Here is a 72089-nt window from a genome sequence, read left to right as displayed (position 1 = left end):
CCTTGTCTTCCATGGCACTGCATTTGTGTAGCTCTCCTCATACCTTCTTGGCATCCTTTGCTCACTAATTCTCTTTTAAATATTAATATTCCCCAAGGAGGACTCTACAACCTTTCCTCCTGGCTTCATACTTTGTCTCCTTGCTTCCATTACCATCTCTGGGGTAATGGCTTGAAAATCTATGTGCCCAGCTCATGCCTCTCCTCTGATCGAAAAACAATATGCTCAATTGCCTAGTTAACATTTTCCTATATACCACAAGTACCTTAAAATCATGTATCTAAAACTAAACTTGTAATATAATTTCCTAACTCATTTTTCTCCAAAGTCTTCTGTCTCCACGAATAGCATCATCAGTTGTTACAAACTAGAAACTTCAAAGTCAATATTCCTCCTTTCTCACCAACCACATCCCAATAAATGTCAAGAGCTATTGATCCTACTTCCTAAGTATCTCTAGGACCTATCCAAAGTTTGTGTCATATCCACTAACAGCCCATTGGCTAAAGCCAGTCACAAAGCCAAGCCCAGAATCAAGGAGCAAGACTGTCATTCCTCCACTGTAAATCTACAGGGGAAAAAGGCATGGATATACAGATCGTTGAAAAACTGAGGCTAAGGATGCAATTTACTCCCACACACTGACCTGACATCCACTTGAACATAATCCTAGTAACTCATACACAGCACAACTTGGAAACACACTAGCAGTCCCTTTTCCTTGATTCTCTTTGGTCCTTTAACCAGTTCTGCATCCTCTCTGGTCTCATTCACAAAGAGCTTCACACAACATGGTTCACAATGACTATTTCATGAGAAAGACTGAAAAAACAGTCAGTATTTTGATCTTTTCTAGTGTGTGGCAGTCTCTAGGCAAAGAGAAATTTGTTTTAAAAGCAAATTAATAAAAGGAGGGTTCTATACCATTTTGGTGTTATCTGTACCCTTGTGCCAAGCATGCTCCATGGACCAGCAGCTTAGGCATCACCCACAGGCTTCTTAGAAATGCAGAATCTCAGGCTTTGCCCCAGACCTATTGCATGAAAACCTGCCTTATAATAAGATTCCCTGGGTGATTTGTATGCATATTAAAGTTTAAGAAACACTAAACCATGCCATGATTCCTTCAAATTCAGGGAGAGACCAAGAGGTTACTTTGGATGATGATGATCAAAATTGGATGTAACCAATTTCCACTCTTTATAGGCACAGAAATGGACAGCAAATAGCAATGTGACTGTTGCTATTAGATTATCAGACCCAAAGCTTTAGTTTTCATAATCTCTCATGGGAAAGAGGATGATGCATTCCTTGGTGAACAGTCTATTTCTTTTGAAATCACGAAACTTCAAACAAATTACAAGAAAGGTCAGACTGAAAATTAAAGCTATAATTTTATTGGGTGACTCCTCTCAGGCAGACAAAGCTGTTTTTCTTCACTGCATCACTTTTATTGAATTTCTGGGTTATTTAAAAGGAAAAAAAGTTATGCCCAGAGTGAATGAGCATACAGTCAGTTGAGTGAAGAAAAAGTATAAAAGATTCTCATTAACTGTGAAATACTAGTTTCTGATGAATGACAAAAATAACTAAAGAACTATGTAGAAAAGACAAGCAACCAAGCAACTTTCTTTTGTAGGAATAATATAGACAGGAAATATGAAAAAGAAAGTACATCTTCAAAAAATAATCTACTCATCCGGAGTGTAGGGAGAAACATGCTATATGTAATTTGAACAAAATAAATACATTTGTAAAAATTTGCTGTGCCCTTTCTAATTCATTCTTCTCTCTATACCTGTCCCCAGGCAACCACTGATCTGCCTTTTGCCATTATAGATTAGGTTGATGGCCTTCTTAGAATTTTAAATAAATGAAATCATATATTACATATTCTTTTTTTGCTCTGGCCTCTTTCACACAGCATAATGATTTTGAGATTCATCCGTGTTGTTGTGTGCATCAATAGTCTATTCCTTCTTATTTCTAAGCAGTTTTCCATCCAGGGTATTAGAAATAAAGTTGCCATGGAAATGTGGGGGTAGATCTTTGTATGGACATATGTGTTGGTCTTCCTTGGGTAAGTACCTAAGAGTGGAATATCTGGTCATGTGGTAAGCATATGTTTTACTCTTTGCAAAAACTCTGTCAAACATCTTGTGATGTACCATTTTGTATTGACACCAGCAGGGTATGAAAATTTTGGTTCCTCACATCCTCATGAACACATAGTATGTCAGTCTTTTTCATCATAGCCATTTTAATGGGTGGGTAGTGTTATCACTCTGTGGTTTAAATTTGCATTTCCTTAATAATTATCCTGACCATCTTTTCACATTCTTATTGCCCATTGTTATAACCTATTTTTTGAAATGTCTATTCAAATATTTAGCTTGTCTTTAAGGAGTTATTTTGCTTTTTATTATCAAGTTATACAAGTCTGTTATATATTCTGAATACATGTTATTTTCTTTTATATGGTATAAAATAAGTTTAAAGGTTCTTTCTGATTCTCACATTTTAATATACCATTGTTTGGAAGTATTCCTGAATATTCAGATACTTGTAATTATGGAATCGAATGGTACAATAAGCCTTTTACTTCTCACTTAATCATTTGCATTTTCTACAGATGTAATCCACTAAGCATGGATAAATTTTAAAAGACTCCAAAACCTTGCTTATTTATTTTGTTTTCTAGTACCACAGCAATTTAAAATGTACATTGTGACTTTATTAAGAGTCACTATTTTGTCCACTGTCCAGCAGCTGTGGGAGAAATGGGACCTATTTTGGAAAAAAACAAAAAAAAAAAAAAAAAAAAAACGAAAATAAAAAGGAGAAGAGGGGAAAGAATCATAGAGAAAAGAATCTGTTTTCCTTAAGGGTCCAAAGAAGCACTTGCCCTTAAAGTCCAAAGGAGATTCCTAAGCACCTTAATAAGCCTTAACAAAAGGAGTCTTGAAGGCTACTTATAAGACATCAGACACAACACCAGAAGATAAAGCTGTCTCGCTTAGAGACCAAATGAATAGGCTTGTTTACTGGTCATTGTGCCCAAGAGAACAAGCAAGACCAAAGAGACAGGTAATATGAACACCTTTGGTGTGTGCAGTCCCAGTATTTCTTAGGGCCTCTCAAGGGACAGGGCCTCTGATGTCTTCTTAAGTACTACAGGGTATATATCCAGCACTGCTCTGCTCTTGAGCTTGAGAACTAAGAAAGGACTAAAGCAAGATTCTTGCCTTCAAGGACCTTATATTCCAGAAAAGACCAGACAACCAAAAGAAAGAAAGAGAAGGAAAGAAAGAAAGAAAGAAAGAAAGAAAGAAAAAAGAAAGAAAGAAAGAAAGAAAGAAAGAAAGAAAGAAAGAAAGAAAGAAAGAAGAAAGAAAAAAGCCTAGGATGAGACTCCAAGAGCAGCTCAGGTTAGCATGGCACATCACATAAAACAACACGAGGTATTAGAACCTAGCACCACCAAGTGGTACAATACAAAGGACTAGCAATGCACCATGGTTTCTCTGACACCCCAGAGTAGACATCCTTCTCAAAAACGGAACTCAAAGCAGCAAAGTTGAAGCAAGACCTAAAGGTAAAATAAATAAATAAATAAATAAATAAATAAATAAATAAATAAATGTAAATAAATAAAAATAATATCAGAAAACACCATGACAGCAGCAACATTGATGGTGTCAGGGGCAGAAAGCCTTATACTTCAGAAAATTAACTGAAACTACAGAGACGTAACCTCCAGACTATCTTCCTGTAATTAGCCTGTTTCTAGACATGGATGGCCAGCAGCAAATGAAAGCTTAGCAAATTGAGGGGAGAACCGAAGAAAAGAATGACCACAAAAGCCTAGAGTCAGAGATGATGTTATGCCTTCTTTACCTCCTTTGGCTAAAAGACTGCACCTGTGCCAAGAGTTACAATGTTATAATTAATTAGGCATATGTCCAAGTTAACTATTTGGTAAAACTCTATGGTAGATTGTTTAGATTCTTCTCATACTCGTTCTTTTATGTGTTTTCTCATAAAAGAGACATAAAAGGAAGGAAATCCTGCTGTTTGTGACAACATGGATGAACCTGAAAGACATTACGCTAAGTGAAGTAAGCCCATCACAGAAAGGCAAATACTTTCCAATCTCACTTAGATGTGGAATCTAAAAAAGTTGAACTCCTATAACCAGAGAGTAGAACAGTGGTTGCAAGGAGCTTAGGACTAGAGGAAATGTTGGTCAAAGGGTACAAACTTGAGATCCCTGGGTAGCTAAGTGGTTGGATGTCTGCTTTCCCCTCAGGGCATGATATGGGTCCAGGGATCAAGTCCCACATCGGGATCCCTGTGAGGAGCCTGTTTCTCCCTCTGTCTACCTCTCTGCCTTTCTCTGTGTATCTCTCATGAATAAATAAATAAACAAAATCTTTTTTAAAAAAGGGGGCACAAACTTCCAGTTGTAAGACAAATAAGTTCTGGGGAGCTAATGTACAGAATGGTGATTAATGTTGCACTATATACTTGAAATTTGTTAAGTAGATGTCAAGTGTTCTCACCACACACAAAAGAAGTAACTTTGTGAGGTGGTAGTTATTTCACAATGTATACATATATGAAATCATCACATTATACACCTTAAAAATGAAATCATTTTATATAACCTAAAAATAAAATATATAAATTTTTCAAAATTAGTAAATTCTTAAAATTATTTTTAAGAGGCAGCAGTGAGGTTATGCAGCAAGGAGTTAACTCTGAACCATACTTCAGAACTGCCCCAGTGAAGGCCCCTCTGCCTCCAGAACAAAGACACTGAACTTGGTCCACTGATGGCCCTAAAATACCAGGACTCCCACACTTACAAATATCCCCAAAACCAGATGTCTCCCCCAGGATACTCCCCAGAACAAGGACGCTATGCCCCATCTGCTCCCTCCTTCTGCCTGCATTTGCATCTTATTAACTGAGCCTAAGTCATACGTCTGCACCCAGCAGCAAGGGGGTGTGGGAAAGTAAGTATTCAGCTCCTACCTGGTGTACAAAGGATTCATATTAAAAAAGACTTTTCAGAAGATTCTGTGTGGCCACAAAACAACAAATATCCACAATGCACATGAGCAGTTCTGTCTGTCCAACCAGGCCCACAGTTAGCCATGTTGGGGGTAGGAATAATGACAGGGAGACTAGAAATATCCGTGACATAGGCATGGCAAAGCATCTAGTTTTGCTGAATTTCATTCTCATTCCAACCCAGATAAATGGTCCTCACTGATGTTCATTTCCTTTTCTTTCATCCCTTATCAGAGGTTCGAGTCAAGCTTCAGCCTCTGTCACTGACATAGAATGATAGATAAAACTGAGTTTCTGAATTATTGTTGCTGGAGAACAAACCTACGCTCATTTTAAAGAGCTTTTGTCTGCTCCACATACAATAATGATTAGTTAACAATCGCTATTGTATTTTGGCAAGTACATTAAAACTTGTAAAAAAAAAAAAAAAAGCACTTTTATGTGAGCAAAGCTAAGTGTCTGAACAATGATAAAAACATCAGAGGTCACAAAGAGTGGAAAAGTTCCAAAGAATAACAAAGGCTATTTTTCAGATAACAGCAAGCTGAAAAGAAGGTCACGTTGGCAAGATAGACTTTCCTAAAAGAGAGGATCAAGCAACCTATTAAAAAGAATCAATACTATTAATATCACAGAGATGTCATTTAATTCACCTGCTTAATTTCATGAAACAGAGATTAATGACTATAAACCAGAAGAGAAGGGTCATATTATTCAGGTAAATGTATATCTGTACTATTAAATAAGTTCTGATATTATAATAAAGTCAGCCCCAAAATGCTCAAGTTGGTGTCTGCTTACCTTTACCAAAAATGTGATATACTTCTAAAAGTAGAGGCACCTGGGTGGCTCAGTCAGTTGAGCGTCCAACTCTTGATTTAGGTTTAGGTCATGATCTCAGGGTCATGGGATCAAGCCATACATCAGGTCTGTGCCCAAGAGGGAGTTGGCTTAAGAATCTTTCCTTCTCTCTCTGCCCTTACCCTTGCTCTCTCTCTAAAATAAATAAATAAATCTTTAAAGTACACACACATACACTTACTCACACATAGCAGTAAACTGTTTGTAGACAAGTGTATCAATAAAAAAAATTGGGAAATTAACGCTATTGGGCAAATTTAGTTGTAATTTTTCAAATAGTTTTTTGAATGTTCTCTTAAGAGTAACCCATTACTTAAGACAATTTAATCTTACTCAACTATCTTTAACAGTCCCAAAGATATGAATACAAGCTTTTAATATCCAGACTGAGTTTATGACTCTAGGTGGATATACTTGTATTAATAACAAAGTCATACTTAATGTGTACTGTCCATAAGTATAATATTCTATTTTAGATGAAACTTTGTTTCAAAAAAAAATCAATGAGCATATAATGGAAATTGGGCACTTAACACATGAAATAGCATGAAATAGCAATCAACAAATTTATTTTACAATTAGGTTAGGTTCTTAAGGTCCATCAGAGGGGTATTGTGTACAAATTCATACCAGTAATGATTTCTCTCAAGTGAATTTAACACGTGAATAAAAATACTAAAATCAGAATAGTGACGGCTTTAAAATTATGTCTAGAATTATTTTTAAAACTGTTAGAAAGCTTAGAAAATTTAAGTATTCAGTCCACATAGTTTCTTACAGAGTCACTTCATTAAAAGATAATACCCTTTAAATAAATGTATGGCAGTCAGCCTGGATAAACTCATAACCAAAATCCAGCAAGTACTCTGCCTTCCAAATCAGCACTGCCTTGCTCATAAGCAGCATTAGGACCCTGTGTACCTAGAACTACGGCTTTTCAACCCAATCTCTTGAGAGGAATGGAATGTCATGTTTTCCAAGTTTTTAAAAGAACTTTCAAAATAAACTTCATATATTGCACTGAAGAAAGGCACACAGCTACTTATTTCCTACTTCTGTTGATCTGAAGGTTCCACAGAACTCATACAGGCTACTTTCATTATGCTGCAAATGTTCTCTAACCTCAAGCAGCCATTCTCATCACCTGCAGAGACAGAGATGAATGAGAGAGGTGGATGCACACCAAGGAGGCGATTTCCCTGATATAAGTACTAATGTTGGTGACATTAAGCCTAGACAGAGAAGAATTACCCTCAGAGTTAGAAGGAAAGAGTGCCCTTTATTTGCAAGTTCCTGGGATGGAGAGCTGGTTCCTGGACAAAACAGTGAAGTTAGCAAATTGACCCGAACTTGGCATACTCTCTGCCCCACCTCCAAGTGTCCTGTCTCACACTATTGCCTACGGAGAAAACAACCCTATATACCCCTCAGCTGCTCTGAGCCTTGGGGTCCCCATCTATAAAATGGGGGAAACAATATTACAATTTTTGTGTTTGTTAAAGGAGCTACTAAAGTAGCTAGATCTGAGTATGTGCTAGACTAGTTTAAGAAATTTTCCATTTATAACAGCACAGGTGATATTAACTATGAACTACTGATTGTATCTTCCAGTTATTGTTTTAGGCTAAATATAATAAGCCAAGTTAACATTATTATTAAGAGCACCATCTTCTGGGATGAGCACTGGGTGTTATTCTATATGTTGGCAAATTGAACACCAATAAAAAATAAATTTATTAAAAAAAAAGCATCATCTTCAACTCTCATGAACTCTGGAGCCGTGCATAAATGAGTTAGAACAGTGGCTTTATATATTTATATAAATACTATCCATTTAGCTTTTACTATGTACCAAGCACTGTGGTAAGGATTTAACACACACACACATACAAAAAACTCTTAACCTTTGAATGATCTGAGAAGTGAAGTGCCAGTATCCACGGTGGGATGGGGAGAGCAGGAAGGACTAAGAGAACTTGGTAGTGCTGCTCTAATACCATGCAGGCAATTGTCTACTCCATTTACAACAAGAAATTTTTTGGAAAGCAGACTTCTCCCAAATGTGATCATCATCCTTAAGAAGCACAGTGTGTGTTCATGTGTGCACATCCTAAAGACGGACGTGTAGTTCTATTCTCACCCCACCTCCAGCCTGCTGTGTCAGCTTAAGCAGTAATTTCCTTTTCCTCAGACTAAGTGTTCTCAACTGGAAAGCAAAGGCTAGATGATGTCTACAGGTCTTTAAATCTCTAACATTTCAGATAGTTACTTAAATCAATCTTTTGTCAAAAACAAAAAAAAACAAAACAAAACAAAAAAAACCCAGAGGTCCATTGGAACTAGTGCTTCATAGAAGGAAGGAGGTTTTTCATAGTATGGTCATGGAAAGTGGTCCAGCCCTAAGGAAGTCTGAGGCCAGCAATTCTATCAGGGAGTCTCGGCTTCAATCTGGGCTTCAACTCTGTTATCCTCTTTTTTCTATCCATCTGGGATCTTCACCTCTAATCTGTTTTTCTCTCTTTTTGTTGTTGTTGTTCTTTCATGACTCTAATAATGTCAGTTTGCACATTTTTTTCCTCATGGTATTCTACAGCGTTTTGCACCCACCATTAGGTAGGTCAGCCTCTTAGTTTTCCAGTTTCTGGAAGAATTATCTAATTCATCCAAGCAAACACTTCTGGCCAGGCCATGGCCATGGCCATGGGTCACTATTCAGCCTATGGACTGGCCACTTGTGTTCAGGCCCCAGCCTTGATGCATTCAGCTGTGATCAATGAGGAAAGCACCACCTCAGTGAGATAAAACAGTCTCACTCCTCAGCAGTGTTTGTAGGTGGGGCAGTTTCCTCTGGAAGAACACTGTGTTCAATGAGAACACCAGAATCTAGCAAGGCTACTATACCATGTTCATGTCTCTATTAAAAGATACGCTTTTACCAGAGAATGGTGGCCATGTTTAGGCTGTGGCTTAAACACACACACACATGTGTATAGATACCCATACAAGTGTATATACCCACACACACACACGTGAAGAACCATGAACTCTGTATCTGTACAGCTGCAAACATAAAAAGTTCCACTTTTCAATAAAGCTTGAGAAAGATAAAAGGAGCCCCTGATATCCAGCTAGACCTTGATGTTCTCCTGTTGACATAGACAATGTCACAGTACATCAACACTAGACAGGGCCATGCTACAAGTATGATGAGTCAACACACACACAAAAAAGACCATAACCCTGTCTGAACACAGACAAACATGAACACTGTCCAAGACACCACAAAAGTCACCCAACAACTCCTGACTGATTAGAGCATCAGTCTCCATTTCATCTTCCCTCTCCCTAGATAAAATGAATTAAGTTATCTAAATCAGAATCACAGCTGCATCCTGACACTATCTGGTCCACAGAATAAGCCCCTCTTCTTTAAACCCTCCCCAAACCACCTGACCCAGGACCAAATCTCATCAAAATCTTTCGAACACCCACCAAGACGTCCCATAATTCCCTGTGGGATCATTTTCCCTTACTGCAATGAGTAGTGGACCCAACCTGTACAACTACAGGTGTGTTCTTGGAGGGCATGGACATGATTTATAGCTTATAAAGCAAGTCTGCTTGTGTGAAATTCAGTCATTTAACCTCATATTTGCCCTATGAATAGTTGTCACTAGTCAGTAAGTGAAGCAAGTAAGGTTGAGCAAAGATTACGTGGAAGCACAACTGGTCCTCTGCAATGGCCAAATTTAAATATGGTGCTGATTCTAAATCCAGTGCTCCTTATTGCAGAAGGAAATAATTTCCTTAATGTGACTGCCTTCCTTGAAATGATTACAGTAGCCAAAGACAGTCATATCTATAGCTAGCTGTGGGTCTCTCATCACTTTTTCCTCTTTCTCTCTTTCATACAGCCTTCTTCCTGATTTAAAAACCAATGTGAACAACACAAAACAGTCACACTTTGACTTAGAAGTCATGATCGATGAGAATGTGAGGCTTGGCTGGAGACAAGGGCCATTGCCACAATTTAGGAGAAAATGCTGGTGGCACGTGGAGATAGCTGGCCCAGATGGCATGCAGTCCCTGGGGATGTCTCCATCTCAACACCAGCCAGCCTGGGCCAGGCTGACCAAGTGCCATTCTTCTCGCCTTCTTGCTCTTTTCTGCAAACTGGAAGAGATCCAGTTTCCACTGCCATTCAAGCACATGAATAGGAACCAATTCCTCCTCTCAAACTTTTCATCTAAATGGAGGTGAAAAGCCATCCTAATGTGTACTTACTATGAAGAGTTGCTCCTATAAATGGAGTACTGAATGACAGAGTTAATAAAACATTGAAAAAGAGGCATTTTCTCACCTGAGAACTTAATTGCTACAGCAAATTTAACAAGGAGCTCTTGACATTCTATTTCATAAAAAGTGTTTTATTCTCAAATTGTACCTTTGATTTATAAACCGCAGGGTGAGGGCCCATCAATGGCCATGGGGAACATTTCTCTTCTGAAATACCAAGGTATAATTTACACACGTCAAGACTAAAACTAATTTATTTGGCTTACAATATAACTCAAAGTGCCTTTAATTTATGTCATTATAATTTTGAAAAATTAACTTTGAAAATAAATTAAAGCATTGCCCATCTTCACAAATATGCATATCCCTTGGGAGTTTGCATAGGCCAAAGGCTCAAGTTATCACTATAAATGGGAGTTAGAAAAGATCCTGCCCTACCCTTTTGCAATAATTTAACCAAGAATATGAATAATAGAATATTTGTACAAATTCCTTATAAATATTTTAGGACTTATTTTTCTTAGCAAGGCTAAATGAAGGTTTAAGTTTTCCATCTTAGAAGAACTTTACCAAAGGATTTTATATGATAGAGTGTATGTGTATATCTTAGTTTTTACAGAAAAAAATATTTTTGAAAATGTTCTAATTTCACTAACAAACATTTATTAGATGTTTATTCTATCAATCAAGTCTCAGCTGTAAACAGATGCACACTCAAAATAAATAATCTTAGATGTTTTATTCACAGAGGGGCCCAGTACAAAGGCATGGGTCTATAGTAAGTAATCACAAAGGGTGGTGGTGGGTACCTAGCATTAGCAGCAGGGACACTGTGTGGCTCTTAGGCCAGATGGATCAAAGTAGGGAATAGTTCCTAAACCCTAGAAAGGGAGATTCCAATAGTGGAAGCTACTTTTAGAGAAATAAAGGCCTATAGGTGGATGAGGGATATATACCGGGTATGAAGAGCACTCCCAGGGAAAAAATAAAAATCCCGATCTCACTCTTCCTTCTCCATCCATTTTTGGGGGTGTCTAGACTATCCATTGAACAAACCCAAATGGGATAAAAAGGATACCGGAAACCATTGACATGATTTGCAGAGGTCAACCTTTGGGGAGAGAGAGCAGAAAAGGATGGGAAGTGGATGGGCACACAGAAGATGTCAAGCACATCTACCACACTGTACTAAGAGGACATGGAGTCAAATAGCAGCCCTATCTGCCCTCAAGAACTGTGTCATCTGTGAGAGAGAAAGAATATAGGAGTATAAATTAAATAAACCATAAACAGAGCATTATAGAATTTTAGTGGAAAGAAAATTTTAAATTTTTATAAGCTCTGTTTTGCCTATATGGGAGCTGTTCTTTATTTGGTACAAGCACCCTTATTTTCCTTAGCATAGTGGTTCTTAAACTTTAGGGATATGTGAATCACCAGGAAGGGTTGGCAAAACATAGATTACTGGACCTAACAATTCTGGAGTGAGCCTTAAGAATTTGCATTTCCAGTAGGTTCCCAGGTGATGTTAATGTTGTGGGTGTCCAGGAGGGCAGTTTGAGAACCACTGCCTTTGGAAAGCTACCTGTCCCCCACACTCCAAACCTCAGTTCCTAAGGCTCATATAGGGTTATCAACTTCACACCTATCCACCGGTAGTCACGACCCAGACCAATCGGCATCATCACCCATCACCTTGAACTCCACCCCAATGGAACTGCTCTGCAAAAGCATTAGTCTGTGAGGCAGCATTGACCTCAGGCCCCCTATTCACCCTTTCATCTTCTTCACTGGTAAATAGCCCAGCTCTCATGTGCTCACTACACTGTTTACACTGTATACATCTTCAGGAAATACTCTGAAGTCCGTGCCAAGATTTAGCAACAAGGATATTCATCACAACATTATTAACCACCTAAACAGACAGTTACAGGAATTTGGTCAAATAAAGTATCACATGTCCACACAATGCTATATAAAGAAGCCATTAAAATTTTGAATGCAAAAATACATTCCTTGATACAGAATGATGTTCACAATACATTAAGCTAAAAAAAAGCAAGTAACAAAACTATTTATAAGATATTATCCCTTCTTAAATATATATATACATATATACATATATGTATATATATATGAAAGTTAATACACCATGTATTAACTGATTGTTTCTAGGTGGGTGGGATGATGGGCTTATTTTAATTCTCTTTTTTGTTTGCCTGTCTGTTCTTTTTTAAATGGCCATGGATTGCTTTTGTAATAAAACAAATAGTAAAAGAAATTTCATTTTGAAACATATACTCATGCAGTTCTCATACTGACTGTACCTAATTTAAGGGCTCAAAAAATAAACACCTATATTTGTTCTATTTTCTCATACCTCTGCGGCTCCATAAAATCCAGATATATTAGTTATAATTAGGTTTTGCTATATGCAACCTAAAACCCAAATTAAGAAAGGCTTAGAACTGAGAAGGTTTATTATCTCCCATAAAATTTATAAACGGTCTAGGGTCAACTTGACAGCTTACAAATGCTAAGGAACATTGTCACCTTCCAGACCTCCCCATTCATTGTTGCTGGAACGTGGCTTCTTCTGAAAGTTCCAAGATGACTGCCCAAGTCCTGGTCATTTTAACTCTATTCTAGCCAGGAGTTAGGAGGAAGGGTGAAAGAAGAAATACTCTCTCCCTTCAAGACATTTGACTGCACTATGCATACTGCTTGCATACCATACATCCTATCCATTGGCTAGACCTTACCACATGGCCACACCTAGATGCAAGAGAGGCTGGCAAATGCCTTTACGGTGCACAGCCACATCCTCAAATAAAATTGGGAGTTCTATTACTGTAGGAGAAGTGAAAATGAATATGAGAAACTAACTGACATCCCATGCTATACCATGTCAAGGAAAAGGCATGATCCCCTTAAAGTCTACCCAGTAACTTCTCCAGATAAGCACTCAAAATTAAGGTTCTTTCTGCAATATCTCCTGGTAAACCTGAGCTTCAAAATTCCCTAACTCCATGCTGTTGAAAGAATATACTTTTCAATGGCTTTATTTCAGAAGTAGCTAGTACAAGAAGAGGATGTTTAAACTTGAAAAAATTTGTAAAGTTCAACTTTTCCTTCATGGTCATGACTGAAGAGACTCTTGCTTCTGAGAAGCTAGTCATCGATTGTGTGGAGATTCATTACCCAGAGAATTTCCTGAATCCACACTATCTGCATCTCATTTTAGACATAACATCTGATATAGAGCTGATTTCCACAACAGATGGAGTCTACTGATTACTCCACTTTAGTCACACTGGATTCCTCATTGCCCAGGAATGTGCCAGACAGCTCAGTGCCTGTGACCTTGCTTGCTCTCTGTTTGGGATGTTCAGTTGTTAACTTGGCTCAGTGACTCACTCCTCTGCCTCCTTCAGATCTCTGCTTAGAAGTCACCTTATCAACAAGGCCCTTGCTCCAATCTATTTAAAATTGCAATTGCCTGCCTCCCTACCCAGCACTCTCTACCTCCCATTTTCTACTTTATTTTTGTCAGCTGCAATGATCTATGTCAAATATAACGTTTTTGAGAATTTAATTTCTGTCCTACCTTTGTCCCCAACCAGAAGGTAAACTCCATGAAGGCAAGAATCTTTCTCTGTTTCACCCAATCCTTTTGTCCCCTGACCTACAGTAGAGCCTGGCATATAATAGGTGCTCAATAAATATTGAATCTGTGAATTGATGAATAAACAAACAAATCTTATATCCTAGTATCTCTGACAGAGTACTAACTCAGTACTCTTGAATGGGCATTTATAAAAGAATAAATCAAATAGTTCTAGGTGTGACTCATTAAATCCAGAGCTCAAGTTTGTGTTTTCTGAATCCTTATCTCTGCTAGACTCTATGCTTGACAACAAGTAAGCATTGGTGAGCAGAGCCACAAAGGCTCTAAGTCATAAAAGTGTCAACCTGATGAAGTAGCACAATACAAATCATAGAGTCCCACAAACAAATGTGAAACTAGGACTGTGCCAATCAGTACAAAGGGGAGCGACCCCTTCCCAAGTGATTGTTCATATCACCCTGTATTTTCATATTACCTTTCAATAGAGCTTACTGAATTTTCTATTTGTTTAACTCTTTATTACATACCTTCTCCACTAAAATAAAGGTCTTCTTTTCACAGGGATCTATCTGCCTTTTCTCCATGACCTTCGTACCTAGAGCAATACTTAGCACTTGGAAGGCACACGGTAAGTATTGTTGGATGGATGAACGCTATGAATGTGTGAAAGAAAGTAAGAAAAGCAAATGGGTGGTATGATTGATGAGAGATGTGAAAGCGAAAGAACAAGTTAACTGAGCAAATAAGGAAAGGAAGGACATTCCAGTCAAACGAAAACAAGAGCCTTGTGCAAAAACTCTATGGTCAGAAGGAGCACTATCTGTACCAAACTACAGCTTGTGGTTTGATATACACAAAACAATCCCATTCATCATCTGTTTTTGTAAATAAAGCTTTAGTGGAATACAACCATGCTCATTCCATATTGTCTATGAATACTCTCACACTAAAGAGAAAGAGCTGAATAGGCAGAGATAAGTAAATGCAAGGGAGGCCCAAGGCACTGCAAAGCCCAAAATATTTACCATCCTTTACAGAAAAAGGTTACTGACCTCTCTCTATGCAAAGGCTGAATGTTAGACAAAAATATGGTAGGCAGTGCTACTCAAAGTGTGAGCCTCAGACCAGCAGCATCAGCATCCCCTGGAAAAGTGTCAGAAATACACTCATCAGGCCCCATCACAGACCTACTGATTCAGAATCTCCAGGACATGCATGCAGCCATCTGTGTTCTGAAAGCTCTCCAGATGATTCTGATGCACACCAACCACTGTGGTAGAATGAAAGGGAAAAGAGGAGTGTGGTGAGAAATGAGGCTGGAGAAGTCAGCAAAGGCTAAATAAAGCATGCAGGCCTAAGGGTACGTTCTAGAGGTCAGTCTTCATCTTAAGGACAAAAGGAAGCTGTTGAATGGTTTTAAGCAGGCAGGTAATTCTGAGCAGATTTGCAATTTGCTATCATTCTGGCTGCAGTGTGAAGAGTAAGTTATAGAGGGCGCTAGAGTGTGGGTGGCAAGACCAGCTGTCCTCACCAGAGAGATGATGGAAAGGGACAATTCTAGTCTGAACTCTGGATGATGCCGACAGCTGTGTAAAAATATAAGAAATGGATGTAAGGAACCCCCTGAAACATCCAGTCATCGTGCTCTTGTTGCCCTCATTGCTTTTATTAAACCTGAACATCAGTTTCCTTATCAGTGAAATGGGGATGTAACTCACAAATTTGCAATGAGGATTAAATTAACATTTTACATGAAGCACCTAGCAAGGCTCTAACACAAAATAAGGATTCAACTAATAGGAGTTCTATCCTTGAGGTCCTTTCCTTGTTTTTCTGCTTTGCCTTCATTCCTTCGTCCTGAATAATGACCCTTGTATTCCACTTTGGCCAGTCTACCACACGACAACTTAGAAGTAGAGAATATATTCCTATTTCCTTTTCACGTCTAGCAAGATTAGGGCTCATTTTTATGATGAACCTTAAACTGCTATCAAAAGCAACGGAAACTCATTCATCTGGTATTGATATGGTCATTAAGAGGGAATTCTTTTTTAAGAAAATACTTTTTCTTCACTTATACCCCACCCTATTCCAAACAGGAGTTAAGATGGCTTCCAAAAATGTGCATGCCACAGAAAAATAAACTGAAAGGAAGAAAAAAAATGAGACAAAAAGAAAATAAGGGAAAGAAAGAGATTCAAAGCCGTAAATAAAGTCAGTAAACTCCCTAGGACTATGCCACTAATTTGGCTGTTTTCCCAAAGTCAGTATGTCAAGGAAGTCAGAGTAGGTTATAGGATTCACAGTGTCCGTAAGGCTGAAGCACAGTAGTGCTAAAGAAAAGCCCCTAACACAGAGGCCAGAGAAAGATGCCTCCCCTGGGCCCTCAGAGTGAAGACATCGAATAATGTAACAAACAGCATCCTTGGCAGCCCCAAGAACAAGCCTGAAGAATTCCTGCCTAATTGCTATGTTTTATAAAGCCAGGATTCAAGTTAGTGAAGGAGAGAGTATATCACCCCAAAATGTGCCACTTTGGTAAGTGGATAATTTTGAGCTGAAGGCAATCAAGACCCAGCAGACTCAAGAAAAGATTTTACTTTTCCCTTAACTGCCTAAAACTAGTTAAGAGGCCTGGCCCAGAAAGAGAGCTATTACTAGAGATAACTTTTTATCTGAAGGACTTACCTGCGTGGCACAGCAAACAACTGATAACCAAACATTTGCTCTTTTCTCCCTATGAATTATCGTCCTCACCTTTGAAACCCCAGACCCCTATCCTATTCCTTAGGTCTGGCAGCATGGAAGCCTCAGTTGCCCGACTGCCTTCAGGTCTCACATTTTTACAGCACTCCTGTACATGTGAAATTAAATTTGTTTTCTCCCATTAATTTATCTTATGTCAATGTGATTATTAGACTAGCCAAACAACCTAGAAGGGTAGAAGGAAGATTTTTCTGCCCCAACGTTAGCATCATCTATCATTTCAGTGGTCCGCCTGAGAGCTGAGGAATTTCATGCTGCTGTGTTAGTCATATTCAAGGAGAACATGGGAGCTAAAAGTCATGGGGAGTGTTCCAGCCCAGAGGTTCTGAGGCTATTTTGTGGATTCCTTGGGTTCCAGAGATGCCTGAGAAAATGTGAAGGCTCGGAGGAAAACACCAGAGGCCAGAGAAGCAGGGTTTGCTCTCCACGTCTTTGGCTCCATCCAGAGTAGTTTGAAAATGACATGGCCTCAGTAAAGTGCAGATTTAGTGAGCCCACTTCAGAGTTATTTGGAAGTCAGACAGACTGGGTTAAAATTTACACTTAGATACTCCCTAGCTGTGGGACTTTGGGCAAATTACTTCACTTCTTTATGCCTCAGTTTCTCTATCTGTCCAGTCTATTCCAAATCTGTCTATTTGTATTGCCTCCTACATAAGGCTGCTGAGAAGATTAAGCTTCTTGGTGAAGATGCAGTCTCATGATGCTGTGACTTATAATAAAAACATGGTTTGGTCTTTACCCTTATTCTTGGCTCACATTTCCCAACACCCTTGGAATTTTCTGAGTATAAAAGCAATCAGAACATCTTTTATCAAAATATTTGGTCTCTTGTCTTCAGTTCCTAAAATTGCTTCAGAGTCATGAAGGTGAAATGGGTGTCTTGTTATTCATAACAAGTCCCTTTCCATCACAATTGGGTGTCAATGAGATGATTTTGAAAAGCAGGTAAGGATGGGGCTGCTTGCCGGGAACCAACCTTGAAGAGAGGGTTAGAATTTTCAGTCATCCCTTGATTTCTGGAGGGGAGAGAAGCTAAAAGTTGAATCAACCACCAATGGCCAGCGGCCTATGTAACAAAGCCTCCATAAAAACGCAAAAGGAAAAGGTTCAGAGAGCTTCTATGTTGGTAAACCAGACACTTCCATGCACCACCATGCCGGGTCCCAGACTCCACAGGAATAGAAACTCCTTTTGTTTTCAAGACCTCACTCTATGTATCTCTTCATCAGGCTATTGATTCATATCCTTTAATATGCTTTGTAATAGGTAATCTGGTGAGTAAACAGATTTCTCAGCGGTCTGTGAGCTGCTCTACCAAATTAACTGAACCAAATTAACAAAACTGATTGATTCAACTTTTAGCCTCTCTCCACTCCAGAAGAAAGAGGTCATGTGAGCCTCCGATTTATATCCAATCAGTTAGACATACAGGTGACAATCTGGACTTGTAACTGCCATCTGAAGTGGGTGCAGTCTTGCAGGACTGAGCCCTTAACCTATGGAATCTGTTGCTATCTGCAGGTAGATAGAATGAGAAGTGAGCTGAATTTTAGGACACCCAGGTGGTATGGGAGAGTTACTTGGTAGTGTGAGGAACTCCCCACAGCATGCACACACACACAACACTCACAATGGAATAGAGTCCAGAACCCATTCCTTTAGCAGAATGCCTGGCACAGAAAGTTTAGTAGCAGAAGTGTGGGTAGGAAAAATATTAACCCCAGAATCTAGTTCAACCTCCTACATATGAAGAAACTGCTGCTATAAAAACACTCTGCCTGCATAAGGGTTATCCAAAAGAAGAGTATCCAGAAGTTGAAGACACTTGTCCCAAATCACATTTCCACTAGCAGAATAGGCACTGAGCCCAGCCCTCCTACCTTCTTGTCCAGTGCCCAATCCACATGAAAGGGAGACCAGTTCCCATTTCTCATGGCTGTGTTCTGTTTCACTCTCACTGCCTCCTTGTACCTGTTTCCTGAAACCCAATATATGGAATGGCAATGAGTTCTCATCTCAGGTGTGACCTCCAATTGTCAGTGGCTTCTAAGAGAAGGATTTTAGATCATATTCAGGATTATCAATACAGAGTTTGATAATCAATTACTAATGTCCACCATGGAAAGAACTAGGGAGTTATTTGCAGATGTCCTTTACTGTGGCAAATACTATGCTATATAGCAATTTCTTGAAGATGGAAACCATGTATTAGTGTTTTGGACTCTCCACAGCACATCTCCCACATAGTAAGTCATTTGTCAATGTTTACTGAGTGACCAACTAATTATTTGTATAAAATCTTTAATGAGCATAAAATAACTATAGTGACTGATGCCTTCGACCTTTAACGGAACATAGAGTAGGTGAAATTACATGAGGCTAAGAATTATGTACATTAAATTATTTACTTTCTCAAGATCCTCTGAACATATAACAATGCCTAACTGCTTTTAGAAGGTCCATTGGCTGAACAATGGGCAGGAACATTGCACTGATTTCTATTAGGAAGATGTCCGTTTGTGAAGGCCCGTAAATCAATTCAGCACTCTTATACAATGGCTGACTTCAATATGCATTGCCTCTGAAAATTGCTTATTTTCAAATAATTCTAATGCTGCAAAGTTACTGGGTCCCTACTTTACCCAGATGCTGTGCTACTAGCTATAAACCACAGAAAAATGAATCAGAGTTGCTGGCTTCCAGCAAAGATATAAATGGCATTTAATCTTAAACTTAAGAATGCAGATTGATACTAATATTAGAGCAAGAAAAATGTTATTAGAACATATGCCTGCGGCAGAGGTGGTGAGTGGGAACGCTTCTTCGAAAAGGTTCCTTTGAGCAAAGTAGAGTCCAAAGATCTGTTATGAAGGGAAGACCATTCCAGGTGGATGAACAGGCTTCAGCAAGGTATAGAGAGGTTAAGAATGACAAAGCATGTTACACAAGGCAGCTGCCCAAAATAAGCAGAGGAGAGGACATGTGATGGGGCAAACTGGAGTGGAAAGTTGAAAAGGCTGTTAAGGGCCAGATAATAGAAAGCATAGAACACCAGGCAGGAAACACTGGAGTTTTCCAAAAAATAATGGAGTGTGAAAATGTTTTTGAGCAGTAGAGCTTTGGCTTCAAGTTACTGGGGAGAAACAACAGAGAGACAGAGTAAGACACAGAGACAGAAAGAGAAGCATAGAGAACCAAGAAACTTACCTAAGAGTATATAACTTAAAGAGAAATGCTTCAATTTTTAAATAAACCAAAACTGCTTTTGGAACCATAACTTTTCAAAATTCCTAGTGTGTTGCCTGAAAACAAGGCTCATCCTTTGGCAGTACATAAAGAACTTCTAATCGATGAAATTACTTCATGTCAGTTATCTCACATTTGAACACAGTCATGGATTATACAGAAGAGTTGGGATTAGCATTCCAAGCTTACAGATAAGAAGGCCAAGACATATAGAGGTCCCATAGCAAGCTGGTAATTTTTAATACTGGAAACCATGCTTCTCTCCCTCACTACCCCTACTCGGTGATTTCCTCAACACATTGCAACATTCATTTCATGATTGTTGAGCATATATAATATATACCAAACATCACAGCAGGAAAGCATCCCTAAAAGCCGGCATAATGCCTAGCATAGTGTAGGAGACCAGCTGGTTCTAGTTCTAGGTTTGCCACCCCCCCATTTATTGCCCACCAAAATCAGGTACTTCATGTGGCAATGAGAATATGCTTATAAATCCTCATTTCTGATTTTTTTTATTATTATCCAGGAACTCATATAACTTGCTATTGATTTTTCCAAGTCCTTCTCTTACTCAAACCAGCCCACATTATAACTTTCTGAGCAACAATGTACTCAGAGGTTGTTCATTCAATCACTCAATAGATATTTACTAAGTTTCCATTGTGTAGGCATTGTTTTAAACACTTACAAATACAGCAGTGGAGGAGACAGACCTAGGGTCTCTGTCCCCATGAACCTCATAAGTGGTGAGGAGGTCAAAGGTTGAAGGGTGATTGCAAAGTGGGAACAAAAAAGAAATCTGCGAAACCTGTCTCTGAGCCTTGAGCTTCAAGTGAATAATATATGTAGGAATACCTAGGAAAATATTAAGTACTGAACAAACAAAAGTATGGTTAAAATGGTAATAATGGTAACTACAAATGTGTGGAATTTGTATCAGAGGAGCAAGAGAATCTCCCAGTTTCTAAACTCCTCATCCAGAATTTAAGACAAAGTTGGTCAAATACCACCAATGTCCCATGAATAAATATTTCAAATAATAATTCAACCATGGGATTAGAGATTTCACCTGTATTGTGATATCTGGAAATGAGTATAAAACTTTATGAATATAAGGATAAAGGGATTCCTGGGTGGCTCAGCAGTTTAGCACCTGCCTTTGGCCCAGGGAGTGATTCTGAAGTCCCAAGATGGAGTCCCGCATCAGGCTCCCTGCGTGGAGCCTGCTTCTCCCTCTGCCTGTGTCGCTCACTGTGTCTCTCATGAATAAATAAATAATTTTTTTTAAAAAAAAGTATAAAGTTATCCCAAAAAAGTAAATGTGATACTTTCTTTTCTACCCTTCAAAACTGTTAGATCTCTAAACTCAAATTATTATATACCTGCTCCAAAATCATTTTCAAAAACAGCAAAGTAAAACTGGATTAAAATAAATCAGGGATCCCTGGGTGGCTCAGCGGTTTGGCGCCTGCCTTTAGCCCAGGGCGCAATCCTGGAGACCCCGGATAGAGTCCTGCGTCAGGCTCCTGGAGCATGGAGCCTGCTTCTCCCTCTGCCTGTGTCTCTGACTCTCTCTCTCTCCCTCTCTCTCTCTCTCTCTCTATGTCTATCATGAATAAATAAATAAATTTATTTATAAATAAATAAATAAATAAATAAATAAACAAACAAACAATAAATCACATATTTGTATTAAAACCGTGTTGGCTACATACCCTGTAGTAGGCTGTAGAATTGAATAAGACACAGGCTCTGCCCTCCAAGGGCTCTCAGTCTAATGGGAAAGGTAAACATGTGAACTGATCCTTGTATTAGAATGCAGGGTGTGCAATCATGGAGCTCTACCTTGAAGAGACTGGGAACCCAGAGCAGAAGTGGATCTTGAAGGCTGAGGATGCAGGGAAGGAGTAGAATGGAGTTGGAACTTAAAAAGTCTTTCTAGAAGAGCCAATACCCAAATAAATAACTAATGAGGACTTACTCAGGTGATTATGTTCTTCCTCTTTTCTGCCCCTTGATGTACTTGGCTCACTTGGTTGACAGAGCACAACATCCTCCCCTGGTTTTCCTCCTACATCTCTGGAACTAGACCTTCTCAGTCTCCCTTTTGATTTCTCTTCATTTTCCTGAATTCAAAATTTTGGAGAATCTCAGAGTCCAGTGCTTGGATCTCTTTTCTTTTGCATTAACATTCCTGCCTGGTAGTCTCATCCAGTATTATCACTGTAAATGCTATCTGTATGCAGATGGTTTCCTAATTTATGTTTCCAGCCATGGCTTTTCTTCTGGACTCCAGACTTGTATAACCAATGGCACACCTAACATTTCCACTTGGATGTCTAAAGATATCTCAAACATAGAATGTCTCAAACCAACTTCTGATACTTACTCCCTCAAACCACTCTTCTTCCAGTCTTCCCATTCCATTCCAACTCACTACACAGCAGATGCATTCACTTGGTGGCTCTGCGCAAAAACTTTAACTCCTCTCTTTTGCTGGTAACTTCTAACTAATCTATCAGTAAATCCTCTCCACTATCCCTTCATTTTACCTGGAGTTTAATCCCTTTCCACCATGTCTGCTCTAGCACCATCATTATTCATGTGAATTATTACCCTGCCTCCTAACTGATCTCCATACTTCTACCCTTAGCCACCTGCATTTCTCAACATGGAAGCCATAGTGATCCTGTCAAAATGTAAGACAGATAATTCAAGTCAAGTCCAATGCCACCAACAGCCTCGCCTTTCTCTTAGGGAACAAACCTAAGTCCTTCTGTATTAGGGCCCACATGATTTGTTCTACCTACATTACCTGCCTGAATTCATCTCTCATTACTCTACCCCTTATTCACTCTACTTCAGCCACATGAGCTCCTTGCTGTGCTTCAAACACACCAGGTACTTTGCTACCTCAACCTGGGATGTTCTCTCCCCAAATACATACGTGGCTCACATCCTCACCTTCTCCAGGCCTTCTACTCTATCAAAAGTTATGTTCTGCAAGTCATTTCCCAGCCACCCTATCTAAAAGTGCAAGCTGTACTCTCAATACTTGCTATGCTTCTTCCTTGCCTTATATTTTTGCTTAGAACTTACCACTCTCTTGTATATTTTAATCAGTTTGTGTACTTTTGATCTCCCCCACTAGAATGTAAGCTCCATGAGTGTGGGCATTTTTGTCTCTTATTTACTTTTGTGTCCTCAGCATCTGGAATACTGGCTAACACACAGAAGACATTTAATAAATATTTATTAAGTAAATGAAGGAAAGGGAATTCCATTCCAGCAGGAGAAAAGCAAATAGAATGCACGATGATAAGAAATAGTCCATATTCTTTTAATGAAAAAGAACTCACATATTTTATTTATTTTTTTTATTTATTTTTTATTGGTGTTCAATTTACCAACATACAGAATAACCCCCAGTGCCCGTCACCCATTCACTCCCACCCCCCACCCTCCTCCCCTTCTACCACCCCTAGTTCGTTTCCCAGAGTTAGCAGTCTTTACATTCTGTCTCCCTTTCTGATATTTCCCACACATTTCTTCTCCCTTCCCTTATATTCCCTTTCACTATTATTTATATTCCCCAAATGAATGAGAACATATAATGTTTGTCCTTTTCCGACTGACTTACTTCACTCAGCATAATACCCTCCAGTTCCATCCACGTCGAAGCAAATGGTGGGTATTTGTCATTTCTAATGGCTGAGTAATATTCCATTGTATACATAAACCATATCTTCTTTATCCACTCATCTTTTGATGGACACCGAGGCTCCTTCCACAGTTTGGCTATTGTGGACATTGCTGCTATAAACATCGGGGTGCAGGTGTCCCGGCGTTTCATTGCATCTGTATCTTTGGGGTAAATCCCCAGCAGTGCAATTGCTGGGTCGTAGGGCAGGTCTATTTTTAACTCTTTGAGGAACCTCCACACAGTTTTCCAGAGTGGCTGTACCAGTTCACATTCCCACCAACAGTGTAAGAGGGTTCCCTTTTCTCCGCATCCTCTCCAACATTTGTGGTTTCCTGCCTTGTTAATTTTCCCCATTCTTACTGGTGGAACTCACATATTTTAAATATATTTTCTAAACTTAGAAGGCAAAATTTAGAAGAAAAAAATATTTGCAACAGTGAAGCTATATGATGAACACTCTGTGTTTTTTCTGGAATTCTAGTCACTTTTATTTTAAATGTTTCATAAATATTTTTAAAGGTGCAATGAATTTTCAAATACTTCAAAACATCAGGAAGTTATTTTGGAACATCAAATTGTTTCTAAATCTTTTTCAAAAAACTTCAACTCATCAGTAAGCTTACAAAATAAACTAGTTTAATATCAAAAATGTTTTTAAGTTGTGCTTTAAGATGTTTGGCTTCAAAATGGAGGAAAAATTATTTGGAAACAGTTGTGAATGCCAACTGTTTTCAAGCTGATCATGTTTAAAATTTGACGTTTTCCTTATCTGGGTGAGGACAGAGAATAAATCAAACATTTCAGTCATTTACAAAGCAACATTTCCAAATTTGGAGTGAAGCAAATTGAAAATGTTCACAGATACTTCTTGCTGCCTTGTACTTAATAATAAAAACCTGAAAATGTGTCTGTCAATAGGAAAACTAGCAAATAAATAAGGCATCTTAAAATGTAATATTAAAAAATATCGAACATATTCAGCAAAGAAAGAAAATTGTGGAATTATATGTAAATCATAATCCCATTTACGTTTTTTTCTAGGCAATTTAATGTATTTGTCCATAAGACATACCCATGTTTATAACTCTCTGGAGGGCTATTTCTCCCCAGATGTTAATGGTGGTTGCCCCCAGAGTAGGAGACTGGGTTAGATAAATAGGAGGACTTTTAGTAATTTACCACTTTTTGTTATGTCTTCAAATTCTTTGAAATGTGATGAATTATCCATGAGGATTTTTTTCCTTAAAAAATTAAAATAAAAACTATGAAACAGTCTCAAATGTTTTAAGCATAAGAGGGCTTGAGATACTGAGATGAATTAAATCTGTTCCCAGCTTTTAAAGGACTTAAAATATAATAAAATAGCCAGAAATGTTAAGGAATAATTTTCCATAATATCATAAGCTCTATAGCAACAGCACAAAATTTAGGAGATGAACAGATAAAGGAACATCTCACTCTGTTAGAAATCCTTCCCAGAAGATAATTGGGCCAGTTCTTGTGGGACAGATTGATCTGAGTCAAGACATTTCAGAAAGATGGATTAGCAGAGCTAAGACATGCAAAGGGCATATTGGAAGGAACAAAGTGGCAATTTAGCTTGACTGGGAGATGGGCTCAAAATTCCTTCATGGTTACAGCTAGGAAGACTGAGCCCAAGTTAGGATAAGCTTTGGAATAAAAGAGAATGTAAATAAGTAAAAGCATTAGGCACAGACTTCATTTTGGTACAATTCCCAAACCTATAGGAAGTCTCCTAAACCTGAGGCTTTCCTCTGATAAGAAGCCCCTGAGTCTAGCATTCTCATATAAAGTATTCTTTCTAAAGATTAAAGGGTATTTATAATGAACTTACCAAAGGAAGAGACTCTCAAGTAATAATCTTCTTTGATTCAGCTTTTAAACTCTTTCTACTAATGCAACATCCATGATTGTGTTTGACCTACCCAATGACCCACAAGAATAGATAAGTTGGAATATTTTCCATTTTATAGGGAACATTGTGGAGGCCAAGTGACTTATCACTCTGCAAATTAGTGATTGGGCTAGAACTTAAGTTCACATTCCTGGTACCTTCAGTCCAATGTACCTTCCACTGGATCACATCATAAAATGATAATGAGTCTTTAAAACTAGAAATAAGTCTCTGGGGGCCTGTGCCACCATTGGCTGCTCTCGTCTCTTACTACTGGCTGTTGGCAGCACCTCAGAGATATTGAAAACAGATATTCATTTCTTCATGAAGTTCCTTCCAAGACAGTAGTCCTTTTTTATTCCTCATTATTGAATGAACACTTAATTTATTGATGGCTATTCTCTAAAGAAGTCAAAATCTGGAAAACGTATTTTAGGTAGAACTTAGTGGCTCAGGGATGCCTAGGTGGCTCAGTGATTAAGCGTCTGTCTTTGGCTCAGGTCGTGATCCCAGGGTCCTAGGATTGAGTCCCACATCGGGCTCCCCACAGGAATCCTGCTTCTCCCTCTGCCTGTGTCTCTGCCTCTCTCTCTGCATCTCTCTGTGTCTGTCATGGATAAATAAATAAAATATTTTAAATAAATAAATAAATAATAAAAAATAAGTTAATGGTTAAAAAAAAAAAAAACAGTGAAGGAGAGAAGCTGGTACTCCAGAAGGGTAAGGAAGGTACAAATCATCATGCTTTGATCAGGAGTTAACTTATCTTTGAAGACAGAAGGATAAGAAACAGGCCACCAACATGGGTTCTTCTTTGTAAATTCACTTTCTTGATTATTGCATTTAGCTTGAGGAAAAAACTCAACGTCTAAAACTACTTTTGCCTTTATATGACTTAATGTCTCTGAATTTCTATTCTCCCATCTTAAAATGGGGATAACACTAAGACTGGCCCATAATTCTGCTTCTAACCACACTGGAGGAAGAGTTATCAGATTTACCCTCCCACCTAAAACAAGGGGAAAATGGACAGAAAATATGAAACAATGGCTTTCAAAAACACTGAACAATAGGTAATGAAGGATACTGATACTTGAGAGATGAGGTAAACTCTAGGATTGCCCCAGATGAGTGCTTTGAGAGTTTCCTGACTGAAAAAAATCTTAAGATACAAAAAGATTAAACTCTAAGTAGCATAACTGCATACCAGAACAATGCTTAAAATTATTTGTAAGAATACAAAAATATCCAGGCACAAACAAGATAAAATTCACAATATTTTGCATCCAATGAAAAATTACCAGATATGCAAAAAGCATAAATATATATACATATATATGTAGATATAATGAGAAAAACCGATCACTCACAACTAACCCAGAAATTACACAGATGTTAGAATGATCAAAGATGTTAAGAACTATTATAACTCTATTCTATATGTTCAAAATTTAACTAGAAAAATATATTTAAAAGTCAAAAATACAATTTACAGACAGAAAAACTGAAGCATGGAAATGTAAAATATACCAGGAATTACAGATTATATTTTCTAAAATAAAATCAGTGAACTTGAAAACATAGCAATAAGCAATGATTTGAAACACAAAGGCCAAAATTTTTCCAAATGTTATTAAAATTATAAACCTATAGTCCCAAGATATTCACTGAAGTGCAACACAAAAGAAAATATAGGGGCACCTAGGCAGCTCAGTCGGTTAAGCATCTGCCTTCCCTCAGGTCATAATCCCAGGGTCCTGGGATAGATAGATCCCTGCATTGGGCTTCCTGTTCAGTAAAGAGTCTGTGTCTGAACTCTCACTCTCCTTCTACTCCTCCCCCTTCCTCGTGCTCTCTCTCTCATTCTGTCTCTCAAATAAATAAAATCATAGATAGATAGATGATAGATAGATAGATAGATGATAGATTAAAGGCATATCATAATTAAACTGCTCAAAATCATGGAAAAGAAAAAAATATCAAAATCAGTAAAAAAAAAAAAAAGACTTGTCACAGAAAAACAAAGATAAGGAAAAGATGAGAGCAGCTTCCTTTTGAAAACAATGCAAGCAAGAGGAGAGTAGAACATCTTAAGGCACAGAAAGAAAAACCATAAACATAGAATTAATTGTATACCAAGTGAAAATATATTTCAAAAAAGAAAATGAAATAAAGATGTGTTCAGGTATATTAAAACAGAATTCATCACCAGCAGACAGGCACTGTAAGAAATGTTACAGAAAGTCCTTCAGGCAGAAGAAAAATAGTATCAGGTAGAAAAACAAATCTGCACAAAGGAAGAATGCCAAAAACAATAACTAATGGGTAAACTGTTTAAGATTTCCTCTTATGGGGATGTCTGGGTAGCTCAGGGGTTGAACATCTGCCTTTGGCTCAGGGCGTGAGCTGGAGTTTCAGGATCAAGTCCCACATCGGGCTCCCTGCATGGAGCCTGCTTCTCCCTCTGCCTATGTCTCCACCTCTCTCTCTCTCTCTCTCTCTCTCTCTCTCTCTGTCTTTCATGAATAAATAAATAAAATCTTTAAAAAAAAAACAAGGTAGAAATCAAAGTTTTGTGGATATGAATATCTAATTGAATATGAATATCTAATTCATGCAAAAACTAACTTCAAATAGATCGCTGACCTAAATGTGAATTCTAAAACTATAAAGCTTCTGGAAGACAAAACAAAAGAAAGCTTTTGTGACCTTGGGTTAAAGTTTTTTTAGATATGACACCAAGGCATGTTCTATGAAAGAATAAAAAGATAAACTTTATCGAAATTAAACATTTCAGTTTTTTTGAATGAAAAGAGAATGAAAGACATTCCACGGACTGAGAGAAAATATTTGCACATTATATATCTGGTTAAAAACATGTCCTCAGCATATACAAAGAACTCTCAAAACTCAATAATAAAAAATTAAAAGACAAATGAAAAAAAATGAACAAAGAATTTAACAGACACTTCCAAACCAAGAAATATGCAAATGGAAAATAAACATGGGAAAAGATACTTGATATTATGTCATTAGGGAAATGCAAAATAAAATCATAATGAGACACCACTACACACCTAATATAAGAGGTAAAACATAAAAGACTGGACATATCAAGTGCTTACAAGAATATGGAAGAAATGAAGTTTTCATACTGCTGGCTAAGATGTAAGAAACTGGGACGCCTGGGTGGCTAAGCAGTTGGGTGCCTGCCTTCAGCTCAGGTCATGATCCTAGGATCCAGGATCAAGTCCCACATCAGGCTCCCTGTGAGGAGCCTGCTTCTCCCTCTGCCTTTGTCTCTGCCTCTCTCTCTCTCAGTCTGTGTCTCTCATGAATAAATAAATAAATTTTTTTAAAAAAAGAATCTTTAAAAAAAAAGATGTAGGAAACTAAGTTTCTAAAGTTAAACATACATTTATCATATTATCCAGCTGTTCTACTCTATTTACCCAAAAGAAAGTTTATATGTTTGTGCTCATACACAAATTTGTCCATGAATGTTTATTATGACTTTATTTGTAATAATTAAAAACAAGGGGTGCCTGGGTGGCCAGATGGTTAAGCATCTGCCTTCAGCTTGGGTCATGATCTCTGGGTCCTGGAATTGAGCCCCACATCAGGCTCCCAGCTCAGCAGGGAGTCTGATTCTCCCTTTCTCTCTGTCTTTCCTCCCTACTCATTCTCTCTCTCTCTCTCTCTCTCTCTCTCTCTCTCTCTCTCTCTCTCTGTCTTAAATGAATAAATAAAATATTTTTAAAAAACTAAAAACTAGAAACAACCCAAATATTCAACATATGAATGAATAAATAATGGTATATCTATACAATGGAATACTTCTTAACAATAAAAAGTAATGAGCTACTGACATACACTACATGTAAAATAGTCAATGAGGGGCACCTGGGTAGCTCAGTTAGTTAAGCATCTGCCTTCAGCTCAAGTCATGATCTCAGGGTCCTGGGATCCAGCCTCCTATCAGGCTCCTGGCTCAGAGACAAGTCTCTCTGCCTGTAGCTCTGCCTACTTGTGCACTCTCTCTACCTCTCCCTCTCTGTCAAATAAATAAATAAATAAAATATTTTTAAAAATAAAAGTAAAAATAAAAAATAATAATCAAAGAGGATAAACTTCATTGATTATTTTAGACAAGCCAAAATGAGTATTTTGAAAGAATACACACCAGAAAGAGTACATATTGTGTGTTTCAGTCTATATAAAATTCTAGGGAAAGCAAACTAGTTAATAGTGACAGACAGTAGACCACTTTGCTTGGGACAGGGTCCAGGAGAAGCCAGAGGGAAGGATCATAAAGGAGCATGAAGAAACTTTCGAGGGTGATGTATATATTCATTATTTTGATGGTGATGATAATTTCCTAGGTGTATAAAATCATACTCTTAAATGTGTATAGTTTACTACACATCAATCGTACCTCACTATAGTGGCTAAAAAATGAAAACAACAAAACCAAAAAATATCCAAGAGGAAAATGGGCCAGGAGATGTAAAAACAAAACAACAAAACAAAATAAAAACATAAAGCCACAGCACAGGGGTGTGTACAAGAAAAGTCAGGTGAAAAATGGATTTGGCAGGGAGTATAATGTCTATTTTCTCAGCTTCATGATTTGAAAGGAGTTAAAAATTTTTTTGATGATTTCAAAACAATTTGCAATATTTCAAAATAGCGTTAAACAAGCTTGAATTCAAATTTTGACACCTGCTGGAGTTGGGGCACATCAACACTTCATTGTAGTGGGACCTACAGAAAATCCATCTCCATGAATGGACTGTCCTGGCTCAAGTAGATGATAGGCTACATAGCTCTGGCTCAAATGTACTAGTTCGGACAGCAATCAGTGTGATCAGGCCTCCACTTCTCTCCCTCTTGGCTCTGCCTTCTTCTACTCTGGCTTTATACCAGCCTTCACATTTTCCCCTAGACGCCAGACAGTGACCACCATCTCCCCCGACCTTCCCTAAATCCAATGGGAAAGATAGAGCCTGTTGATTCACAGTCACCTAATTCCTCCTGATAGGCCTGGCTTAGAGCACATGATCATCCTAACCCAATCTCTGTGGATAAGGACATAGGATACTCTGATTGGTTTAAAGTCTATGTCCCATATTCCATTCATTAAGTTGAGGTAGAACTCCATCCAGAGGATGTGGAAGGAGTTTTTGTTTGCTTTGTTGTTGTTGTTGTTGTTATTGTTTAGATTTTATTTATTTATTCACGAGAGATAAAAAGAGAGAGGCAAAGATATAGGCAGAGGGAGAAGCAGGCTCCATGCAGGGAGCCCGATGGGGGACTCAACCCCAGGATCCTGGGATCATGACCTGAGCCAAGGGCAGATGCTCAACCACTGAGCCATTCAGGTGCCCTGGTGTGGGAGGAATTTATCTCCAAGCATTGGGGACCATTTCTGGAAGAGAAGAGTTCGGCCTCTGGGAAGGCAAACACCAAACCCCCACTATGAGCACCAAACCCAGTTTTCAGCACCTGATAGATGTTCAGGAAACTGTATCTCCAACTTTAATTCTGGATCTGAAAGAAACTAGTCATGTTATATCATACAAATTGAGGACATAACATTAATAAAGAAGAAAGAGTTTTATCCAGTTTCATCAATTTTTTCCTCAGGAAATTAGGTAAGACCAGATAAGTTACATTTTCAAACAGGATACATCAGGCTATAATCTATAAAAGTAATGTTAAGGAAACTGAGGCTGGGAATGTTAAAGCAGCCATCTGCTCTGAGAGGGATGTCTATCATTCCCTTTTGGTCATAAGGCCCCATCTCTTTATCTGTAGGGACAACCATATATTTCAGATGTGGCCAATGAGAGCACACATCCCCAGCCTACACTGGTTCTGGACAGGTTTGTGACCCAACCTATGCCAAGAAGAGAAAACAAAGAATCTTGACTGGATTTTTTGGAAATAGGATACTGGTCCTGATGGTATTACGATGCTGGTGGCTTATAAAACTAGAGCTGTTGATGATTATCTTTGCCACCATTATGGAGGGCTTGCCTGGAAAGAGAACACCAGAGAAAAACAAAATTCGAAGAATAAGAGACATTTCCTGATGACCATATTTGAGCTCCTGGATTCAGCTATATCTGAATGCAGTGGTACCCCTAGACTTTCCAGTTATGTGACCCAGTAAATTCCTACTTTTGCTTAAGTCAGGTTTTGGGCTGGTCAAAAGAAACTCAAAGTCTGTCTACGCAGAATTCCTCAGCTCCCACACAGCCAATTCAGTCTAGGACCCTGATAAGGTTATAGGTCACAATGGAGAGTAGACAATAAATCCACTTTCTAAGGATCAAGCTTCAGATTTCTTGCTCCTAGATTGTCTACTCCTTGCACGTCTGACTTCAAGCACTTGAATTGTCTTGACTGTCAGGTTATTTGGACTTTGTTACTGTTCAATTTACAGCTGTGTCAATGTAGAATTTGGAATGAGTAAGTGTAATAAATTGATCCTATTTTCTGTGATGCCAAGCCTTAGCTAGATTCAATCATCCTCCAAGTGATACATCTACAGCTGGGGCCAGCATGAGGGTAAGCACAGAGGGTGAAGGAAGGAGGGTCAGGGAGTGAGAGTTAAAAAAGTCAAGTACAAGAAAGTAAGGAGAGTCACCTAAATGCTGTGAAAGCTATACTGAACCAGACATAGCCAGATCTAACCCCACCCTGGGTAAGCCACTTCCCCTTTTGATGCCTCCATTTCCCCCCTCTATAAAATGATCACGATACTGAGTGCTGGGACCACTTTTCCAGAGTGACTGAGAAAAGGAAATGAAATAATAGATAAGCAATATATGGATAGTCCTGTTATTGCATCTACCACTTTCATGGGGAAGAGCTATGGGACTCAGAATTCAAGTATCCCTTTCTGGAGGGAAATTACAATCAAATTACCAATCTTCCAGGTGAAGTCTGTCCTCCTCCATTCACCTATTCTTCATACACCAGGCAGGTATAATTGGATGGGAAGAGCAAGAGAGATGGGTCCAACCAAATCTGAGTTGGAGGCTGGCTCCACTCCTTTCTAACTGCATGATCTTCAACAGGTGAGTCAGGGATTCACCTCCGAGGACAATGAGGTAGTAGGGGAGGGATGTGGAAGGGGAGGGATGTGGAAGGGAAGGGAATGAGGACTTAGTAAATGTCAAACATGGCAAGCAAGTTTTGAATATTAACTTGCTTAACTCTCAAATGACTCTGTAGGGCAGGTATCATTTTTCTTGTTACACAGGTAAGAAAATGGGCCCAGGTGATAAAGTCACTGGCCTACAATTACACAGTTTGTGAACAGGAACATAGGAAGGATTCCAGCCCTGGTTTGAATGGGTCTAGAGTGCTTCTTTGTTTCACTTTCTCTGCTGGGAATAAATTCATATTAACAATAATACTAAATAATGGGCGGAATGAACATTATGGAGTACTGTGCTCAGGACCTCAGAACAGTATCTCATTTAATCCTTTGACATCCATTTGACATCTGTATGGGACAGATCCTAATTCTCAGATGAGGAAACAGAGGCCCTGAAAGTTGAATTAACTTGCTCAAGGTCTCAGAGCTGGCAAGTGGTCAAGGTAGGATTTGAAGTTGCACAGTGTGATGACACAGCCTGTGACCTGTTAACCACTATGCAGTATTGCCTATGTAACAGCATTTGGGAAAATGTGAAGTGAGGCCGCAGATCACACAGAGGTGCTCCTGGGCCTTGAGCATGATGGGGTGGCCGCTCCAAGATTCCTCACAACCGTGAGGTCTGGAACACTTTCCTAAGCACCTCCTGAAACCTTTCTCTTGCACTCAGCTACTGCACTGCGGCATGCTCTGGACTCCGTTGCTCTGTTCTGCCCTGGGCCAGAAGGGAGTATCCATTTACCCACTTAACTACAGGCCTGTTGGGACTTCTCCACTCTGTCTCCAAAGTCTTCATCATGTTGTCAAGTCTATCAGAGCCACCACCTGATAGAAAATCTACCAGACACCCTGAGGTTCCCACCTCCTCCATGAAGCCTATCTGCCACTTCTCTCCTTCTTTCCTTCCTCCCTCATTCCACTCCCTGCCCCCACAAATACTTTTGCAATATCGTAAGTTTGGGGAAGGCCAAACTTAGCCAGGATGTTCCAGGGCACCACCTGCCCACCATTTCCAGAGCATTTGTTTGAGACCCTGCAGCCCATCTTGGGAGTCACTTTCCAGTCCTCTCCACTTCCAGATGTTCATCAGGGAAGGCTGCTCCAGATGACACCAGAACCCTGGTTCTCAGCTTATATGCCACATGCTCAAATATCTACTGTTAGCTGATATCTGGTATCTATTGCTGCATGTCAGTATCCTAACCCTGTGAGAAAGACCTGATTACATCACAGATATATTAATGAGAAAGCTAAGGAGTCACACAAGACTGTAACATCACTCAGCAAATGCCAAGACCCAAAGTTAAATCTGGACTCTTTCCTGCTGCATCATCACAGGTTCTGTACTAGCTCCCTGGCAGGGTTGGCATGGGAGAGAGAAAGAGATTATTCCCTGGGGAGCAGGATACTCAGAAACTTAGCCAGAGTCAGCTGCCTTCTCAAGGGGAATCTTGCCAACTCACACCCTTCTCCCTAGGCTCTGAGTCACTTGCCATCTATAAGTAGGGGCTTTGGGTTGGATACTATTAATAACAATACTATTAGATGCAATTAATACAGCTTCCTTTCCCTAACTCCTTTTGCAGTGCTTGGTACTTTGCCAGGTAGATTGGGAAAGTTGGCAACATGGACTCTACTCAAATCCTGGCTCTACCACTTAATCATGAGTAGCCACAGACAAGTTACTTTTCTCAGTTTACTTATGTATAAATTGCAGATAAAAAGAATATCTACATGAGAGTTGCCCTGAGGGTTTAGTTAGTATAGACAAAGGTACCTAGAGCTGCATTTGGACTGAGATTGTGTTGTTGCTGTCTTTACAACCTATGCCTTAATCATCTCCCTTCAGACTATTGGCAACCCATCAGGTCATGATCTCAGGGTTGTGGGATTGAGCCCCATGTCAAGTGCTCTCTTTCTGCTTGAGTTTTTCTCTCCCTCTGCCCCTCCCCCCTGCACTCACTTGAGCACACTCTCATCTCTCTCTCAAATAAATAAATAAATCTTCTAAAGAGATACTCTTGGCAGCCCTCTGAAGTACAAACTATGATCTCCATTTTATAGATAAGGAAACATAGGCTTAGCAAAGCTAATTAACTTGCCCAAGGCCACACAATCTCTTATGTATAAAATTGGATTCGAATCCAAGTTTGCCTGACTCCAATGTCCAGGCTCTCACACTACATATGGTCCCACTACATCAGGGATTCTCAACCTTGGCACTATGACATTTGGGACCAGGTAATTCTTTTCTGTGGGGACCTATCTTGTGCATTAGAATGTTTAACAGCATCCCTGGCCTCTACTCACTAGATACCAGTAACATCTCACACCAGTTAGGGCAACCAAAAATGGCTCCAGATATTAACAAATGTTCCCTAGAGGGCAAAAATTGCTCCCAATTGAGAACAGAGATGTTCCCCAAGGTCAATCTCACTTTCACATTCTACATCTCTACTTCTATTAGAACTCTGACCAATTGACATCTTCCAGGAAAGCAGAGAGGTTCGTGATGCTGTTTGTCACAGGAAATAGACAAAATCTAGTGGAAACCTTTCCTGGACAAGCATAACTCACTATTTTTTTAAAGATTTTATTTACTTGAGATAGAGAGAGAGCACAAGCGAGGAGCAGAGGCAGGGGAAGAAGGAGAAGCAGACTTCCTGCTGAGCAGGGAGCCTGATATGGGGCTTGATCCCAGGAACCTGAGATCATGACCTGAGCCAAAGGCAGACATTTAACCAACTGAGCCACCCAGGCACCATCCTTATAGGATAGCAGCTAGTTCAATAGCACCTTTGTACTTAAGAAAGTTACATTCATTGAACAAATTACTGCATTGCATCATTTTTACTTTTTAACATCCTTGAAGTTGACATGTCTTATAATCAATGGTCTATCAAGATTTGACTGGCAGCATCTCATCTTTCTTAGTTGTACATAAAATAGTGGTGCATCTTACAAAAAATGGCATCCTAAATGTGTCGATAAACACTTTGCAAACCTCTCCCACTCTCCCACCCCTGGTGAACACAAATTAGAATAAGCAAAGGCCATGGCTCAGCAAATGGATGGTGCACTGAAGAAAAAGATGCCACTTCCTCCAGGCGGACACAGGGCATAGAGCTTGGGGAGGAGCACAGACTCCATTTCAGCCCCAGGGGCGTTTCTTTAACATACAACCTTACAATACATGATTCACTGACCAACTCTGCGCAACCCCAGGTGCTAAGAATTAAATTATCATCAAATGCCACTGGATATCAGATGGTTTCTCAGAGCCTGAAGTAATTTCATGTTATAATTTGTTGAAATGGTTTCCAATTTTTTTATCAAACCCAACAAACCAGGGTATTTTACAGATCGAGAATGCCAACCAATTACCTGCAACTCAAAGGCAACTGAATAAACAACCACAATATGATATTCTTTAAAAAAAAAAAAGGGAAATGCTCCCTCAACAGGAGACAAATGTAGCAAAACATCTATTAATATTGTTCCCTGAAGAAGAATGAGTTAGTATAAAACCAGGAAGGACAACAGCCATGCATCTTTCTCTGTCTTCATAAAATACAGCCGTCCTTAAAATTGATGTGATTACTTGTGAAGCCAAAGTTTCTCTACTTTTTCTTCTTTGATAGCTGTGTGCGCCTTAATGTGCTTTAAATGTGTAATAAAAATCTAATGAAAAACATACATTTATTCAATGTGGCTGCTACAACATATGCTATAAAGCCTGAATCCTGTAAAGTTGAATTTTATAGCATTTCTTAAACTTGTTCCTTCTACTTATAGCTGCCCTACAAGATTGGTCAGAATTTAGTGCTTCTCTCTCCCACCCCCATCTCCCAGGAAATTACTGAGTTTGGACATTCAGTTCCTATTCCTGCCCCCTTCCTTTTCCTCCAACCTAGCTCCTACACTATACCTCTATTCCCCTCATCTTCCCAGCCTCTCCTCCCACCCCATGAAACTCCATCACAAAGACATTCCTGTGAGGCATGGCTTGTCACAAAACTCATGCCAAAAAAAAAAAAAACCACATGAAGACTCCCCTGACCAAAAACAACCTCTTATATTAAAATGTGAAGCAGTGGAATTAGATCAGGGCTCAGCAAACTACAGCCAAATCTGGCCCATATCTACTTTTATAAATAAAGTTTTATTGGAACACAGCCTTGCTCGTTTGCTTACGTATTATTTATAGCTGCTTTCATACTACAAAGGCAGAGTTAAGTACCTGCAACAGAGACTTTATAGACCACAAAGCCTAAAACTCTCACTATCTGGCCTTTGACCGGAAAAGTTTGCTAATCCCTGGGTCAGAGCCAGGTCTCCAGGAATAAAATGCCTGGGTTCACATCTCAGCTATGTGCTTTACAGCCCTGAGTTCATGGGCAAGCTAAGTACCCTACCTGCATTTCAATTCCTTGTAACTAAGTGGGGATAATAAAAAGAACTTCACCATGGGGTTGTGAAAATTCATAGCCCTTAGAACAGTACCTGGTAAGCAATGTAGTAAGAACTCAAAGAGTTAGGTGTTGTTACTATACCAACCCACATCCTCTGCCCACTAGTACTTCTCAAATGATGAAAGAATTAGTCTACTCTTCCTTATCTTCCCCTCCTAATCTTTCTGTCCTCTCAATGCACTGTCTTGTCCCACACTTTGGCCACTCCAATAAGACCTCTCAGATTTGCATTCAAGGCCCTACCACTTCTGAAATCTTTATTCCATTCTATTTTCCAGTGGATTCTGATATGGTAGGACCCACTCCTACCTACTCACCCTTGGAGTTGGACTTCCTCCCTAGGAATATCCATCCAAGGGCATGGGCCAACAGCTGCTGTTGCTCTAGGTCCTCATGCGTTAGAGAAAAGCAATTCTTTCCCTGCGTTCACCCCCCTGTAAACAACATTAAGGCAGCATGTTCTCATAGCAGCCACATTCTACCCACACAGAGCAAGAGCCCCAGTCTTCACTCTGACATCAGCCTAATGAGGTGAGGATCTTTAATTACTCTACTCTGAAGAGTGAAAATAACTTTTGTTCCTTGACAACAATCTTCATAGTTTGTGTTCCCCAAAAAGCAGCGCTGAGACAAGATTGCAATGTAAGTAGTTTATCTGGGAAGTAATCTTGAGAGATATTGGAAGAAGAGGAGGAAGTAAAGCAGAGAAGGGAAAAAAACAAATAAAAGGTGTATAATCAAGAAACTTACAAGGGTGGGTAACAGGCACTTAGCTCTGATATGGATCTCTGAGATACAGCTCAGAACATTTGTCTCCGAGTCATCTCAAAGGGGAAAGGAGTGCCCTCTCAAGGCTCTATCCACGGATTCTGATAAGTCACTGGTTGAGGGATGCTCCCTAAGGTGTTAATTACCTGCCCTCCCAGCCTGCCAGGCATGCAGGGATAGTAATTGAAAGTCAGACCAAAGTGCACTGAAATGGTAAAGAGGCAGGGGGATGGGGCATCTACAGCATTAGAAACAACACTGTGTCAAATAAATTACCCCCAGTGGAAGGAGAGGATGGGATTGGCGGTTATGGAAGATTGCAATTTTATGTAGAAATTGAAACGTGCTTGTTAAATACAGCTGCCATGTGGCTGTTAGACAACAATTGCCTTAACCAAAGGCAACTGAAAATGTTTGAATTTGGAACAGAAAGTATTTATTCTTCTGATCGAATTGCTCTGGGATGTTTAAAATAAGAGCAGCTCTCTACCTTCAAGGTATTATTAATGTTACTAGACTGTCAATCAAGCTCTGTTTTCATTTGTCCTAGAAGAAAATGTCCCCTTTTCTCTGTACTTAAATTGTATTATTTCTCCTCACTGGTACTACGGAGCAAAACTATACCTGTAATGACATACCAAGCTTTTCAAGACTTTTATTTTCCTTTACATAAACACAAATAACACATCCAAGTTAGCTCGGTCTATATTTTACAATGCAATAAATGAGAGACAAAGATATTTTTAACATTAAGCAGCCATATCAAATTCACTCATTTTGCAGCCCTTTGTTCAGGCACTCATTGAATCAACAACTAGTTTTTTCAATATTTATTGTGCAATTTATTAAAGGCTAGAGGGGGGTGTTAAAAAATTAATAAGCCATAATCTCTGCCTTTGAGAGAGTTTAAGGTATAATAGTGTTGAGAGAGTGTTGCAAAGAGCATTTGCTATTTTGGGTCTGTCCAGCATCCTTCCCTCCCTGTCAGTGGTGGCCCTCTATCTCAGTACATGGTCTCCATCTAGAGTCATGTGGAGGGCCTTGGATGCAAATCTCAGGGTTCTGATTGGAGTGGTGAAGTGCAAGACAAAGCAGTGCCTATAGTCCCCATAAAGACCTGTACCTACCCCAGGTCATGGGATCCAGGCCAGTCAATCAGTTCACTGAATATTCTAAGACACATTGATTTGTTCAGAGGTAACCACATGATCATGTCCTATCAGAGTAAACTTCAGGACTTGTGTGGGACTTGTCAGGAAGAGGTGCTTCTTCCTTTTTCTGTCAAACTTGAACTACAGCTGTTTAGGCTAGAGCTCCCAACAGTCACTTTACTCCCACAAGAGGAGAGATTATCTGAGAACGCAGCTTAATGGAGGAAGTGGAGCTGAAGGATGAAGAGAAGGAAATGGAACCCTGATGATACTCTTTGCACCCTGAACAAAACATTCACTGCTCTGGACGTTTTGGACGATGGAACCCAGTAAGGTCTCTTTTATGGCTTAGCCAGTTCAAAATAGATTTTCTGATAAACAGAAACAGTGTTAACCAACCCAAAGTGAAATAGCCCTGATGATATTTTCTGATGAGGGATTTCAGATGTCCATCAGTTTCATGAGGCAACAATGTAATGTGGCCACTGGGCGATTAAATGTGTCTTTTGAATGTAATGACAGATATATAGAGTATAGAACCACAGAGATGGGGTTCTTGATCTTGGCTGGTCAGATCCCATCTAGAATACTTACAAATTCTGGATATATCACCAAATAAATGGAAGATACTCAGAAAAGGGAAAGCAAGACAAGTTAGTATGTCAAAATCATGTCATAAGAGTGACTGATATAATTGAGATGTTTATCTAGGAAGAAAAAAACAGGAGAAGTTATAATTTTATAGTTATTTACACAATTATTTGTCTGAACAACTGGAGCATTTTAAGGACCACCAGATGAATAATGCCCTCCTTTTGAATGTATTTCAAGCCAGCCTTTGGCTTTTGACTTTGGTTGAGAGACTGAAAATCTGACAACATGCTTTTCTGGTCTGGGATAGTAAGCCTAAAAGTAGAACCCATCAGTGGTACTTCAAAGTTAATTCCATTATAGGCAATACTGGAGTACTGAATATTCTCCATTTATCCAGCATTGCCTGCTCTCATTTATCACCAAAGGTATGAAGCAGTTCTCATGGTGGCACAGTCAGATTCCTTAAGAAACTGAAACATCTAATGTAATACAGCCTCCCAATCAATGCAATCACAGTCCTGCCCATAGCTCTTAAATCTTCTGTAACTAAACAGCATATTCCAGCATTAGAGGATTTATTTAACAAACATGTTTGAAATACCTAATGATCATAGGACATTGTGTAGGTAAGCTCTGGCTGTTGTATATATAATTCAGCAGGGTATTACATATGCCCTTAAAGGACTTACCAGTTAGCATTAGTGAAGTTGTGTGCAAAAGAAAAGAACAGTAGTACATCAGAGAAGGCATTTAAGAAACTCATGCGGGGTTTTTTGGTTTTATTTTGTTTAGAAACTCATGTTTCAATTCCTCTTCCTTTAGGCGGATACTGTTAATGATTATGACTATCTTTCCCCCTAGATACAACCTCAGAATCCTTCTCAACACAACTTTCCAGGCAACTATTATTAATCAACCAGGTTTCCTTCCTAAAACGTACTTGGCACTTCTAAGTTGGGGGAAAGGAGATTGATTCCTACTGCAGAGATTGCTAGTACTAAAGAAGTAGCTAGAATGTCTCCACTTAGAGATTTGAGTAACATTCTCACCATATGGAAGAAACTACATGAGCCATGACTGAGATGGGAAGGTAGTATAATTTGGCAGTATAATTTGGCTGACATCTCAAAGAGTGAAAATGAGGCTACATATGATTGAGGCATTAGGTCCTACACTGGCAACTAGAAGTTATTTGGAAGGTAAAAATAACCTTCAAAAATATTCTATCAGAGAAGTATTACATTTTAGAAATGCCATTGGCTGGGTTCTAGGAAGATAACAGAAGGAATCAAAAACAAAATACAGAGAGAGGAGTTAAACAATCAGAAGCGTACAGGGGAGAAAGAATGAAGGTCTCAAAATGAAAGGGAAAACTGACCGTTGGAAAAAGCATCATGGAGAAGATAATGATGGGGTACTGGCCTATGAGTGAGAGGGAGAAAGAGGAGGGGGGCAGTAGATCTTGACTCTGGGATTCTGAGTTTGAGTGAAAACATACAGTATCATTAACTATGAGAGGTTAATTTCTTTTGGAGCATGCTGAGCTTGAAGTGTGTAAGACATCCTGTTGAGATTTCCAGGTAGAAATTGAGAATACAGGCCTGGAATGTGAGGGGAAAGAGATGGTGGAGACATGGAAGGGAAAGATCCAGTCATGAGAAAGTAGGAGCTCAGTGAAGATGAGAGGGAGGATGGTCAAGAGGCCCCTTGAAAGAAAAACTCTAGGAAGCAGCCTGAAGGAAGAGAGTCATGTGAAGAAAACAGAAGTGAAACACACTATTTTCTGAGGTAATAGAAACACACTATTTCCTATCCAGGGCTATAGATGATTTTGAGTCAAAGAAATCTTTCTTTTTTTTCCCCCCTAGCAAAACAAGCCCCCAAAGCAGCCCTGGCACTGACTGTTGGTATGGTCACTTAGAGGCCACCATCAGAATCACTCACTTCTGAATGCATAGACGTCAGGGTAGAGAGAGCTATGCACAAAGCTAGGAAGAGACTCTCTTAGCTACAGATTCAGGTCAAAGCCAAACTAGCTTCCCAGGCCAGGTGCAGAGAAGCATCCACTCAGGTACTTCACATACATTGAATCCGGCACATGTTAACACCTGAAAATGTTTTAAGACATATATGATGGAAAAAACAATGTATCTATCCAAGGAGAAAGATCATCAGAAGGCTACCAGGTCTAAGAGAGTCTTCTTTGACTTTCAAGGGCACTGTACTGGGCCCGGTACCACTAAATACAGATGGATGGATGGATGGATGGATGAGTAGATGGATGTATGTATGGGTGGGTAGAGAATGGAGTAGGTGGATGAATAGATAGGTGGAAGGAGCATACATTTATTGATAGTGTTGAGTAATAACTGTTAACAAATGGGAATTAGTGTCTTTCCCCTCTCCCTGACAGCAAAAGAAGATAATTGTTTAGTTTTTTTCCTTTCTACACCCTGTAAAAAGGATACTTGTCACAGACCTTCTTTCCAATCTTTGGAAAAAAGGACAAAACAAAATAATAACAATAAAAAACATCCACATACCTACTGATTTCTGTGAAGGAAAGATTGAGAGTTAATGATGCATTATACCACTCCTCCTACCCCTGCTGTGTATGGGTGGTGTGTGGTGGGGACAGAATATCTAAAATGAGGAAGACAACTCTGCCTGGGTATAAATTAGTAGCTCCCAAATGTTGCTGGACTCAGAAGTTAAGAAATGACACAAAAGTGGGGTGCTCTCCATGTTCTACACAAGGTGCAGGCTGAAATCAGAATCCTTGCTTGGATTGTGTTCTCCTGAACATAATGTGTAGCAAAGACAACTTCACCAAACATGTCATGGGTTTCCTTGCATTTTCCAGACTTCCTGAACTAAGGGTTTGGACCATGTAACTTGTTCTTGCCAATGAATTATAAATGGAAATGGTATATATCCCTTCTGGACTAATGTAATTAAGAGATGATGTGTCTTTTCCAACTCCCTGATGGTCTATAAACCACATATTCTAGATATCACAGTTAACAAGATGGAAGAGGCCACCACAGTGACAAATGCTGAAATGTTTGGACCTTTGAAATGTTACATCACTGAGACATCAAGTTTTATTTGTTATTGCAGCATAGCCTATCACTATTCTGACCAATACCTACTACCACTCTGCCCATGAACTACATGGCTCACAGGCTCATTATAGTTATGATAGTGACATTGAATAAATCGTTTTAAAGATCTTCAGATAAATTCTCCTACCACCTCATTTTCTAACTTATTGCCTCTAAAATACACAAACATTCATGTAGTGCTGTATGGTCAGATGTGCAAACCAAAAATAGACATTTATATATTTTAGATGATATTTTAAATACAAATGGAAGCCTGAAAATACAAAGAAAAAGAGCATCTATATCTATCCAAATCAACCACTGCTTGTTTGTTTTCTCTTACACATGCTGTATTAGATTACAATATGTTTGAAGCATGCTTTTCAGAGCAACAAAACACTTACAAAAGCAATAATAGGAGACACAATTGATACTACATCTATGTATAAATGGAAACTGGCATAAAATTTAGTATCCTGTTTTCAAGACAGTCGATTTAATATCAAGGAACACTTATAGAGGTCCTTGTAAGATAGATCATTTTTATTTTGGTAGCTTCAGGGGTAAATTTTAACTATCCTTTCATTTTTTCTATTAAAAATAAGATGTAGAAAAAAATGAGAAAATTTAATTTTTTCAACCCTCTAGCATAAGTACTAGGGACACTCAGAAACAAAGAAAGAAGGAGGAAAAAATGAAAAAGGCTTTTGGCCATTATATTGTTACAATTTATCAATACTGTCCTATAAAATTTTTATGTGACATCTCAAGATGTGATAAAAAAAAAGTCCTGAGTTTAAAATAAAACTATCCCTCTAGTTCTCTTCTAGTCAGTCTATATGTGAAGCTGTAGCAAATATTATACCTGAATTCTGAAAGAAAAATAAAGGCAGATAATAGGAAAAAGATACAGAATAAAGCAAAAGATCTCATTTTATTTTAGAAATTTACATTTAGGGTCACCTACCTGGCTCAGTTAAGTGGCTGACTTCAGCTCAGGTTTTGATCTCAGGATCCTGGGATGGAATCCCTCCACCCTCAGGCACTACACTCAGCAGGGAATCTGCTTCTCCCTCTCCCACAACTCCTGCTCATGCTCTCTCTCTCTCTCTCTCATTCTCCCTCAAATAAATAAATAAAAATCTTTACAAAAAATTAATTTAAAAAATAAATAAAAATCTTTATAAAAATTAAAATATAAAATATTATATTTATTTTATTTTTTAAATAATACTGCGACTCATTAAATCATCCTCAAGGTCTATAGAAAGATGGCAAAGTGTCTATCATTCTAATGTCAAATATTACAGAAGTCACAACTATTTTTCCATTTCTTTCAACAACTCATCCATCCTCCAGCCATCCATCCAACCATCCTCCATCCATCCATATCCCCATCCATCTATCATTAATCCATCTCTCTATCCATGAATTCATTTCATTCACCAAATGTTCAGTTAGCCTACAAAATACAAAGTCCTAACCTCAAAGAACTATTAACAAATAATTTTAGACCAAAGCTGACAGAGATAGGATATAGGAGAGGTACCAATAAAATACTGAGAGTTAAGAAGACAGGAGCAATCGCACAGAGGAGATCAAGAAGTGTTCAAGGAGGGCAGCCAGGGTGGCTCAGTGGTTTAGCGCCGCCTTCAGCCTGGGGCGTGATCCTGGAGACCAGGATTGAGTCCCACGGCCTTCCTGCATGGAGCCTGCTTCTCCCTCTGCCTGTGTCTCTGCCTCTCTCTCTCTCTCTCTCTCTCTCTCTCTCTGTGTCTCTCATGAATAAATAAATAAAATCTTAAAAAAAAAAAAAAAAGAAGTGTTCAAGGAGAAGGTTGAAGGTGCAACTGAAGGCACAATAGCATCTTTTTCAGTGCCTTACAAGTGAGGTTGAGCCATGAAGTAATATTATTAACAAATAGCTAGCTGTCTCAAAGTAAGTTTATTAGCTACCACTGAAACATGTAACAATTTCTGCAAACAACTCCTGGAAAGTTTTACCACTTACTTAAAAAAAAAAAAAAAAAGAATGCAGATTGAGGTGGCAGGGGTCTTTTTCAACTTGGTTCAGCATTCTCCAATGCCTTTTGCCTTTCCAAGTAGGGCCTGCAATCAAAATGTCATCAATGTGCCTCCTCCTGTTTTTCCAATCTCTCAGGAAAACTGCTGTTTCAAAAAAAAAAAAAAAAAAAGAAAGAAAGAAAAAAAAAAAAACCATGACAGAACATTTTGACGTTATTTCTATGCTGCTGTCCAAAAAAAGTGGCATTTGGTTAATGTCAAAATTCAGGTAGTATTCACATCAGATGATGTGATTATTTCTTTTAACGTAGGGTCTTACTTTTTTAGCTAAGAATTTCTAGCTAGACAGCTAAGGTTATCCCCACATATACATTTCCAGTTGCTAAAAGAGAAAGAGAGAGAGAGAAAGCCACTAGTACCCTTGGCTGTGTATGAAGAAGACTGAGCAATATTTCTGGAGCCCCTCATGGGACCGAGGTTTTGGAGAATACACCAAGTTACTATTGAAGCAGCTCTACTTTTGCCTTCTATTTGTCACTTCTCTTTTCTTAACTCCGTGGGGACTCAGAGCTGGGAATTCGCTTTGTAAGAATGGCAGGCTCCTCTCCTGTTTTCCCATCAGCTGCACCACTATTTAATCAAGGGAACTAATCAACTGTGCAGTTCATAATGGATGTCAGTAACATTTCCTGTGTTATGACTGATGAATCTAACTTTGGACTTAATGCCTTTGTTCCAAATTAGATGACAATAGAATCGAGATTAATACCATATTTTTTTTTTTTTGAAGTTTCATTATGTCAGCTAACAAAAGTACTTCTCTCACAGAGATTGTACTGCATGGGTGGGACCAGAGATGATTTTTGGCAGTACTTAGACTATTTTCATTGTAATAACAAGTTATATTTTAACATGAATTAATGTAAATCTTCTACTTCTAATAACTGATTCTGGTTTTTTCCCCAGGAAAGGTGGTGATAAAAAAAAAATCTCCCTTTTTGTAAAAATTTAAATAAAAACTTAGTCCTCTGCCCATGTGTGTTGAATAAGTAAATCTCTATCCTTCAAAGAAATACCCACTGAGTCACCCTTTTACCATCTCTATCTCTTTCTGCCTCTCCCATGCATTCTCTCCCTTAAAATTAAAGTTAATAAAATGCAGATGACCCATAGACAACTCCCTCAAGTCAACTGTGCCCTCTAGGGATCCAGTGTCAAACAATTGACAGAGTCCTCCCCATTCATGTCTCTCTTCTAACCCTAACCAAACCTGACCATTGAATCCTCAGTCCACCAGGCACTTGCTTCATTTACAGTGTCTTCTTTGTTCCCTCCTATTTTCCTTTATTTTTTGATTAATCAACAATGCTTCTCCGTAATAATCTCAAAAGAACCTCTTGATAGATTACAACCATTAAAGGACTTTCTCTGCAGAGAAATGCACTTGAAATGTTCATCAGGTTGAGGGGTGAGGGTGGGGGGAGGAAGCCGTGGAGGAGTCCTTTAGCAGTCATAATAGGAGAAACTAATAAGACTAAAAACATTCATTTCAACTCAATGGGGAAAGAATGGGGTTTTTAAATTATTAAGTTCTTAAGACAACAAAATTACATTATTGCATTCTAAAATTGAGCAAAATGCAAAGGAATCTTCTGCATAATAATAAGTAACTATATTATCTTGATTTTTAAACATCTTCACTTAGCCCCTAGAAACAGTTCTCTCCTGAGAATACAGATATCTCAACAATTATCTATTTCTGTAAATCCCTTTGCATTAGTTTTTCTTAAATTTCTTAGTAGGCACTACAACATATTTAGAAAGGGGTCTCCATTCACGGGAGTATAAATGTGAACTGGTTTTTTTGTTTGTTTGTTTGTTTTTTGTGAACTGGTTTTATCTTTTCCAAGAACTGCTACCAACTATCCTCTGTAGGATTCCTATTGCTCCCTGAATAGAAGTCTGATTGTGTAACTTATTGGTCACCTATTAAAACAGTCTCAGTTTGGTCCTTTATGCTTATGTCATATTTGTCTCAAAGCATCAATTTCATATTTGCTCCCAAACTAGCCTCTTTCCTCTTCCTCTCACTACACACTAAAATGGCAGCTCAAGATCCTGAAAAGGAAGGAGGTAGGCAATACCAGAAGTTTCTTTCACATTCTCACTTTGTGAATGGTGGTCAAATTGAGAAGAAGGAGAAGGAAATAGACATCTTCTTTTGTGACTATCCCATAGCAGCAATGAGCCTTCTCCTTGACTGGTCGTAACCACCAATCTATTTCTTTGTTCCATGGACTTGATGGGTTTAAGTAGAGACTCCAACAGGCCCTTCTGATGGGAGCTTCACTCCACATCTGACTAACAGGAAAAAACCTCAATTCCTCAGCAGAACATTTAAGGCCATTTATAATCTGATTCAAAACTCTCTCCAACCTCACTCCTGCCACTCCACTCCAGAGACCCTAAGTTCCAGGTCTTTGAAACTTCTGTTTGCCAAATCTGCCATCTCTGTCCTCTGTCCGGCCCTGTCCACTTGCTTCCCCATCCCCCAAATTTGGAGTGACCTTTCCTCTCTTCTCTGGCATCTAAACTCTTATTTATCCACAGTCTTGAGATGTATCAGACTTTAAGGCAGGTAAGAAGCTAGGGGTACTCAAGGTTCACAGAATTCTCTGGAATTCTGAAAATCTCTGGAATTCTGAAAAAAGAAGACTCTATAAAATTTAGAACTAGGAGAAACCTGAAAATATCCAAATCTATCTTTTGTAAATCATTTGAACATATAGGTAGTATTTTCCATCTACTTTCAGTACTTTCTATAATGCTGTTATAATTCTTCTTAAACTAAAAGTCAGTTTAAAAATAACAATAAGCTATAGTAAAAAAGCCATCAGGAAAACATTTAAATTTTCTCTCACAAGTGCTATCATTACTCCCATATAAATGATGCTCTTTTCTTAAAACAAATAAATAATTAAAATGATCCAGGCAAATAAAAACTCTGATTGTTTCACTGAATGTTACTTCCTTGAGAAAATACACACACATATACACACACAGAGTGGAATTCCATCAAGATGGCTTTTACAGGTTGTCTTACATATAGTCCTCAAAGTGATACTACACTCCAAAAACAACAAAATACAATAATCAGATGATGTTAATTAAAACACCATATCTTATGTGCCTTAGAGAATATGGTGTTTTAACTCTGCAAAAGAAGAAAGCAGTAGAAAAGATCCTAAATTAATATCTATAAATCAATGATATTTTTAACAGGAGGGAAGAAGACTCATTATTGGTTATATAGAATAGAAGTTTCTATCAGGTTACTTATCTCCTCTCCTCTCTCCAAAATAAGCCATATATATAGAAATAGCCTAAAAGTTTAGGAGAAACATTTTCTTTGACTGGGTAAAACTCTTCTATTCCTTGTCTGAAATGACCTTTGTTTAAGGTTCCACTACATTGTATTCAAAAGAATACATAAAATTGAAAATTAGTTTGGGCTTTTTCCTTCCTTGGAAGGTTTGACAAAATTTCCGTAATGCACTCCAGGGTGGCAGTCAGAGTCCTGTGGGAGTCAGTCTATGGAGCAGGTAACTGATTATCTTCCCTCCATTAGACCTCCACCAATGTGGAGATCCAGGTCCCAATGTTCAAAACCAGGACTCTGCAAAACTACAGCCCACAAGCTAAAAACAGCCCATTACCTGCTTTGATTAAAACAAACAAACATAAAAACCTTTATTGGAACACAGCCATTTGTTTCAGTATTGTCTATAGGTATAGGTATTTTCATGCTGTAAGGACAGAGTTGAGGACTTGTGAAAAGGCCTAAAATATTCACTTTCTATCCCTCAACAGAAAAAGTTTGACAATCTCTACTCTAAATACTTTCATCTTGGTACTTGGCACATAGTCAATAATCAATCAATCAATTCTTCCCATTGTCCCATTCTATACTGTAAGCAAAGAGGTGCCAAGTTGCTAGTCGGAACACTTTTCCAATAAGAAGCCAATCTGAAAGTATTATATGGACAAAGAGAATAGATATGGCATATTGAGTTTCAAATAATGTCAATCAGTTATCATTCTGATGTCAACCGATAAAGTAATTATGTCACTCCCTTTCTCATTGAGCACCGTCCCAATCCAGGAACCCTCAGGTGAAAAAATAGGAACTTCAGGTGACTCCTATCCCAAACTACTCACTGAATGAGAAATGGGAGTATCTATAAAGAAAAAGTAGTTGCATTAGACCATTTAGTCAATAAAAGCAAATAATATATTAATAATCAGGTTATTTGAAAGCAAAATTGTAAAGACACCAAGAAGATACAAAGTCAAATTAAATATTAGTGATACCAGCAGCCCAGATCAGAGCTCTTAATAAACTGAATAATATTTACATTTCAACTTGGTCTTCAGTACTATATGTGGAATATTCTAATCCATCACTCAAACATGAAAAACACTGGCTTAGCCACTGGTTAATTATTGGATTGTCATAACCCATTTCATGCCCGCCCATCTTTTTTTTTTTAATAAGCTGATTTTGTTAGTGCTTTTATTTTGTAATTACAGTCTCCTGACAAGTGTCTCTCCCATTCCTGTCACTTTACAATGGAATCTACTGAGAAGGGAAAAAAAATCTCCTATGTATAGAGGCTTCAAATATCTTACCATCTAGTCTCACATGTAGTTTTAAAACATTGAGCGGACGGATGCTGAACTGCCATTCTAATGCCATATAAGGTTATTGAGAGCCCTAAGGGAATATATAACTTCTTTTTTATATATAACTTCCTTTAAACATGTATGCAGAATTAACAACGCTATCTTAGATGCATGTCAATGAATCCTGGGATTAGCTCCCTATTCAGGTTGATTAGTAGTTATTTTTGAACTCCTATAATTACCAGGATGACTAATTTAATGAATACCATGACCAGTGTTCACACCCCTCATAGCAGGGTGTATAGTGTGGTTTGTTCAGAATAAGGAAGGGGTGACTTCACAGCCTCTTTACAAATAACATTAAAATCATGACTTTTTTTTGCCCAATTCTGTCATAGTCATATTTCATGAGCCAAAAATGATACGTTGCTCACTCCTCTGGGTCCACACAGCCACTCCTGTGAACACCTACTATGTCATCATGTCATCAAGTGTGGGCTCATTGCAGTGTCAGCTGCTTACCTCTCTGGATGGCCACCCTACTAGACTGTAAACCCCACTGGGGGCTGGGGGAAAGTCATGTTTATCTACGAGTTTCTTATCCATAGGATAACATGTGGCACCTTTTAAATCTTTTCAGTAAATGTTTGTTAACTTACACATGGTTCTGCTGGTATGACAAAGCCCATCCAAGTTAAGCACAATGCCACCAGGCTGTGAAGACAAAAAAGGCACAAACCATATTTCTGGTCTATGTATCATCAATGCCTATCATCAATAAGACTTCATACATTAAAAAAAAAAAAAAAGACTTCACACAAGGAAGCCACTGAATGAAATATTTCTGGAAAGAAGGAAGGATTTTTACCGGGAGGCGAAAAACCCATTCGGTGATATGAAAACACAACTTCTACCCAACTATGTTGTGGATCTAAATCAGAAGATGACATTTTTTTTCTGCAAAGGATCAGTGGTAAATATTTAAGGTTTATAGGTTTTACTGTCTCTGTTGCAATGACTCAGTTCTGCTATAGTCAATGAAAGCAGCCAGAAACAATAGGTAAACAAATGACTGTGATTGTGTTCCAATAAAACTTTATTCATAAAATCAGGTAGTGAGCCAGATTTTCTTGCCAGCCATAGTTTGATGACTCTTAAGATGAGGAAAGACAAAATAATAAAGCTTTTATAAGATAATACATCCAAGTATCTATAAGACCTCAGTATATGGAAAAAGTCTTTTTAAAAAAATATAAGAGGGCAGCCCCGGTGGCGCAGCGGTTTAGCGCCGCCTGCAGCCTAGGGCGTGATCCTGGAGACCCTGGATCAAGTCCCACGTCGGGCCCCCAGCGTGGAGCCTGCTTCTCCCTCTGCTTGTCTCTGCCTCTCTCTCTGTCTCTCTGTCTCTATGAATAAATAAATAAAAAATCTTAAAAAAAAATATAAGAAAAGCAATTATCATTATGGAAAAAATATGTCAACTGTATTAGAGTTCAGAACAATGGAATACTACATAGACATAAAACACACCATTGCTACCAACACTACATGAGAAACTTCCCAATATAATGCTCAACAAAAGAAGCAACATACAGACATTCACATAAAAACATCATTAATGAAGGGAAAAGTTACAGGGTGAGAAAGAAACTTGTCACTTATATAACTAATGAAGGCCATAAAAGTGCTGTGGAACCATTTCCAATGTATGGTTTTTTGCTCACACCAACAAGCAATTCCCCAACACCAGCTTGGTGTACTACAATTCAATTCAATTTTGACACTATCTATCCGAGAAACCATCAGACTCCAGAGATCAAGGGCTTAATCCTTCAAGACTGCTCCCTGCCAACCCTTGGACACAGCAGCAAGTCCAGATTATCAGCTGTGCTTCTGACTAACTGGTTAAATCAGAGGTTTCCATCACCTCTTCCTCAGGCTCCATTAATTTACTAGAGCATCTCACAGAACTCGGAGGAATATTTTACTTCCTAGATCACCTGTTTGTTACAAAATAATGTAACTCAGGAAGGGCCAGATAGAAGAGCTGCATAGGGCAAGGTGAGAAGAGATGGTGCAGAGAAAGCTTCGAGGCCTTCTCTTCCCAAATCTCCATGTGTCCACCAATCTGGAAGCTCTCTGAAATGTATCCATTCAGGTTTTTATGGAAGCTTCATTACATAGCTGATTGCTTAAATCAGGGGCAAGTGGCATTTGATTCAACCTCCAGCTCCTCTCCCCTCCGTAGAGGTAAAGGAGTTCCAGCCTTCTAATCATAAGGTTGGGTTCCCCAGCAAGCAGCCCCCACCCATCTAAAGAGTGGTCTCAAAGTCACCTCATTAACATAAAAAAGACATCTTTATTGCTCTCAACACTTAGGAAGTTGCCACAAATGGTAGGAGCTCTGTGCCAGAAACAGGGACAAAGATCAAATATATATTTCTTGTTACAAATCATAATATCACAACCCATGGTACAGTAAAGAACCCCTACATATCAAAAAGGGAAAGACAAGTGAAATAGAAAAATAGAAGAGGGCAAAAATAAGCATTTCACCAAAAAAGCATATCCATTTGGCCAATAAACATATGAAAATAAGACCAACTTCATTAGAAATCAGAAAACCCAAGTCAAAACCACAGTGATGTACCACTCCATGCTCACTCCAGTGGCAAAAATTTAAAAGGCTGGAGCCAGTCCGAGACAGTATCTGATCTCACCTTTTTCAGGGACACACTGAATCTACAGCAACATACAGAACAATTTCCTCTTTAAAAGACCCCAAAACTAGCCAGACAGCTCCTTCCCATCAGGATAAAGGAGAAGACCAGCATCAAAGTGCATAAGAAAGGGTGGGAGACAATCTCACCAGAAAGCACCCCACTCCCAGTTTGCAGCTATTTGAAATTGGAAGGGAATTCACATACCTGGAACTTCTCCCAAAGGAGCAAAGATTTTATACCCCACATCAGGCATCCTCCCCAACTTTCATTTATTTATTTATTTTAAGATTTTATTTATTCATAGAGACAGAGAGAAAGAGAGGCAGAGACACAGGCAGAGGGACAAGCAGGCTCCATGCAGGAAACCCGACGTGGGACTTGATCCCAGGTCTCCAGGATCACACCCCAGGCTGCAGGTAGCGCTAAACCCCTGCGCCACCGGGACTGCCCGTCCCCCAACTTTTAAGACTTGCATCTGAGAGACATTACCTCCAAATATCCAACTGAAGAAGCAAAAGGGCTCACATCCTCCCACAAGATGCACAAGGGTGGGAACAAAGTGAGAGACTGGTCTTGAGGAGCTGGAGCAGACTCACCTGCCCCAGGGCCGAGCGAGGAACCTTTCATTTGAAAAGCACCCAGACTTAAGGGGAGGAAAGATTCATCTGCTCATCTGAAAGCAACAGCTTGAGGGGCAGTGTAGACCCAGGCTGGCACAATTTTTACATCCTCCTTCTACCTTGCTAAAGCCAGCAGGCCCCTTGTTTCCCTACTTCCACCTCTGGACATTTTTTCCTCCTTGCAAATGCCATCATTATCCTCCAGTTGGCGGGTACCACCTTCATGCCCTCCCTCAACTCTGCTCCACAGAACCAGTATCTCCCACAGCTGAGTTTTATACACACTTGGTCCTGGTATTTCAGCTATAGTCCAGGGAAGGCCCCTTCAAGGCCTGGTCCCGGAGGCCAGGGCAGCTTGCTTTCCTGGTCCCATGGGCCTACGCAATTAGAGCCCCAGTCCCTGGCTGGCTCCCCTCCCAGTGCGCTGCACAGACTCCAGACTGAAATATTCCTCCAGGCTTTCTGGGATGGAGGCCTATTTGCTTGTTCAGGGGCTTTGAGTGGAGACACACATCTAGAGGCCTACGGAGGTGCTCTCAAGGAGGAGAGGCAGGTGGACACAATCTTTGTGCTCCAGCTTGCCGGTATCTCCCAGAGAGGATCTTATGCCCTATCTAGCACCCTGATTTTTGCAGCTGCTTCCTGGACACCTCTTTATCAGCTGGCTCTGCAGGCCTGCAGGGCTTATACTCGTGCTTGTGGGTCCCACAGGACCATAATCAATGGAGTAAGAGTTCTTAAACAGATACCCCCAGGGCACAGCAAGAAGCAACAGACCCAAGAGCTGAGAGTTTCTGTTGAAGAGGCCTATACGCTGATTTTCATAGCTGCAGCCTGAAGGGCAGGCTTCTGATTAAACACATATGTAAGGGCTAGCTGTAAACCTTTCCAGAAACCTCAGAAAGCAGGCACTACTCAAGCTCTCCCTCTACTGTGCTCCAGAGCACCGGTATCTATCTCTTGGAGCAAAGCTCTGACATGTGTCTGGTGCCCTGGTTCCTACAGCTGCTGCCCAGGGGACACCCCTTGAATATCTGGCTCTGGTGTCAGAAAGTCTTGTGTTCCTGGGTCCCCTGACACTTGTTAACCTAAAAATAAAAACTGCCAGTTATTTTACCAGGAAAAGATGGGTTTATTCAGGAGTAAAAGAAAATTGCCATCTGAGGCAGGCTTCAGGTTTAGCACATGTCCAGGTAACTACAGACAGGCTTTCAAGGGATGTAGGCTGGGGGCGCCATCTTTACATGTTCTCTCTGTGTTGCTCCAGTTCACCAGTAACTCCCAGAAAGGAGCTTATTTATTCATCTGGAGCCCTGATTTTTTTACTGTCACCCAAGGGACACCTCTAGATCACCTGGCTCTGGGAGCCACCAGGGATTATGCATGTGGTCCCATAGGACTATATATTTGTTCATAGTTTAAAAGCTAATGCCTGAGGATCTGGCTTCCAATAAGTCTGAATCTAGGTGCTGAGATGCCTCAGCTCTGGAACACTGACAGGTCTTGGCACATCCTCAAAAGTGAGAGCTATTAAAAACAAAATAGGCTATGGGGACAATCATAAAAGTTTAAGAGACAACCAAGAGCTAAGGTAGGGTTGAATGATAAGATTCATCTCCTATACAAGGCCACCCCTTCAAGACTAGGAGAGGTGGCTGTTTCATCTCAGAGAAACAAACACAAGAGTTGAGCAAAATAAGGAAACAGAAAATTATGTTTCAAATGAAAGAACAAGATAAACCCTCAGGAAATAAAAACCTTAATGAAAAGGCAAAATGTTGGTGAATTTCAACAACAGAGCTCTCTTCTACTGTTTTGGGAACATGAATTGGTACAATCACTTTGGAAAGCAGTTTGCCACAACCTATATTGAATGTGTACTCCTAGGTGATACCTAAGAGAAATGTGTGTGCAGGTATAATAAAACATGTGTTTAAGAATGTGCATGGCTGCATTATTTGCTAGAAATAACTGGAAGTAATTCGTGTGTCTACCAATAGTGGAATGAATAAATGTTCACACAATGGAATGTTCTACAGCAGTGATATAAACAAACAAAAGCTACACATACAACATGGACCAAGTTCACAAACTCATACTGATAAGGAAAAAAAAAGAGACACAAATGAGCACATACAATAATCCCATTTATATAAAGTTCACAAACAGCAACATGTAGCCCGTGATTACGACAGAAGTTGGCCCGTAGTCATCTTCATGAGGCAGGAAGAAGCATCAAGATGAGCATCCTAAGAGTTCTAAGTCCTGGCCATTGTTTCTTGACCTATGTAATTACATAGGGATTTGCTTAAATAAATAAATAAATAAATAAATAAACAAACAAACATTAAGCTCTATAGTTATGTATATAGGCTTTTCTGTATATGGTAATAGTTCATAATTTTTTAAAAGGCTTTAAGACCTGTCATCTATAATAGAGATTTTTAAATAAAAATATCACCATCAGTTGGTCTCCTTTGTCTTTTCAACGTTGCTATTACTACATCTTAATGAATATGCCATATTCCTTTAAGCAAAAGTGATATTACATGATTTCTGAGGCTAGGTCACAAAAAGCACTGCTGCTTTGCCTGGTTCCCTTGACATACTGGTTCTCAGAGCACTCCTTCTGGGATCACAGCCACCCTGCTATGAGAGGTTTAAGCCATGCAGAGAGGCCATTTGTGTACCATAGCCAAGCCCAGTTTCAGAGTTATCCCAGCTAGGCACCACATATGTGGTACCAGAAGATTCCCACCCCCAGCCAGTGGAGTCTTCCCAGTTGAGGCCTTGGATATCCCAGAGCAAAGACAAGCTACCAGCCATACCCTACTAAAGTTCCTGACCCCCAGAAACCATAAGCACAAGGAAATGGCTATTAATTTATGCCCCTAAATTTGCAGTGTCTGTTACACAGCCATAGCTCCTGGAATGACCACTTTAATGCCATTATTTCTAATTTTTGTAAGAATTTGATGAAGACAGGTGCTTCCCTAACATTCAGGTGGGTGTGGCTGAGGATTAGGCAATAGGTGAACTGCCCAATGTTATATGGTGGTGCCTCCATTTAAGCCCTAATCTGTCTGTCCCTGAAGTGTATACACTATCTACAGGTCATGCTGCCTCTCTTTCAGAAAGGGGTCGATCACCGCAACAAAATACCTCAAAAAATAAATGCAATATAAATAAGAGTGTATTGGTGTAACATCTGATGCCAAGCCTAATCACCAGAATTTCTTAAGACTAACAGACTTTTAATAGTCTAATGGAAACTCTGTCACATGACAGCTCCATGCCATGGGCAATTCACCTAAGCCTTCCTTTTCTCATCTGTGAACTATCATGCAAACACTGGAACATATGATGGGATAATGCCTGCTTGGGGCTACATTTGGGGATTTTTATGAGGATAAAAATGAGAAAATAATGAAAATTTAAAGGAATCATCTGATGCCATCAGACATGTTGCTTCTTGGCCAATTGACTAGTTTTGAGAACATGAAATTCTTTCACATCTGCAAAGCACTCATAGTTTTCAAAGCATTTCTACCAATATGCCTTGGGAGAAACTACTTGATAAAGTGTAAGGCACGATGACAGCATTACTATTGACACACAGGGTGACAATTAACACTGAGGAGCATCATTTTGCAAGAGCCATGGAACCAGAATGATAGAAAAGAGGAGAGAGAAGAAGGATGGGGATGGGCCATAGGCATGTGGTTTTCCTTCTTTGTATCCTCTGCATAAGAACAGAGTCAGATGCACAGAGGAGTGTGAAATTTCCAGAATGGTATCCCATATTCCCTTTCAAGCCAGCCAATGAAGTTTTGGACATCTCAGAATTAGAATAATTGTCACAAGACAAATTTGGCTCCCAACTCTGCTCCCTTGTGCAAGAGCTCAGAAAAACCATTCACTGTGGCAATAAGGAGAAAAACAATGAAAGCCTGTCAGCATATTTATGGTGGCCAACATGACATTCCCCTTTATTAGATGAACTTCTGTGAAAGGACATAGGTCTAGAGCCCTCTGAAGAGTTCAGCCTCCCTCAAAAGGGTGGTTAAGGCTCCACTCACCGATCTTAATCCAAAGACTCCCTGCTTAAAGTTTAAAATATGCTGGGTGCCTCAGTCTGATTCCTTTTTTTTTTTTTTTTTTAATCCACTTCAGCACACACAATGGAACAGAACATGAGGTCAAGAAAAAAGTAGAATAGAAATTCACTTTGTGTCTCTGGGAAGAAATGGGAAAATGGAAGATCATGTTCTGAAGTGACTTTCACTGCTCTCCAAGGAGCAAAATACAATGAGAGACCCAAAGAGCAGGGTTAGAGGTCATTTCCTTGCACAGCTCTTGAGTTGATGTATTTTATTCTTGGAGTCTTTTATAGTATTCTGCTCCTTCTAGGGCATAGAAAGTCATTTCAGAACTTGTTCTGCTACCTTCTGTGTTTCATGGAGTCAGAGGTTGGTCTGTCTTCAAAAGACAAAGAATTCTTTGTTGATTCCAAGTCTTTATGGAGTTCTTACTATGTGCTCACACACCATGTTAAGTTCTGTATCTGGCCTGGTGCCCAAATACAGCTGGTGATCCAGAGACGCTTGGTTATTCATTCAAACATTGACTGTGCTAGGTTCTCAGCTCAAGTTGGTGAAACAGATCATCTCTGCCCTTATGGAGTTCCCAATGTAATGGAAATGCCAGTGGGACTAGGTACTGAACGCCATAGCACTAGAGGCAGAGGTGACTACCTGCCTGTCACCAATTTATGCTTCCCTCCAAAAAGTAGTTGCTGGGAAGCAATTGCCTACGGTGTTACTAGCCCCTTTGCATCTAGGTTGGGTCATGCTCATCATACCCTAAACAAACAAACAAACAAACAAATGGAGAAAAAGACCCAGATCATAAAAACTTTCTGCACAATCCTCTGTGCTCTCTCTCTTCTCCCTCTATTGGCTGGATGTAAAAGTTTGTGAGAGCCACATGGTATAGATAGGACAAGGCATGTCAGCCTGGATCCCAAAATGACTCTATGGAGCAGAGATTCTGCTTTCAAGCTCTGCACTGCTTGAAATCCACTATTGGACTTGACATTAGTGAAAAATAAACTTATATTAAGCCACTATATTGAAAGTTTATTACTACTGCTCTTTTTATTAATTACACATACAGTACCTTTCAGTTCATTCATTTATTTTTTATTTATTCAACACACTATTGAGAACCCACTATTAGTTAGGCATAGTGCCAGGCACTTGGAATACTATATGTAGGAAGAGACAGAAAATAAGCAAAAAGATAAATACACAAGAGAATTGAAATGCTACGAAGATGTCTTAGTCCACTCGGGCTGTTCTAACAAAATACCAGACTGAGTAGCTTATAAACAACAGATATTTATTTCTCATAGTTCTGGAAGTTTGGAAGTCCAAGATCAAGACACCAACATAGTTGGATTTTGGTAAAGGCCCCCTTCCTATTTCGTAGTTAGCACCTTCCCGCCATGTCCTTACGTGGTAGAAGGAACAAGGGAGCTCTGTAGGGTCTCCTTATAAGAGTATCATTCTCATTGATGAGGACCCTACCCTCATGACCTAGTCATCTCCCAAAGGCCCCACCTACTAATACCATCACCTTTGGGGTTTAGGATTTCAACATATGGAGGGCAGGACACAAACATTCAGACCACAGCAAACAGAACAACAAGCATTGCTGTGATAGCAATTAAAAAGCATCTCTAAAAAGCTAACAATTTAACATAAGACCTGAAAGATATAAAGGAGCCAGCCATGCCCATATTTAGAAGAGTACTGTCAGCTGAAGGAAAAGCAAATGCAACGACTTCACTAGGCATATTCCAAGAACCAACCAAAGTCGCATGTGCTGTACTAGTTAAATCAGGAGAAAGGGCATAAACTGAGAGAGCTCCTAGCCAACCAGGAGGTGTGGTTCCCTCCTCATGACTTTCCCAACCAGTTTCAAGATCAGTCACTGCTGCCCTATAATCCCAAAGTTTTCCCTTCCCAGTGCCTCACGATCTGGCTGTGACTGCCCCTGCTGAGGACTGACTGACCCCTGAAAGAATGTTTTTTAGCAGCTATAGCAGCAAGCACAATTTTAGAACACTGCCTGAAATCATCTCCTGTACACCGAAATGAAATCATTTCAATCAATGAAGCATTTTAAATTTATGACTTTTTTAAAACTGGCAACAGTACCATTGGCTTGAATGTCACCAAGAATTTTGACCTGAGGTTTCAAGAAACCAACACTATGTAAATTGCTAAGTATTTCTTCATAAAATAAATAAATAAAAGTCAGGACAATCACAATAACCTCGCCATGGAGTGTTTCCTCTAGTAGGGAAGAGGAAATTGTTATAGTTTCAATTCGGGACTTGGGGACCACATTTGATGTGAACTCTCTTGCCCTTACATGAAATATTGAATTAATTTCTGTTATCAGTTGGAATATGTTGCTGTCTTATTCACTATGAATTACCCTGGCTGAAAATATTTACTATTTTTTTCCCCTTTAGATTCTCCTGTGTCAATAGCCTGGGGGGATAAACTGTCTGATTTAGTTATAGAGAAAATCACTGTTTTTATTTGATGCCTATTTTTTTCCAAGGGGACAAGAAAAACATTCTCACTGCTATCAACTTGTTTCTAAGAAAAGAAGAAGGTGCCATTTCACTAAAAATCTATCACACAGTCTGAATGAGATTGCTCTGAGCTTGGATGGGGGAAGCTCCAGGAGATGATTTAAGAAGAAAGTCGCAAGGGAGTCTGGAGTAAGAGAAGTATTGAGTAATTCCTGGCGTGGCCTCTACCCTGGGGGCAAAGGGAAGCAGAACCTTTGGTGTTCAATGGTCTCCACAGGGAAAGAAGAACTGAGACAAGTGGGGAGGGAAGGAGGTAAATAATGTCAGAAAGCTAGATTGTGGTCCTGACTATATCTCCAAGTGTTGATGTATAACTATTACTCTAGGCCTCTGTTTCTTCATCAGTAAAATGATTTTGGTTTAATCTCTGCTAATCCTAATGGTCTATGGTTTTTCAACAATGTTCACTGAACATTGTGACGGTTATTTTTATGTTACCTTGGCTGAGCCACAGTACCCAGATATTTGGTCAAACAGTATTCTAGATGTTTCTAAGAAGGTATTTTATGAATGAGGTTAACATTTAAGTCCGTAAACTCGAGTAAATCACATTGCCCTCTATAACGTGGATGGGCATTATCCAATCAGTTGGAGACTTTACTGACCTCTCTCAAGAGGGAGTTTTACCAGCAGATGGCATTCAGGCCTGAGCTACAAGTCTTCCCTAGGTTTCCAGCCTGCTAGCCTACCTTACAGATTTTAGACTTGCCTAGTCCACTTTCACAATCACATGATCCAATTGCTTAACACAGATACTGGTTTTCTTACTGGTTCTGTTTCTCTGGAGAACCGTAATACAACCACCTACCATGGCCCAGCATCATCCTAAACACTTGGGATTTATAAAGAAACAAAAAAAGGCAAAGACTCTTGACCTCTCAGAGTTTATGATCTTGCCTAGGTCTTTGAGGACTGTGTAGGGTCACTTCCTCATAATAGTCCTCAGGAGTTGGTATTAACTAAGACTAAAATGAGAATTAAAGATGTGTTGAAAAAAAAAAGGAAAAAAAAATAAAATAAAATAAAGATGTGTTGAAGTAGTCAAAAATAAATAACTGAAACAAAATAAAACCTAGGAACAGTGTACAACAATAAAGGGAGATAGCTTGTTTTGTCCTGTTCTTCAAACTATCCCTGGAATATGCCCAATTGCAGTAAATTCTAAAGGTGAACACTATTAGCAAACCACAAGAAAATAGAATGTATCTTGGTGGGATCCCTGGGTGGTTCAGCAGTTTAGTGCCACCTTCAGCCCAGTATGTGGTCCTGGAGTCCTGGGATCGAGTCCCATATCGGGCTCCCTTTATGGAGCCACCTTCTCTCTATGTCTCTGCCTCTCTCTCTGTGTCTCTCATGAATAAATAAATAAAATCTTAAAAAAAAAAAAAGAATGTATCTAGGTGAGAGTGTCCAGGTTAGGAAAGTTGGCCAAAAACTTCAAATGCTCTGTAGGAAACAGTGGGGGGAAATGCAGCTTTCTAAAAATTCAAGTAGCGTTCTCAACTGGCAATGATTTTGCCCTCCAGAGGACATTTGTTAATGTCTGGAGACATTTTGATGGCCATAACTGGGTGTGCTACGGGCATCCCAGTACATAGAGACAAGCCTACAATGCATAGGATTGCATTGTACCCTCTCTCAATAAAAAACGATCCAGACCAAAATGGTAATAGTGCTGAGCTTAAGAAATCCTGAATCAGAGTCAAAGAAGGAAGAGATCTACCTAATAAAATGAATACTATTCTTTTAGAACTATGCAAACATGGAATCAGTAGCTCCATAAGAAATGAGTTTTGTGTTGCAGGACATTTCTAGGGAAAAACTATAGGTCATCATGATATTACAGAGAAGATCCAAATCCTGAACTACAAGTGATTCTCAAACATCTATAGGAAGCTGCATGGAGTGGTCTATGAGTCTTCATCCAGTTTAAGGATGAAGAAACGTCAGAAGTCAAATGATTTAGGTGCAATCTCATAGTACTCTGAAAGCAGAGTTAAAATTAAAATTCACAACTGTGGAATCTTGTATGGAATGGAGAAAAGACATCTTTAATCTCTCTCCTTTGGCAGATACAATAACTTAACTGAATAGAAAGTAAAAATGTGATCATTATTTATAATTACTTTATCTACCATTTTTTTTAGCACTTCGTCCTAACTCCTCTGCATGTCTTATATAATCCTCTAAAACAAGAATGGAGAGTACAAACAAGAATGAACTCATGAAAACCTCTGAGGCAACTACTGTTATTACACCCATTTCTCAAATGAGGACCCTGAGGTATACTGAAAGTAATTAATTGGCTAAGGGTCCTTTAGCCAGGACTTATCAGAGCTGGGATGTGAGCACAGCCTGCCTGATAAGCCCATATGTGTTCCAGCTACAGGAACAAAAGCAGCACCAGAAGATTCTGTTAATGAAGACCAAGTGAAGGATTAATGGTGTTGTTTGGACATTACATTATAGTTAAATGCTAGAATTTACCTTTCCTGAAAAAAAAATCGCTGCTAATGAAAATTCACCATGCTTTGTCCTTCTGTCAGCACAACCAGAAAACTCAGTTGAGGTCATACTCTTAGTCTTCCTGGGCCTAAATTTCATGGTTTATAAAACGGGGTGATGACCCATCAGTCAGTATGTGCAACCTATTGCAAGTACTAAGATCATGTTTATCAGGCAGGATACCTACAGGAAAGAGAAGCAACACTCAAGAACATTTCAGAGGTATTTACAAAGAGATTCATTCAAAACTCAAGGGACAGTGCAGGAACGTGGGTTAATAGCAGTGGAGCTGTCTGGATGCTTAGGAACTAAAGGACAAAAGGAAAAAGTGGGTCCCAGAACATGGAAGCAAAGACAGTTGTGTAGAACAGCTACCTTGGGCACACAGGGTACTGAATCTGTATCAACTGATGACTACACAGGGATGGAGGAAGTCAAGAGAATAAACACTGTGACCTGTTCTTCTCCCTTCCCACCCCATCTCTTGCTGGGACTCCTCTTTGGCCAAACCCCACAGAAAGGACAGGTAGGGGAGCCTGTTGATGACCTTTCCAGAGATCACCTCCCAGAGGCAGAGAAAAAAAGAGAAGAGAGGACACTTGGAGAGACAAAGCGATACTGTCAGACACATATAATTTTTGTGCCCAAGATTGCGAATCTGAGAAACCACCAATGAGCCGACACGGATGCAAGTACATGAGGGTTTATTAACAAGCTCGAGCTTGGTCCAAGTATAACCAACGCAGTGGAGCAGAGACTTGGAACCCGAGGTGGTTTACAGCTGGGTTTTTATGGGCTGGTCTAGGGGACCTCCAGAAGGGGTAGAGGAATTTCTTAAGCTCTGTTTTCATTACAATACGGAAATTTCTGTCAAGGGCATTCTGAGCTCTGTTCTCATTCTGATATGGGACTCTCTGTCAAGGGCATTCTGCGGTTTTTCCTGTAAAGTTCAGCTCTTATTCACAGGGGCCTGAGATGGCTATACTTGTGCTAACACTAAACTTGAGGTGGAATGGCTTTAATTTTCTCGGCCTCCACATAATGGAGCCCTAAAACACGTGAAGAATGTGCAGCCTCACCAAGATCAGAAGGGAAAACACAATTTTAAGTATTTTTTCACATCAAATTTGGAAGAAATATTTTAAGGTGATAGCAAGTGTAAGTGGCTTTGATGAAACAGGCATACTTAACTAGAACTGAAGTAAAGATGTTCCTTGTATCTATCTGTAAGGCAGTTTGAAAAAAGCAGCAAGAGGTATTAAAATATTGTTACCTTTGACTCATTATTACTATTGATATACGTACAAATGTTCTAGAATATCTGTAGAACTGTAGCAATATTTATAAAAGTGAAAAGCTGTAAGATTAAGTGTCTAACAATAGGGCCTGGTTAAATAAATTATAGTATATCCCTATGATCGAAAACTCCACGACCATATTGTTGGAGAATATTTAATGATAAAACAAAATGTTCAAGGTATAATATTAATGACAAAAAAACTGTTATTTTATTATAAAACAGATACCATGAAACCCAATCCATTTAACATATTCTATCTGTATATCTGGGATTACATCTGAATTCAATCAGGAAGTACATCAAAATATTAGCTATAACAGACTACTTCTGAGTCATGAGATTTGGGATGATTCTTATCCCCTGTTAGCTGAGACAACAGAAAAAAAAAAAAAGGGAAAATAAGTTCTAGGCATTGGTATGCCTCAAATCAGCAAGAAAATCAAGGTTTTAAATTTCAGCTGAAAACACTGTGCCATTCCCTAATGCCCTTAAGTCATATCAAAGAATTCAAACAGGGAAAGGAATGGGGGATGCTCCAGAGTCCCCTTTCCTAGTCAAGAAAGATAAGATTCGAAAAATGAATAGCACTTCCAAGTCAAGTATCTACTATTTCTAATGTAGCTATTTAAAGTGAAGCTTTAGTTACTTTAAACAATAAACCCTAAAGTGAATGGCTCTATCAAAACGCACGCCTACCCACTCTCATTAAGTGACACCATTTACCATTTGCTGATCCTAAAAGCTATGACAACAGTTTCTTAGAGACAAGAAAACCCAGTTTACCAAACTCTTCCACATATACCGCTTCCCATACATATCTCATTTTCATCTCCACATTTACAAGGAAGGAGCTAAATGCAAAGTCGCTAGTACAACTGACGGCTGATAGTAGATCATGAATGAGCTCTGCTTCAACCTGGAGCACCCGTGGCATTCCTGTAATTTTGCAGATGAGGAAAGTGAGACCCAGAGTGGAGAATCTCTTACCCAAGTTTACGGGGTAGATGATGACTTGAGCTAAGAATGATGAGGATTTTTCTTTAGAGCAGCTTCTCTCCAAATGGCTGAGACAAATGCAAGGCCAAGAAGCCTCTGAGGAATGGAGACCTTCACACACAGACAGATTCCAGGGAGGGCACTCCACATAAAGCCTTAAAATGGGCATGCTCTTGGTTCTGCATTTCATTTTTCAAAATTCATCCCAAGGGAATCCTCAAAGAGGCATACAACTGTTCATATACAGAGACATTTATGAACATTGTTTATAAAAGCAAAGTAGCAAGAAACAACATAAATGTCCAAGAACAAGGGAATGGTTAACTAAAGGATGATTTAACCATGTAACAGAAGACTACATAGCCATTTTAAATGCTTTCAAAGAATACCCAGTGGCATGGGAAAATGCTCGCATTATAATGCTGAACAAAAAAGAAAACAATCTGACAAAGATGACAAATTGTAATCTGCAAGGACAAATATAAAATGATGATTTCAAAGAAAAATGACTGCTTCTTGTAGCCTCTAAATAAATACTGGGAAGATTTCTTTCTTTTTCAAAACAAAACAGCTTAGACTCTTGAAGAGTTTTTTCTACTGACCTCTATCTCCAAAGCAGTTCAACAAAATTATATTTATTTTAGTTATAGCTTTGCTTCTGATCACAATTGTAATACATGCACAAAGCAGAAAACTGAAGAAAATAGAAAAACAAAAAGCAAACAAAAGCACAAATAACTTTCACATATTCCCTCTCAACCTGTGCCCCTAAGATAGCCAGTTAATAGTTTTGCCCAAAATTCTCCCCTTTTTCTCCCAAGCTACAGCTTTAAGTTTTATAATCTGTGTAATATATGACTATATGAACAGAGAATCAAAATATTCTTAACTCAACAAGCATATATTGTGTCTTTCATCGTTCAAAAATGAACTAAATTTAAAAAGTAAACAAATCCTGTCAACCCAACAAAACTATTGATCATCCTTTCCTTCCCCAAGCATCATGGGAAATTCTTTTCGCCCAAGAATGAGTAAATGAATAAATAAAAGAATTAAGTCTGAATTAATGAATGCATGACAAGTAAATGTCTCCTGGTCTGGAAAAGAAAATATGAAGCTGTCTGCTAAGCTGCTTTCTGGCCTATAAACAATTAACAGCAACACAGCATAAGGAAGAGTTGCCATCAGGTCCTGTCTGTCTTGCTATAGGAATATCTGAATTCCTTTTTCGCAATCTTCAGTTTGATAGGCACAATTCACTTGCAGCACTTTATTTATTTATTTATTTATTTTTACCTAATGGGTTTTAAACTATTCAGCTTCTAAGTGTTCATATTGAATGAGGCACAGGGATGAGGCAAAAAAATTTGGCAACAAGGCCTAATTGTCTTCAACTCACTGGAGGCACTCTCTGCCTTTGGTACTGTCCGCAGTGTCCCTGTGTCCTCTGAGCTGGCCAGAGTTTTCTCTATTATATCTCACTGCTTCATGAGACAAGGACCAGGACATCTATAGACACAGTTACCACTCTCATAGCCGTTTCCATTCCACAGACATTACTCATTCTTTTGCTCATAAAGATCAAAGTATTAAAACACAGTTCTGATGTCATCTTGCTCATGGTCTTATCCAATGATAAATGGCAGAGGGACTGAGCAAAGACATGATCCCTCTTTTGTAAATTCAATGTTACACTAAGAGACATATATTCCTTGATGACTCTCATGATTATCATTAAGCATTCATTATTTATTCATTCACTTAATAAGTGAATGAAGTGGCACTTATTAAGTGCCTACCATACTAAGCCCGATGCAATGAGCTGGTGAAATAACAGGGAAGGGGAAAAATATGAGCTCTGTCTTCATGAAGCTCCCAGCCCAGCATAAGAAACAATGAGGAAATAGGGAAATAATCAGACTCTCATATAGAAAACAATGGGACAGATACTGGTATTCAGGGAAAGCTGTATGGTAGATTATGATGCTCCTTCAATGTAGGACTTCATGCCTGGGAGTACCATCAGCTCTCAGCCTTCAGCTGTCAATCCTTTCAGGGGTGGCCTCAGCTGCAGAGAGATGACTCTCCAAGATCACATCCTTCCCAGTGAAAAGGTAAACCCCCACTTAAGGCTGATCCATGAAAGAGTATAAAGGCCTGGCCATGGCTTCCAGCTGGAAGAAACACTGTAAGACCACTCTTGATCCAGAGCTCCCTGTGTAGTCAGCCAGGGCTGTGCCTGGCTTGCTCTGCTCCATGTCTCCCTCTGCCCACACCAGCTCCATTCTCCTCTCTCCCACAGTAGGCGAGCCTAAGAGTCCCCATTAAAAAAAAGACTTCATGCTAAATTACATCTCAGCATCTTCCTGGGATAGGCAAAAGTTGAGCCTTGAAGGATGAGCAGGAGCTAGCCATACCAAGAGGCAAAGGAAGCAATCCAGATTAGGGGAACATCAAATTCCAAGTCACGGAGGCATGAGCTTGTTGGCATGATTAAGGACCAGAGAGTATTAGGGACACAGTCAGGAATCTAACCGGTTAGGAGATGGAATCAGAGAAGCAGGCAAGGGCCAGACCACGAGGAGATCTGTAGAACATTACAAGGGGCTTGGATTTCATTTAGTATGTAGGGAAAGATACATGAAGGGTTGTATGCCAAGAAACAACAAAATCTATTGTTCATTTTTTTTTAATTTTTATTTATTTATGATAGTCACAGAGAGGGGGGGGGCAGAGACACAGGCAGAGGGAGAAGCAGGCTCCATGCACCGGGAGCCCGATGTGGGATTCGATCCCGGGTCTCCAGGATCGCGCCCTGGGCCAAAGGCAGGCACCAAACCGCTGCGCCACCCAGGGATCCCCATTTTTAAGAGATGACTCCAGTGGCTTGCTCTTTGCAAGACTGCTGTAAGGAGTAGGAATACCCAGAGGCATATATCTCTATGTGAGCTGTCCCAATACACAAGTCTGGACAGATAGCAACTCTTTAAGATTTGTCCAAGAGATAACTTTGAGGGGTATGAAAGGGGGAAATGCCTAGTAGCTAATGAACACCTACTATGTACTAGCCATAACAAAGCTTTTGATACAGGCTTAATTACCTTCATGTAGCAGCAACAGCAATGGGGGACAAAGAAAGTAAAAAAGTGGCCTAAATTCCCTAAATTCACACTAACAGTTAAAGACCAGGGATGTGAATCCAGGTCTCCTGGCTCTATAGCAAATTACTTCCTCTTTGTAAGTATTATAGTATTATGACTATATATTATACATATTCTGTTTTTATATAATAATAGTGCTATATAGGTTTAGTACAATAAGTATTATAAGATGTTACATCTTTTGTAAAGCCAATGATAATTATAGGCATTTAAATGACCAGTTGCTGCTATTCTATATTTCCCAACCTACTGAACAGCTGCACCTGCCCCCAGATAATTTTCTCAGAGGGTCTTAGGGTGAAAAGGAAGAGACCAAATGCAGTCTCATGGTATCCAAACTCTACTTTATACCCTGAAAAATTTTTGACATCTTCTCCCCCTAGAAACCCCCCCCCCCCCGCCAGAATGTTTCATGAGAAGGACTCCCCCTTGCAGGTTGCTGACTTCAGGCACAAATCCATGGTATGAATCCAATTACCAACCAACTTTGGTTGTTGTTTCATGTATCCTGCAATGCCACCCATTGTAATTCAGTGTAAGTGGCTGAACTTTCAAGAGTGTCTCCCTCTGCTATTCCTTGATCTGGAACAAGATAGCAAGGCAAATGCGTGCAATTGAAGGGCTTTTATCATGCAGTGATATGAAGGTCAGCAGAAGGTAACTTGCTTCCTCTCCCCTCTTTTCAAAGCTTGCACAATGAAGATTTCCAACACAAATAATGTAAAAGGGCAAAGGCAATATGAATGCCACCTCTTCTTACACATTTTTTAGAAACATCAAGGTCATCGATGCATTATATTATTTCAGGGGGTAAGATTCCTGCAACAACATAAAAGGGCACAACCGGAGAATTCAGCCTGACTCCTCCCTCGAGGAAATCTGGTCATTGCATACTCTTTTCTTTACAAGACTATTACTTTTCCTGTGTTCTGCCTTTGTTTTCTTTTTACCAGAACTGCATCTAAAAGCAGGAGCAGACCCATCCCAATGTTTCAAATGTTTGTTTTTCTTTTTTTTTTTTTTTTCTTTTTTGAGAGAGAGAGAGCAAGAGCGGTAGAGGGACAGAGGGAGAAAGAGAATCCCAAGCAGGCTCCATACTCAGTGCAAAGTCCAATGTGGGGCTTGATCTCATGATCCTCAGATCATGAGCTGAACCAAAATCAAGTGTCGCATGCTCAACTGACTGAGCCATCCAGGCACTCCTCAAATAGTTACAAAGACATCCTTAATAATGCAAAATGAAACAAAAACCTTGAGGCAGCTTAAAGTAGAATATACAGAGAAAACAAATCCAATAAAAAAATCATTAAACTGAAGTAAAAAGTCAAGAACAAAGAAGTAACCATATTCAGCTTGCTGAGATTTTCTAAATGTATATTTATAAGTTAGTAGATAATTTCCTAATTCTCCAGAACAGCAGATTCTCTGGTAAAGATGGGCATCTCTTCCTGGGCTGAGTTACTCTTGTAGAAGCATGAGTGTTTTACTAAATAATGTTTTTAAAGGTAATTCAGTTAACTGAGTATATTATATACACAGAAATGTGTAATCAGTAGAATATAGCTTGAAAAGTTTTACAAAATGAACATTCTCATGTTACCAGCAACCAGATCAGGAACTTGAACAATGCCCAGCACATTAAACCCCCTTCACAACCCTCCCAGTCTCTCCCCTCCCCAACCTCTAGAAACCCCTAGAAACCCCCACCCAGGCAACCAGTATCCTAGCTTCTACTATCCTAGGTTAGTTTTGCCTGGTTTCGAATTTTATGTAAGTGGAATCAAATAGCATGCACTCTGGTGCTTAACTTCTTTTGTTTAACTCAGTGTTGTGAGTTTCATCCATGTTGTCACATGTAACAGCACTTCATTGCATTACAGTGACATTCTTCCTCGCATGACCTACAATATCCAATGCGGATGTACACTTTGTTATCTCCTGTCCCCAGGTACCATGAATAGTACTGCCATGGACATGCTTGTACAGCTTTCGGCACATGACTTGCATATCTCTGTCGGAACTGAACTTCTAAATCATACAGTATGTGTATAGTCAGCTTCAATAGATACTAGTGAACAGTTTTCCAAACTGATTGCACTAATTTACATTCCCCATGACAGGGTATGAGAGTTCCTGTTGATCTAAGCATTTTTCCAAGGTTTGACTGGTTTTGAATTTTCATCAAGTAATGCATGTTCAAAGTTTTAAAAAAACAAATAATACCATAAGGCTTGTAATGCAAAAGAACAATCACCTACACTACCTTTAAGTCCTGTTCCCCAGACTTTTTAATTCTTTTAGCATTCTCAATTCTTTTAGCTCCTTTTTCCAACATTTTTCTTTGTGTTTTGATTTTTATTCCTTAATTATTTTAAGGATTATCCATTGATTTCCTTCTACTGAAAAATAGTTTTAACACTCTTACACCCTATGCTCCCACCCTCCCCACATGCATTGCACCTCTATCTTCTTCATACAGCTTTATTATAATGTTGATTTTAACAGTAGTTACTATCTAAATTAGTATTATATAATTATTCACAAATGAAGCCAATAGTATACTACAACTGCATTCCCTTTCTTATCAAAATTGTGTTTTCTCTAAAGTTAGTAATTGCCTTTATTTTTCATCTACTCATCATTTTGTCTCAGGCTCTTAGACAGAATTATAAACACTCTTTCAAAAAACTATAGTTCCCTGGGAAATCTATCAGTACTGCATTTTCCCTTTGAAATTTGGTGAGGTTTTTTGGTTTTATGAGGTTTTTGAGAGTTTGGGGGTTTTTTGGCAAAAGGCCTGCTCACTGAGCCTCCTGAACAGCTGTCATTTTAGGAAATCCCTTCCTCATCATCCTAGGAATTCCTTTACTCCTCAGAGTTGGATCCCCCATCTCCAGAATCTTATTTTCCTTCCTGATGTTTTCTTTTGCTTGTTGGAACAAACCTTCCAGTAGTTTCCCAGTATAAATGTTTTGAGCCTCCCACATCTACATTCCATCTACTCATTTGACAGTTTAGAAGTTAATGGATGTGTAGGCAAGAAGCCTTTGCTCTGCCTGAAGACACCACTCCCTTGACTTGTTGGCTTCCATGTTTGCCACTAAGTAAGATTTCATTGTCATTCCTGATCCTTTGATATGTGACCCATTTGTTTTTCTCCGGGGTACTTTTAACATCTTCTCCTTTTATCCCCCATGCCCTGAAATTCCATGGTAATGTGCCTTGATGCAGACTCATGTGCTGAGTACAGTGAGTCTTTTCAATCTCAAGATTCTAGTTCTTTTGTTATCAATATATAAAGGATTTTTAAAAAAATTTTCCCCTTTTTTGTGTCTCTCTTGGTGGACCTACTTGATTGATTCCCTGATTTTCTAATTTCTCTCTTGCTATCCATGCCTTTGTTCTCTTGCCCTACTTTCCAGGAGATTGCCTCAACATTAATTTTCAAACTTCTGATGTTTTTTTTTTCATTTCTGCTATAATATTTTTCATTTCCAAGAGCTCTTTGTTCTCCAGTCCTTTTTTAAAAATAGATTGTATTTTGTTTTATCAGTGAAATATCTTCTCTTTCTGAAAATATTAATTAATTATAGCTTTTAAATTAAGTTGCCTCTTGCTCACTTTACTATCACAGTGTTCATCAAGTTCATTTCCTCTCAGTCTTTGTTTTGGTCTTTCTTCATTTTAGAATAGAAAATTTCCTCAAAATCTGGTGATTCTTACACATCCACTGATATATGAGAAAGGCAATAAAAAATGCTCATTGGCAGTTCATGCTGAGTAGCCTGGGCTTTACTTGAGAGCGACTGGACAGAAATTTATCTAATTCACTGGAGGCCTTCCTCTTGGAGTATCAACTACTCACAAGAAAAATTGTCCCATTTCTGCTTGGGGAACATATACCCTGCTACTTCTGTTCTGGAAATTGAGGAGAGGAAGGGGATTGGGCAGAGAAGTCTCTATCTTTATTTCATTTTAATATCTGAGGCCAGCTAGCCATTCATTGTTCCTGATGTCCTCAATCTGAACTCTCTCTGAGTGTCTCCAAATGCTGTGAGGAAAATCCATTACCTGGTTATTTGGAGTAAGAAATGGCATCTCAAATAAAACAATCCATTATACATGCAGTATTAATAAGGTATTGGGGGGTGGCCTATTTTCTGCTTTACTAAAAAACTGCAATCCATAGAAATGGACTTAGGCAATTTAAGTGAGAAAGAACTTTATCAACTGAAGGTACTTCACAGAATCCTTGGGAAGGCTAAAAAGCTAAATCTTTTAGAAGTAAGCCCAAAATCACCCACCAGAACAGGCCTGGTAAGTAAATGTCCACAGACTCTACTACCCACCCAGCACTAAAGAAGATGATCACTTCTCCCACCACCACCCCACCAAAGCCAGTTTTATAAAGACACTTGACCTTACAACCATTGGCTGACTGCTTCCACTAAAAGCTAGATTTCCCTCTGCTTAAATAATGAAAACACACCCAGACTCTTTCCTCAGCTCACTTGCAAATTAAAATGTCATGTGTATTTGATTGGCACAACCAGGTCCCATGACTGAGGGGGAAATTGGGAATTAGAGTTTAGATTGGGGAAGCAAGACTACAGATTTCCCTAAATATAAAAATACTACTCAGAAGATGACAGATG

The sequence above is a fragment of the Canis lupus genome, chromosome 19 (assembly GCF_048164855.1).
Source record: "Canis lupus baileyi chromosome 19, mCanLup2.hap1, whole genome shotgun sequence".
NCBI classification, from domain to species: Eukaryota; Metazoa; Chordata; class Mammalia; order Carnivora; family Canidae; genus Canis; species Canis lupus.
This window is presented reverse-complemented; position numbering follows the sequence as displayed.